The sequence below is a fragment of the Pezoporus flaviventris genome, unplaced genomic scaffold, assembly GCF_033815535.1.
Source record: "Pezoporus flaviventris isolate CSIRO_AGI_PZ_B2104156 unplaced genomic scaffold, CSIRO_AGI_Pfla_v1 ptg000036l, whole genome shotgun sequence".
In the NCBI taxonomy this organism is placed as follows: Eukaryota; Metazoa; Chordata; class Aves; order Psittaciformes; family Psittacidae; genus Pezoporus; species Pezoporus flaviventris.
Genome location: NW_026892584.1, coordinates 4,931,096 through 5,003,184, shown reverse-complemented (window position 1 = coordinate 5,003,184; position 72,089 = coordinate 4,931,096). Strand labels below are relative to the sequence as shown.

At 38.3% G+C, this 72,089-nt stretch overlaps 1 long non-coding RNA gene across 1 annotated transcript; it reads left to right on the top strand.

The window, feature by feature from the left end:
* The first annotated feature begins 16,630 nt into the window (after positions 1-16,630).
* LOC133274739 (uncharacterized) lies at positions 16,631-71,885 on the top strand. Its single transcript, XR_009745224.1, has 3 exons — positions 16,631-16,884; positions 17,330-17,495; positions 71,490-71,885. It is a non-coding gene; the product is annotated as an uncharacterized LOC133274739 (long non-coding RNA).
* The last annotated feature ends 204 nt before the right edge of the window (positions 71,886-72,089 follow it).

The following is a 72,089-nucleotide window of genomic DNA, read 5'->3' as shown; positions in this document are numbered from 1 at the left end:
AAGATTTCTTCCCGGCGGGAGTATTCGGATGAGCCTTGAGCTGGCCAAATTTTAACATGCTTATCCAATGCTGCTTTCTTTTTCAATGACTAATTGAAGACTTGTGGAAGAGTTTTGGTCAGCTAGCCAGTAAGTAGAAGCAGTGCAGTTTGTCATGAGGAGCAGGCAGCTTGGATATTGCTTTATATTCACTGAATGCACTGAAATACGTATTTTAGATTAAAATAGATTGTATTGAGATATATGTCAAACCTACAACTGGCTTAGCAGGGGTGTCCTAGGATCTAATCCATTATTCTTCATGAATACTTTTCAAAAAATAACGATTTTCTGAAAATGTTTGGTCTTTATTACAGTGTAAATCTTAATGAGAAAATGCAAAATTAAAAAATCTTCTTATGAATGACATGGGGCTGGTACAAGGGCTTCTTATCAGCTACAGAGATCTTTATTTCCACTCCAGGCCTGGGATTTGGAATAGCTTGGTCATGAATTGTGAGTAACATCTGTGAAATGAGTTTATTTCCTCAGTCTAAGTTCTAGTGAGCCAATAATGGTGCTATTTGCACTATGACTGACAGTGATAAGAAATGGAAATCTGCTTAGCTATCAGTTATGATGGAAACACCTTTAGAAATACAGCTGATAATATTCTAGGGATGAGCTTTTCTCTCTTTTTAATTTTTTTTTAAAATATCCCTCATTTCTTTGTTAACTTATCAAGTATCAGACATGGATTCTATAATCCATCTAAATCAGTGCTTTCAGAACCTGATCTAAGTAAAATTACTCTTTTTTTTTTTTTACATAACTGTGGCTGAGTATAGAATATGAACTGTGAAATTTGATGGGAACAGTAGTGACATGTAAAGGTTAAAGGTAATACCCATCATTACTGGAGGTTTTTTAATAGGAAAAGTATCACATAAATGCTGAACACTTAAAATGGAGATGCTTGCCAACTGATTTTCTAATCTTTATCTTTTTATTATATATTACCTGAATAAAGATAAATAATAATTAAAAATACAATCTTATCCTTACCTTAAGGATAATAGTTGTCAGAATAAAATATATAATAGTCTCAGGGCTGTTAAAAATATAGTCAGGGGCTATATGGACAGAATCAAGCCTGGGGAAGAATCATAGAAACTAGACAAAGACTGTAGCTCTTGTATTTATTTTTTTAATTAACATGGCTTGGCTTTACATTAAATATTTTGTGAGGAAGAAGTAAGACAAAATATCTTGCTTGTGAAGGTATTCTTGTTATCAGGAAATAAAAATGCTTAGTCCAAGTTGGTTTTATATAAAAAAGGGACAATTCAGGGTAACACCCCATACAAGTTCAGGAGCGTTGCATGCCAACTAGAAGGAAGTGCAGCAGGAGGGCCAGGAGACCTCCTTGGATGCATAAGGAGCTCCTGAGGAAAATTCAGATGAAAAGAGAGGCTTACAAAAAGTGGAAGGAGGGGCAGCCGGGGAAGAATACAGGGATGTTGTCCGGGGAGCTAGGGACCAGGTTAGGAAAGCTAAGGCTCAGTTAGAATTAAACTTAGCTAGAGGTATTAAAGATAACAGGAAGGGATTCTACAGGTACATAGCAAATAAAAAACAGACTAGGGAGAATGTAGGCCCCCTCAGGAAGCTCTCGGGAGAACTGGCTACACAGGATTTGGAGAAAGCTGAGGTTCTGAATGACTTCTTTGCCTCAGTCTTCACTGGCAAAGGCTCTGACCACACCACCCAAGTCTTGGAAAGCAGATGTAGGGACTGTGAGAATGAAGACCTTGGGCCCACTGTAGGAGAGGATCTGGTTTGAGGCCATCTTAAGAACCTGAACATGCACAAGTCCATGGGTCCTGATGAAATCCATCCGCGGGTCCTGAAGAAGCTGGCAAATGAAGTTGCGAAGCCGCTGGCCATCATATTTGAGAAATCATGGCAGTCAGGTGAAGTTCCCGACGACTGGAAAAAGGGAAATATAACCCCCATTTTCAAGAAGGGGAAAATGGATGAGCCAGGGAACTACAGACCAGTCAGTCTCACCTCTGTGCCTGGCAAAATCTTGGAGCAGATTCTCCTGGAAGGCATGCTAAGGCACATGAAAATCAACAAGGTGCTTGGTGATAGCCAGCATGGCTTCACTAAGGGGAAATCCTGCCTGACCAATTTGGTGGCCTTCTGTGATGGGGCTACAGAACTGATGGATGGGGTAGAGCAGTTGATGTCATCTACCTGGACTTGTGCAAAGCATCCGACACTGTTCCACACGACATCCTTGTCTCTAAATTGGAGAGACATCAATTTGACGGATGGACCACTCGGTGGATAAAGAACTGGCTGGATGGCTGCACACAAAGAGTTGTGGTCAGTGGCTCAATGTCCAGCTGGAGACCAGTAACGAGTGGTGTCCCTCAGGGATCGGTGTTGGGACCGGTCTTGTTTAACATCTCTGTCGCTGACATGGACGGTGGGATTGAGTGCGCCCTCAGCAAGTTTGCTGATGACACCGAGCTGTGTGGTTCGGTTGATACGCTGGAGGGAAGGAATGCCATCCAGAGGGACCTTGACACGCTTGTGAGGTGGGCTGATGCCAACCTTATGAAGTTTAACCATGCCAAGTGCAAGGTCCTACACCTGGGTTGGAGCAATCACAGGCACAGCTACAGGTTGTGCAAAGAAGAGATTCAGAGCAGCCCTGCGGAGAAGGACTTGGGGGTGTTGGTCAATGAGAAATTTAACATGAGCCTGCTTCAGTGTGCGCTTGCAGGCTAGAAAGCCAACTGTATCCTGGGCTGCATCAAAAGGAGCGTGACCAGCAGGTTGAAGGAGGTGATCCTGCCCCTCTACTTTGATCTCATGAGACCTTCCTCACTTTGAGTATTGTGTGCAGTTCTGGTGTCCTCAACAAAAAAGGGACACGGAACTGTTGGAACAAGTCCAGAGAAGGGCCACGAGGATGATCAGGGGACTGGAGCACCTCCTGTATGGAGACAGGCTGAGAAAGTTGGGGCTGTTCAGCCTGGAGAAGAGAAGGCTGCGTGGAGACCTCATAGCCCCTCATAGGGGGGCTATAGGGATGCTGGGGAGGGACTCTTCATTAGGGACTGTAGTGATAGGACAAGGGGTAATGGGTTAAAACTTAAAAGGGGAAGTTGAGATTGGATATATGGAGGAAATTCTTTCCTGTGAGGGTGGTGAGGTACTGGAATAGGTTGCCCAGGGTGGTTGTGAATGCTCCATCCCTGGCAGTGTTCAAGGCCAGGTCGGACGAGGCCTTGGGTGATATGGTTTAGTAATAAGGTGTCCCTGCCCACGGCAGGGGGGTTGGAACTAGATGATCTTAAGGTCCTTTCCAACCCTAACTATTCTATGACTCTATGATTCTATTCATTGAAACCATCAAACAGAATTTGTCACAATGTCATGCTGAAAGAAGTACAAGGGCAAGTCTGGTTAAACTTGAGCAACAGAATCACTGAAATAAAGGAAAGCAGCTTGAGGAAGAAACAAACTAATGAAATACTATTTTTGCTATGAGACGGGTAGTAAAGATGCTATGAGAGTTCAGGTTGAGGCTCAAAACAGTGTGGGTGGTTTTGTGGTTTGTTTTTTTTCTTCATTTTATTTTTTAAAGAAGACTAAATGGGGAGAGAAGAACTATGGAGGCAAATGTAACATGAAAAGACCTCTCTCCTCATATAAAAAATGTTAATTTTTAATAGAGGAATAACTAGGAAACCTAGAAACAAGCCTCCACCCCAGCTAGGGAGAACTTTAAACAAAAAGTACTTGAAAAGAATTTAGTTAGCTTTTATTCAAAAAGCTTTTGTCTGTTAAAAAAGGAAGTTTCAAATGTGATGAAAAAAAATGTTGTTAAGACAAATTTCTCCAACAAATAATGCTGGTTTCTAATGGCTGAACTTGTCTTGGATGGAAATAAAATTCAGCAGTCTATAACAAGGTCATACTGATTTATTCAAACCTTTGTTACCTTTCAACATAGAAAATCTCTAGGCTTCTATATGCTGATTATTTAAAAGTCTGTTTTTAATTCCAGAAATCTAAATTACCATTTGAAATAACATGTCTGCTGAAGGGGAACTGCCGTGGTGATTCCATTGCGCTGCGCTAGTGAGTTTAGTGATGCTAATATAATCATAATAATAATCATAATAATATAATAATTGGCTAATAAGCAATACTAATACTAATGCTTCTACTGCTAATATTAATTTGCTAATAAGCAAAGTATTCAAAGAAAATACTGGGCTGTTATGTTTTAAAAGCTAAGCTCCAAGACTGGCCTTCCTTAATTGTTAACGTGAATCATGTTTCTCAACCCCTGTGCTTTACTAAATTTCCTCCCACCTCCATATTGACAATGTCATTAAAGTGATCTCTACGCTGAAGCCTTTTGCACATGCACTGCTCTGTGTCTGACCAGATGACTTAATGATGTATGATCTATGTTCGTAAACAAGAAAGGCTTTTCATCATTCCTGAAAAGTCATTCTTTTCTTTGATTAATTCTCCTAAGGAGGTTCAGCCTTTGGCTTACTTTAATGTGTCATATATTCCAAAAATAGTTTGGACATTGAAACAACTCTTATAATAAAGTATTTGCAAGTCCCTGAACAAAGGTGGAGAATTGTCCTGGGTTCAGCAGTAGCAGTCATTTTTTCTCCTTCTTGGTAGCTAGTGTAGTGCAGTGTTTTGAGTTTCAGCTTGGGAACAGAGCTGATAACAAGGATGTTTTGGTTTGGCCAAGGACTTTGTGAGCCTCATGCTCTGCCAGGGGGGAGGGGAAGCCAGGAGGAAGCAGAGACAGGACACCTGACCCAAACTGACCAAAGAGGTATTCCATACCACAGCACGTCATGCCCAGGATGTAACTGGGAGTTACCCAGAAGGGCTGGGAAACTGCAGGGTTGGAGGAGGTATCGGTCGGAGCTTGGTCGGGCTTGGGGGGCGAGTGATCGGTCGGTTGGTGCTGAGGTGTTGTATTCTCTTCCCTTGTTATTTCCTTTATCATTATTATCATCGGTGGTAGCAGTAGTGATCTGTGTTATACCTTAGTTACTAAACTGTTCTTATCTCAACCCGTGGGAGTTGCATTCTTTTCGATTCTCCTCTCCGTCCCTCCGGGAGTAGGGGGAGGGCAAGAAGGGGGGGGGGGGGGGTGAGTGAACAAATTACCTGTCTGGGTTTAAACCACGACAGTTCTTTTTGGCGCCCAACGTGGGGCACGAAGGGTTGAGATAACGACAGATTTGACTGGATTAACAGTCATTCGTCACAATGCTGATTTATTTGGTATCAGAGTTGCTCTTCTTGATCTCACAGCTTCAGACCGTTGTAACTTACGTAGAGCCGGTATTTGCTGTGATAGTGTTTATCAAGTGTGGGGCCTGGGCTAAGGTTCTTGTCTCACTGTGCTTTATAGCAATGGCTTGTAATACGGGCGAGCTCCAGCAGCAGGGCGGGACGGACGTGGCCGTGGACTTGTACCTGGCCGTCCGGCTGCTCTTCACCGTCCTGGCCCTCACCCTACTCTCCATCTTCGTGAGGCTGCGGGGAGCCGAGGGGGAGCGGCCCCGGGAGCAGGCGGCAGCCGAACCGGCCCGGGAGAGCGGCCCCGGGGACCGAGCGGCGGCGGGAGCGGGGCCGGAGGCCGCGAGGGGACGGCTGCCGGTGGAGGAGGTCGGGGAGGTCGAGGAGCAGAAGGAAGCGGCTGCCGAGCAGCGGGATAAGGCGGCGGAGGAGCCGAGCCCCGCGGCCGAGCCGAGCCCCGCGGCCGAGCCGAGCCCAGCCCCGCGGAGGAGCCCAGCTCCGCGACGGCCGAGATCATGCCCCGGAAGCCGCCTGCCGAGCCCCAGGAGGATGCAGGAGACCAGGCAGCATTTCCCAGCAAGGCAGAGGAGGAAGAGCTGGACTCAGAGAAGCTGGTGGTGGGAGAGCCGGCAAGCACAGCAGCTACACCAGCCCCAGTGACAAGTACAGCAGCATCGTTTGAGAGTTCTGAAGGTTTCGAATGGCCTTTGGGTATCCTTGGGACCTGCCTGCTGATTGTGATGGGGATCAGCATGTTGGCACACACACAGACTGTGTTCTACCCACAACCATTTTGTCTGATCTCAAAAGTTAAGCAGAGTCAGGTTTGGGTCTTGTCTGGGGTTAGACGACAATATAGGGGGACCAAGAGGTTTTCCCCAAGGCTGGAGAGTCATGAGTGGCAGGGTGTGTGGGACAGTATGGGCAAGTATCTAGTCCACTGGGCCCCTCCAGTGCTTTGGAAGCGTCGGAGATGGAAGGCAGCTGTATGGAGTCCCCAGCAACAAGCTGCAGAAACTGCTGAAGGGGACAGTGAATTATTTTAAGCCTGGTGGGCCCATGGCACTTCAGGCCATCAGAGCAGAGATGCAACACAGAGATGGACTCATGATCGAGGGGTGGACTTAGCAATGGACACTATTGCCCAGGTTATTCACAAGTGTGAACACTGCACACAGTCTCTCCTGCTCTGACTGGTACAAGAGATGGAGACTGACATCATGGACCAGATGGACTCAGCAGCTTTATAGGGACTGGTCCATGCACTAAGATAAGAGTGATGGTATATTGAAAATGTGGGATCTGAGCATGACGTGAATGGTATGGAATAAGGGGTGGATAATGTCCTGGGTTCAGCAGTAGCAGTCATTTTTTCTCCTTCTTGGTAGCTAGTGTAGTGCAGTGTTTTGAGTTTCAGCTTGGGAACAGAGCTGATAACAAGGATGTTTTGGTTTGGCCAAGGACTTTGTAAGCCTCATGCTCTGCCAGGGGGGAGGGGAAGCCAGGAGGAAGCAGAGACAGGACACCTGACCCAAACTGACCAAAGAGGTATTCCATACCACAGCACGTCATGCCCAGGATGTAACTGGGAGTTAGCCGGAAGGGCTGGGAGACGGCAGGGTTGGAGGAGGTATCGGTCGGAGCTTGGTCGGGCTTGGGGGGCGAGTGATCGGTCGGTTGGTGCTGAGGTGTTGTATTCTCTTCCCTTGTTATTTCCTTTATCATTATTATCATTGGTGGTAGCAGTAGTGATTTGTGTTATACCTTAGTTACTAAACTGTTCTTATCTCAACCCGTGGGAGTTGCATTCTTTTCGATTCTCCTCTCCGTCCCTCCGGGAGTAGGGGGAGGGCAAGAAGGGGGGGGGGGGGTGAGTGAACAAATTACCTGTCTGGGTTTAAACCATAACAAGAATATAAATCCACTGCATTAAACCACTGAGTACACCATTAGTGGCTGAAAAAACCAATAGCATAAGGGCAGCAGTTGATGTTACAGGTCAAGTTCATGAATATTAAATCAGGTGTATGAAGATAAAAGAATCAGTGGAATATGAGAGGCAAAGGAACTAATTGAAAGAAATAAATTAGAAGTAGTTTTATTTCTTTTTTAAAGCCCTCCCATGGTCATTATATAAGATTGATATAGATGGTTCCCTCTGATTAATAAAATTTGCTAAACTGGAAATGGAGCATAGGGGTAACAAAGGGGACTGATACTGGCCTAGAGATGCCAATATGATTATCAATTTATTAGAAATCTTCAGGGTTTTTGAAGTGGTATGAGGAGTAATACAAATTTTGAATGGGTTTACAAGTGATGTAGTGAGCAATAGCCTAATGGCAGACTGAGCAAAACTCAAACTAAAACAGATCCTTTAAATTCTTCTTATTTTTCTTTCCTATTTTCTCTGGAAACTAAAGCCCAATGATCAGAAAGGTGAAAAACTGGCAAGGCAATAGAAAGAAATATATTGCAATAGGCTGTGATGTCTTGCAGACATAGGAATTGCCTCAGGAATGCAAAAGGAGCAAACCACCCAAACCACAAATATACACATACTGGATTCCCGAAATACTTCACCATTTGTTATCTGGTGCTCTTCACATAGCAATTTTGGGGATATATGTAGCCTTAAGACTTGGTAAGATGATAGAGGCTTGAGCAACTGTATCTGTATTGATCACTGACATACAAAATTACTAGCGTCCATGGTAGGACTATAAGAATGTGGCATTTTGAATCTTTTCAGAAAATGGTCCCAATAGCTCCTAGATGTAAGCAAATATTTTGATCTGCAGCAATATTTAGTTATTCATTGGGAGGTTTGCTTGGCATGTAATGAAAGTATTATTATTTAAATGATAAAGTATCATTACTTATATTTATGAAGTATGAGAACCTAGATTCATCCTATTTAGAACCTTCCTAAAGTCAAATTGTTGCATTTACTAATGGTGGTTTAAAACTGTATTCACCGTATTTAATAAATATGTATTGAGCATTGAAAAGACTGTAATCAAAATGATGGTGTTTTGTCTGTTTTGCAGACAAGTAAATAAAGTGGCCCTGATTTAATTCTGATAGAACAGTATTGCAAAATGAAAACTACATTGTACTAATGAGATAGCAGCAATAGTTTTGGAAGACTAGTCTGGACTTTTAACTGGATATCTTATCCCATGGATAATTCTTTATTATATATTAGAAATGGATACAAGTGGGTGAATGAAAGAACATGTGAATTATAATTTCCATGAATAGGTTCATGTTCTGAAGACAAATTTAGCAGTTATGAAAGAAGCTACTGGGGCAAACATCCAACATTAAAATATATTTATATGTATCCTAAATTTTTTGTTTTACATGTGTATTTCTTGTCACTGAGGCATATAATTAACTTACGCTGTTGAGAGAGCAGAAGTTGATCTTTGGTACTTGAAATCTTGATGAGTAAGCCTGCTCAATGGGCTGTCTCAGATAGATGCTTGTAAAATATTTTTTGAAAAAGCAAAGAGTAACAAATTGGAGAGAATCTTTCTTGACAGCAGCCAGCGATTAATAGATGATCTTTGGGGAAGAAAATGTTGGGAAAAGGTTTCTGCTTTGGGAGATACACACTTCATTGGGGTATTTACAGTGCAAGACTCATCATAATTTATAGAATCACTGTACTTCTCTGTAGTGTATGAGGCTGGTCTGCTTGCTCCTTCATAAAAAGTATATTCCTGAGAATACTTTCTGCAATGAGATTGAAACTAGATGAATAAGCATCGGCTTTCATCCCCAGTGACTGAAAAAGAAGGCAGGAAGACTCTTTTCACTTTCATCTTCATTCGCGTGCTTGATCTTGCTATTTTTTCCCAAGTTCTTCATACCCATGTGAAGGGCTTTGTTTCATGCAAATAAGCAATCTACGAGGAACTTTCTGACATACAGGGGCAGAAATAATTTTCGCTGAAGATAAGGGAATCTTGATGGCACCAAATGATCCATCCCTGGCAGTGCTCAGGGCCAGCTTGAACAGGGCTTGAGCAACCTGGTCTAGTGGGAGATGTTCCTGCCCATGGCAGGGGGCTGGAACTAGGAAATCTTAAGGTTCTTTTCAACCTAAACTAGTATATGATTCTATGACACTGGCCAATGCTATTGGGATTTAATGTAAAAATTCCATAAAGCTTCTATGTTGTTCTGAAGTTCCTTATGTCCTCTGATTCCAACCCAGGAGACTATTCCATTTGCATTATGGAAAGCACAGGTGACAAATGGAGACTTAGGTTATCACCTGAAATGGTCTGAATAGTCTGATTTGTCAAAAAATGAGAAAGTAAATTATTTGACTCTTCCATTAATTTCTAAGAAAAGGCCTTTAGATTTTGTTTTAATGAAATCAAAACAAATTTAACTTAATCTCAGGTTGACTAGTAGCCATTTTTCAATATTTTAGGCTTCCCACTTAAGGAAAGAGGAAAGATACTTCATAATAGATAACATTTAAAATTAGGATAGAACTATAGTGAACTGATTTGCCTTGAATCTCATTTATATTGTGCATGAGGACTGGCAGTTTGCTTGTGTGCTCTCTGTTATCACTTAAGTCCAAATATTTTAACGTTCAGACTACTTCTTGTATGTTCTGCACCTCTAAGATCTAGCAGTGATATCTTTGTGGATTGTGGGACATAACCATGTCTTCTGCAGTTGGGCTGTGTACTGAGGATCTCACAATAAGGAGGATAACTTGAATTTGTTCAGTCCTTTCTGCTGTTTCGCAGTTTGGGTCTTATACACCTGATCTTTATTTCATATAGATAGTGCTGAGCCTCTATGAACATTAATGCTTCATCAGTTTGGATCCACCTAAGGCATATAATGTTTTACCTCATAGGTTTGTCATCTTAATTTGATGAATATACTTGTAAATTTTAATGCAATCTCCACAGACTTCTGTTTGAGGACTTGAGTGTTTAGAATTTACCATAAAGTTCCAGCACAATGCTTGGAAAGGGCTAGGCTAACTCCCCAAATCAGTTAGTTGAGTTGGCTGCTAAATAAATTAAAATAGCACCTAATTAAAATACTTGTTAAAAGAAAAATTTGCTCTGAGGATTGATAAATAATTTCAAGTTACTGCACTTAAATTTTTCAGTTAAAAAAAATAAAAAATACCTGTTTGCTGTAATGAGTCAAATCTTGGAATGTTTGTCCAGGACTAAATATTACGTGGTGATGGCATGATTTGAGACAATGACAGACTTCTGAGATCATTGTAAGCATTTATTTGAACAGTCTGAGCCCATCATATGTTTTTACTATGGTAGGACTTCAAAATTTACTGATGAAAATAAATCTATTTTCTGTACCTCACAGTAATTGTTGTGCTTGTGTTCTAGCAGAAAGTTTGGACACTTGCATCCTTTCTCAAAGAGAAAGTGTGCTGTTTTACAAACCTTGAAGCTGATAAATACTACCAGTGTTGTACCCGAGTTCCTTTAGGACTGGTGGCAATATGCTTATTAGGATCTCAGTATTGCTTGTACTATTGTTTTCAGTCAGATAGGTTACTTTTCTCATGACAGTCTGTTACAAGTCAGACTCTTAAATGTATTAACCAGCAGAGGCAATGTTATGTCATTAGTTTTCTGGGGAAATTTAGCTTAGTTCCCCAACCAGACCCTTTTTTCAGCATCAAAAATGCACAGCAAATTTTATTAGAAAGATTTATGTCCTTTGAGTTGTTACTCTGTTTACAGACATTCATAACATAATTAAATCAGATGCTTGTCAGAAATGACAAAAGTAATTAGTTCTGAAATTTGGACTATGAGGCTTTATACGGAATATTTACCTTCAGGGGATTATATCTCAAAAACATTTTGGGTCATCATTTATTGTGTCTTGAGTCTAATAACGTGCCAGGTTTTGTAAGGTTTCAATTATGATGTTTGAGTTATGTGGGAAGCAAATAAAAAAAATAATAGTTCCATGTTTATTGTATTAATTTCAGTCAACAGAGAATGAACACTTGCAGAACTTGCATACTGAAATGTTTCTAAGACGATTTGTGTATGCACTATGCTCATTTTCCAGGTACTAAGTTTACAGTAATGCTTGAAATATGTGGCTGAAAAGATGAGGTCTTTCATAAGCAAAAATGTGAAGCTGTAATTTAAACAACTTGCTTTGGACACTGCTGTTTTCTATAAGCACATCTCAGAACAAGACAGAAGCCCCATGCTGGTGTTCGGTAATTGTTCCTCTCACAGTTGAGCTTCCCAGTTACAGAAGTGGAACTGGTATTTTCTCCCTGTTTGGGCTTTCATCTGGTGTTCAAATTGCCTTGTTGAGGGATGGCATATCCACTTTGAGGGCAGTTATATCACATTAAGTGGTTTAGGACACTTCATGCTCTTCATTGGGAACACCAGGTGTTTTTCATGTGTGTTGCAAAATGGTTGCAGCATGCATCTGCCCTGAAAATTCCTGCAGATGCTCCATCTCCTCTCTCAAGTCTGGTTTAAGAAGCAGCTTGGTACTTTTCTATCTCTTCTAAGAAAATTTTCTAAGAGGTAACTGATGTACTTTTTCAAGCACCAAAGTGGTAACCTGTGTTTTTCTATTCCTGAAGACTTGGAATATGTCTGTCTATATTATGATGTATAATATTGAAGATCTAGATCCACAAAGCATTAGTAGTCTTGGAAGATTCTTGTAACTCTGATTAAGAAACATGCTACTAAAATGACAGCAAACTTCTCAAAAGCATGAGAAAATCTCCTGTTCTAAAAGCTATATGAAAAGATTTTTATCAGCTTTATCCTAACTTCCTAAGTTAGGAAAGCTTAGTCTAATATGTCAATCAACTGACATATTCTGACCGTTAAGTTTGAATAATTCACTGTTATTTGCTTGTCTTAGCCTTTTTCTTTCCTTTTTATTCTAGACCTTCTGCATATTACCAATTTCTGTGCTTTTATATTAATAACAGTTGATGTTAAATTCTGATAGATTGTGAAAGCTGATTTATTGCATTTATGGAACAATAATTTAACATACAGACATCTCAAAGTTAAACTGAGTCTCTACATCTCATGTTTGCTTATGGGTAGAAACTTTGAGCTGTGTTCTGCTGCCTGAATAGGTGACTTGAATCTGCTAAAACCACCATTTTTTATCATTTCTTGTACAGTTGTTAGTAATGGTTGTCATCGTTACACTGGATTAACTGCTGACTGGGGGTGAATATGAAACTGTAGTTTTCAGTTTATGAACTAGTGATCACTTGTGAAGTAAACTGCCAGTGTGCAGCCTCTAAATCTTTCAGAACAGCCAAAGTTGAAAATGTCTGGCCTTAGGTTCTTAAATCTTGCATGTCTGCAACATTTGTTATTTAGGGAAACATTTTATAATGAGGATGACAGGAAAATGTAAAACTAAATAAGTAACTCTGAGGTGAATTTGATCGGTAATACAGTTGAATGTCTGTGATTGCTTGTCCTTCTAAAAAGAATGTTCTAAAGTACCATTTATTGTATTAAACTGCAGCACAGTTCATGAACTCCAGATCACAAATATTCTCATGTGAGAAACATGGTGTGGCTCCATTCTGAAGTCAGAATATACTTTACAATCAGAAAAGAAAGGAACTTCATTTAAATTATTCCAAAGATAACATAATAAATGAAGGGAAAGCTTGCAGACACTAAGAAATGTTTTCTAGCTTTATAGTAAATTAAGTGGACAAAGAGGAATTTATCACGGGTGATTTGGCTAGATGCTGTCTCTCTGGAGTATTACATTTTTTTTTTTAAATCAATGAAAACACATTAGAGGCCATGCATCAGCCATCCTGTTGTCTAGGGATATACGACCCAGAAGGCTTTCTAAACCTGAAGTATATGATTCTGTCTTTCAGTGACTAAGTCCATTTTCCCTTTGTTTCTCTAACTTTGCCCTGACAGTTTCTTTTCTGACACTGGAGTTTCACAACTGAAACAGTTGTGAAAAGCAAGCAGAGTTAGTGAGAGAGAATTCAATCCTAAATTTATTGTTATTGATTTTAAATGGACAGATATTTTTGTGTGAATACCATAGTAAATGTTCAGCCTTCAAAAATATTTGAACAGCAAGCCCTCATTTAGTGTTAAACCAAGACGGCTTCACATGGGGGAACCCACAGAATAATCTTATGTTGGTAATCACAGAGAGAATTCACATTGATTAAGGCCTTCAATAAAAACTGGATTCAGGCAAACCTACCTGAAGTTTCTTTTTTTGTGAAGAACAGTTATGTCCAGGGTACATACTCTAAGATCTTTGGTTGGGCAGTTCCAAGGTGAGAAAGTTAGGGGCTAAGACGAGAAAAGTCTGACAATGCCAGCATATTAAACTGCTGAAAGAGCTAAGACCATAACTGTGGCATCTGGAAGGAATTCCCCATGTGCTGCTTCTAAGTCTTTCTGTACAGGGTAAATAAAAACATGATGCTAGAAAATGTTCACTGTGTATCCCTGTTTTCAGTTAAGAAGAGCTAATGTAAGGATGTGAACCATGGTGAAGGTGTAACTGTATCGGCTACCACCATACTCAGCAGTTTCTGAAGTTGATAGGCCTTCTACAAAAGACTGAAGAGAATCATGATCTTATGCCTAAAGGCAAGTTGCAATTCACTTATACTTTGGAATATGTAGGCATATACCTGAGTATAAATTAGGTATTTTATCGTTCTTGGGGGGTATAAATTGATTGTGGCCCTGTAAACTAGGTTTTTTCTCTTGCTTTGGGCCAGCTGATGTGTCTGTAGTAACTGCATCAATTCTTGTAGGAACTCTAATGGCTGTTTGAATGGAAGAATGCTTTCTATGGAGTGAAGGGAAAAGCAAAAGTTGCAATGCTATTCCCTTGCCTACTGTAGATATGTAGTGCTGAACTAAGCATAGTCCATCCCATGAGATCATGTGAAAAATGACCAGAAGAAATCATTACTTTGACAACTCCACAGTGAGTGGGGAACATCTGACTTTCTGTAGCTTTTTGAGTTCAGTGAGTCAAATCCATGAGCAGTTGGCCTTTCTGTTGAGCTCTTACAAATTAAATGGAGCAACAGTCTATTTATGCTCTGAAGGCTTCCCGGTGTGTTTATAGGAAAAAAATATCTAACATGTGTGCCTCTGACTTTTAAGTATATACAAAGAAAAGTGACAGAAGCAAGATAATGGAATTTGTATATCTCCCTTCCTTTCCCAGTGGTCCTTTTCTGTATTTTAGGGCACCTAGAACTCTTTCTCTCTGTTAATGTGCCTATAGTTTTTGGTTGTTCTATTTTACCTAAGTGATGGAGGCTATTAACATTTTACAGTGAGAAGCAGATAATGCATAAGCAGGCAGCTGCAGTTTACAACAGAAAGCTCTCCTAAGCAGCTATCATTTCTTCATTATCTAAATGGTTGAATTTTTAAGTGGTGTGTGATACAGACGAAATACTGTGAAATGTGTTGCATACTGCCTGCCTTTTCCTGTCTGAAGAAATTGCCACTTGATATGTGCTTGAATCCTTTGTCATTCCTTCCTACCTGCAACACTCTTGCATGGAGAGGAAATTAAGGGGATGAGAACCCTTAATCTTCATTTAATAAAGTATTCTTCAGCCTTCTTCCAGGTGCCATTGTCCTAAGCCAAAAGACAGTTTCTATTCTGTTTGTTTTTAAACAATAAATAGACATGTTAAAAGTACTGTTGATTACTGTTGTGACTTTCACCTGATTTAGCCATTGGTTGTAATGGTCATTGTGGTCAATTTGTAAGCTGCGTTCCACAGTAGAATCATAGAATATCTCAAGTCAGAAGGGACCCATATGGATCAGTAGAATGGTGTAGTTCTGAATAGGAAGCCCAGAATATGTTTTAGGTTTTGTTAGTTTTCTGCTGCAGACCTGTGTTAAACTCATTAATGGGATACCTTCTCAGACACTGTCCCATGAATTAAGCTTGTATATTATTTTTGTCTCAGCATGCAGACTATAACTTTTATATCCAGGAATCCTGCAGCTAGGAAACTATTTCAGTTGTTTAATGATTCTTTGTCATGTGAGCACAGGTATTTTCAAAACAGATTAAAATAGTGATTGGATTTTGGACAAAATTTGAGTTTTTGCAGATATTTTTAAATGTTGTCAAGTAAAAATTAAACTTTAGTGACTGCAACCAAAGGAAGTAAGAATATGACTGAGCTAATTCCTCTCACTTCCTGCGCAGCTAAAATGTATCTTGGATTCTGCATGCATACCAATGCTACAGCAACAGGTATGATGTTGTATCACCAATAGGATGCCATAAAAAGTTTAGGGTTCAGAGTTTATAAGGCTGGTTCAGACTGTTTGAAAACAAGATCAGACTCCTGAGTACCCTGAGAATTACAAGTGACAGGACCTGTCCATTTGTAAACAAGACTTTTTTTAGGAACAGAATAAGGTCTGCTGGGCGTGGCTGAGGGAATCACCTTGAATTGTAGACATGGAGAAATCTCCATTGTGACTAAGAGAATGCTGCAGCCTTAATCCTGAAGAAAACCAGAAAGGCTTTCTGTGGTTTACTCCTAGGGATTGTACTGATGGCACTTAATGTGTTGCAGCCTCTCATGTTGACAGTTACATCCACCTTTCGCACAGCAGTTTAAAAGTTAAAGCACATCACAGGATGCCTGTTTTTGTGTAAAATCCTGCAGAGATGTGAACTGAAGAATTCATCAGCAGAAATAGTGTATTCTGACTGGTCAGGCTTCTGTACTTGCCAGATCTGCTGCCAGAGACGTGGTAGAGATCATTCTTGGACCTGGTCCAGCTTGGTGATTGCTGTAAAAGGACACCCGGATGTATTAGCAAGTCCTCTGATGTTTTCCCTGGTGTACGCAGCAAAACTCTATTTCAAGACAAATCATGCATCATATGGGATGCTCTTCTTTTTTACTTTTTGGTAGCTGTTTGCAAGCGAATAAATGACTTAATAGAATGAGATTCAGGGACAAAAGCATCAGAGACCTTGTCACTCTAGTCGTTTCCTCTCATTGGAGTTACAGAAAGTGGTATTCATACAGGATCTAATTATACTTGTTTATAGTTTAATATGTTTAGCTGTCTAATTTTTGACAATATTGTCTATGCAAGTATATTTATTTAATAAAAAAAACAACATTGGAGATGAAGAAGGCTCTTAATAGTGTTGTTCACACCTTCAGGGTAAGGGGCTGAGATATTTACACCAGTTAATCTTTCACTAACTGTTCAACAGTGTGAAAATAGGCATACAGCTGTCTAAAAAGAAATTATTTTCTCCATTTACTATTCTCAAAGTAAATGAGTTGCTTTGTCAGTGAATGTGGGTTCATCTGAAATTTACATGCAGGGACCTTTTTTGCATAAAGCAGGCAAAATCCTGAATTACTAATGGTTTTCTCATTTCTTTCAGTGGTTGGCTATCCTGGAAGGAAGGAAACTAAAGTTTATTCCACAGGCACTCTCTCTTTATTGCTGTAATGGGAACATTGCACTGGTAATTACAGCTTTACTAATTGCACTTACTCATTTGTTTAATCCTCATAAAAAGAATATTATTTAAGCTTGGTTTGCTGTTTGACACTGTAGTGAAATTATGAATTTTAAGTAGGAAAGAGGTCAAGTCTGTTTGTGTGATCTTTTCCCTGATTCTTTATTAGGTTCTCAGAAGGCTCCTTCTGAAAAAGGCACAGTCAATTTTGTATAATTCAAACACGCTACAGGCTTTTGTACAATACAGATACTCACATCGCAGGAAAAAATGTAGAAGGATTTCTAGCCCAACTACTGGTCGCAACTTGCTATCACAGTTGTTTTGTTGCTTTGTTAATAAATTCCTTAATGTCTTTCTGTCAATTCTGATAACTGTAGATGACTGCTCGATTTTGTTCTGCTTAGTGTTTTATTTTTTAAAGTAAGAAATGGGCTTGTTCTCTTCACAGAGAATATAGAGACAGATAGAAAATTCATCTGGAGGAACAAGATACTCTCTTCATTGGTTTAAGCAGGGCTTGGATCAGACTTGTTACAAACAAACCTCAGAATCTGAACATATCACCAAACTAATCCCAATTCTAGATTGTCAGCTGACTCCTGTAGTTTTCTGAGGTGAGTTAACTTGTTTTACTCATGAAGTATTGAAGGTTGAACAAAGTCCTATTAATAGCTTTAGGTCTGTGAATACACTTGTGATTTATTTAAATGTTTTACTGTGTGCAAAATCAGAATGGTTGACGGAGGACAACACAAAGGGCAAATAATTCTACAATGTCATGACTAATTGCATAGAGTTCAGTGAATTTTAGTATTTATTAAACATGCAAACTAAATTTACCCAGCAAAGTTTTTATGTTCTGTAAAAGTCACCATTTAGCACATATGCAAAGGCAGGAAGGGTTCCATTCATGTAACACTGTCCATAGAAATCAGGTAACTGTTTCTACATATTGCCAACGTTATTAATGTGAGGTCTTTGATTAACTGTGACAGAAATTGATGCTGAGTCTGCAGTTAACTCCTGAATATCCACTGAGCATAAGAATTTTCAAAGATGGTAACTGCACATCCACTTCTGTGGTAACTTTTTAAGAAGCTTCCCTTGGTATTTTAAAGTAGATGAAACTTTTTAAAGGACAGTTCTTTTTTTCTGGAGTTAACATGACCTTGTAACATCATGGGCTGAATCCTCTATAGGAGTGAACTGGTGATACTGTTGAAATTGGTGTGAGTATGCTAAAGCATAGCATCTGAGACTGCAAGATCTGACATTTGAAATTCCTATGGCACTGTCTGTACTCTGTTTACTCCCTGTGGAAAAAAAACAAAGTGCTTTATTGATGAAGGAAATTCTGAAAATAAAAATAACCCATACCTCTTGATTGCTATGGATGGACAGTATCAGTAGATGAACATCAGTCTCCTCAGCTAATGAAAGAAGACAAGTGTATGGTTCATTATTTAATGAAGCTCAGTAGTCTTTATCAATAACTTTTGAGGCTGTTTCTCAAGCAGCTTGAACTCATCCATTGAGTTGTATCATAATAGATAGGTAGACTCCTGTTTTCTCACTGGGAAAGTTGCATCTTAAGGAATAACCACTGGATTGCTTGCTTCCTGCTAGTCGTAATTCACATCTTCCCACTGTTTTGCATACTTGGGTATGGCAGTTATCTAATTGTCTGTTTTAAAATGGAGTGTTTTTATTATGCTTCATATATTAATGGAAATATTTCTTTTACTGGCATTTGAGAATGTTCTCCCTTTTCTTTTTTTGTAAATGATTTATCAACTCTGTTAGTACTTGCATGGTCTTTATTATGTCTCCCAAAAGATTTTTCCAGAACTCTCTTCTGTTTAAGGACAACAAGAAAAAGATGAATAAAGCTTGATATTTGACCAGGAATTTACTTTCAAGTCTCTAAAGCAATGGTAGCCACTGGCACATCCTTAATAGTCTCTGAGGAAAAACAAAGCTGATTTAAGTTGGGTATGCATTTAGTATCTTGTAGTAGGCACTGAAATGTGTAGCCTCAGGAAACCAGCCAAGTACTTTTCCTATGAAATCTTCAGAATATGTGACAGCAGGGCTTAGACTTGACAGTACTCCACCCAGCTTTGAGGCTTGCTTGACCCTCAGAACTTTCTAACTCTTACTGGCTTATGTGTCTTTGGGTCTTAATTTGTTACAACTTTCAGTTTAACTCTATAATTGACCTCATTTTAACTCCTTCATGGTTGCTGTACATAGGTTTTGCCATCACAAGGAAATACTATAAGCAGTCATGCTCAAGGGTCCTTCTGCTTATGGAGAGACCTGAATCTGTGAAGTATTATAAAACCGAGCAGAAATGCATTGCTGTTTTCTGAAGATTTATCAAGTAACATAATTGCTCTGGCATGTACTTTCTACTGGCCCATATTTCTTCTTGTGGGATAATTTCTCACTTTTTACTAGGAGAAAGCTAAAGCAGTTACTTGTTAAACCTCATAGAAGGTATTGGTGTCAGAGCAATACTAAAATTTTGGATGACTTGTCACTCAGATTGACAAGTGCCACTTCTCACAGAAATTAGACTGAAAGTTGGGCTGAGTATGCTGCCAAAATGGAACAGCCTCTGTCTCTGATGGCACTGTCTATGATGATGGGTGCTGGATTAAGAACTGCAGGTCACTAGGGGTGAGTGATGTGAGCTAGAGGGGCTCTTTTGTGTGCGAATTTGCATTGTGCCTATACAAGGGCATTTTGTTGTTGTGGGGCTCTCAACATAGTTTTGGTAACAATAAGAAAGAGAGAAAGGGAAGGGGATTCAGAGAACAGAGATCTGATAGAGTATAGCGAAGCTAACAGAATATAATGGGATCATTTCCATATATAGGATACATGACTTCTGAAGGACAAGTGAGGAATGCCCTTAACTCAGTCTGGCTTATCAGTCATTCAAAAAACCATTGCTACTAGTTATAACCAGTCAGCAATGTGAGGAAATGTTGTTTTTTTTTTGCATTGTAGAGTTGTCTTGTGTCTCCATATATGACTGTCTTCCTATTACTGTTGTTTTGTTTTTTACATTTTTTTTGTCTTCAGTATTTTCCACAATCCTGCTGCATTATGTTCCATTTTCTTATTCTCATCCCCTCTTCTCAGCTCATCTCCATTCAGCTCATAATTTAATCTGGCGTACTCCCTCTTCCCTGATAGTCTTCGTCCGGTTTCCTCCATGGCTATTCTTTTTCAGTCTTGGACTTCTGTGCTTTTTCTACATGCTTTAGAAAGAAAGAAACTCGTGCTTCCTGGATGTGTCTCAGTATGAATTTTAAGTTGATAGCATCCTTTTGAACACCATTTCAGATCTAGATGTACCAACTTTTTGTCTTGTGGTAGGGATTGTGAGTGCTGCAGAAGCTTTAGAACTAATTTCACACCTAAGCATTATTAAAAGTAACTCACCTAATGGGTCACCTCTCAGGAGGGATGAAACTAAAAGTAATGCAAGAAAGTAATCTGTGCAAGAAATGGGAAAGATCCAAGAGAATGAAAGTAATAGCTTCATTAAAAAAAACAAACCAACAAAAAAAAAAACCCAAACAAACAACAAAACAATTTCTACTTCAGTGTGTTTAATTTGTAAAAAAAAGCAGGTTAATGGTATTGTAGACAAAGGGATATTATTGGTTTATCTTTTAATTAAAGTCCTTGCTTTGAGTACAAAGCCACTAGATCAGAAAACACCAGAATCTTCATTCTTTATTCACACAACAGAAACATCATCACAGCAGTTTTCTGTTTCTCATGTCCCTAGTATTCCTTAACACAAGGCTTAAGAAACTTGTTTCTCATGAGAGAGAACTGGAATCCACTCAAAACAACAGTCTGATAAGCTCTGGACTTAAGCTCTTAAAAGGAAAAAAAAACAAACCAAAACAAAACACCACCAACAAACAAAACCAATCAAACAAACCCCCCACAAAACCCAAACAAAAACTAAACCAAAACCTCAGTACTGTTTGTGCACCAGAAGACAAAACTAGTGGTTTAGCTTTGCTTATCTGCTGAGCTACAGCCAGGAAAGAGAAAAAAAAGGAGTACTTTCTAGACAGTCAATGATTACGTGAACAAATATCAGAAGGAGAAGGGAAGATTAAGTCTGCTTCTCATCTTTTACATTGATGATGCTTTCTGTCAAAGCTGTTGTAAGAAGTTCCTGATGGTATAGGTTTAGTTATCAGGTATATAGCTGTGGTTATATATGGCTGAGGCACCTGTAGCTACAGCAAGCTGAGTAGACAACTGGGCTTTTATAAAACATAAATGTTTGTGCCGGTGTGCATACACATGGATGAATGCATAGGGGAACAAATATTCTTTAAAGTAAATGCATTTCAAGTCCACTCTGGTAATGCTGTCCTACCAAATTAATTTTTTACCCATATGACTGAAATGAAAACATTTTAATAATTCTCATAAAAATCTCACCTTTTAGGAATGGACACTGAGAATATAGAGAAGGTTGAAATTACATAGTGATACTCTATTAAGATTGCAGCATCTGCTGTACCCAAACCAAGCCATTCTAAAACTGAATAACAACAAAAAACCTTGTCAAAATGTTTTCACTACATGAAAAAAAAATGATGCAGAAGGGTTCATACTACTGGTTTCAGTATTTCAAAGGAGCTTTTAGGCATTTTGATGTATATCTTTGGCATTTATTTATATTTAGGTGTTGATGGCAAGAAATGTGTATTTGTATAATTTGCTGTGGTACCAATGAATTGGGATTTCACATCTGACTCCTTCGCTGAATCAAATCTTTGGAAGTAGTTTATCTTTTCTAAAATGTTAGCAAATGCTGACTTTGTGCTAATGAAAGCTAGATGTTTGATTAACAGGTTTTCAAATAGAAAAGTTAACACACTTTTGGCTTTACTGAGGCATAAAGTTGGATCTAACTTATTATAACTGCAGTATAAGGTCAGAGAAATTTTTTTAGCTGCCCTTGTGTTTTAGTTACTCTGAGGATGATCTATTTCCATTCAATAAAGCAGGCTAGTATTGTGGAGGAAAAATAAATATCCATATATGAGTGAGATTAATTATAGGTTGTAAACGTAGAGCAGCTGGTCTGAGTGTTCTCTTCGCTTATACTGAAAATGTCTTTTCCCATACTGATAGAGCATCAGCATCTCTAATATCCAATTAGCGTTCTCCATCTTTTCTGCTTTGTTTTTCTGGGTATCTGTGTACCTTTATGTGTGAGCAGCTTGACTGCATTTTTTTATAAGACTACTAGGAGGCAGACCGGAGAAGTGGAACTTTTTAACAAACATTTATTTAATAAACTCTTGGGAACTGAGTCTATTATAAAAGCTTTTGTTATTGACATGGTTTAATGTTGCTTTTAATATTTTAAGAAGTATCTCTGCATTAGAGATGCACCAGAGTAACACTGAAAAGATTTTTATATAGTCAATCATTTATGGAATATGTTCAACTTTTTATTAAAAACTCAGATTTTATTGTAGAATAAAAATGTCTTTATTGTGTTTGTCTATACCTACTGTGACAAACTCTAAGAATCCTTAAAAGATTTAGATCAGCATATTCTTCTGAGATATAAATGAACTTCCTATTCTGAAAGATAAGCAGGTTCATATTGTTTGAAATGTTGGAGTTTTTTCTACTTTGCAGAAACTTAAAGGTGTTTATACAGATGGAGCAGTTATGCTAGGATAAGCCTGTCTTCTGAAATTCTTGGTATTTTATCCTGTTCTACAGAAATGGAAGTTTTCTCCTTTCACATTGAATACACCAGCCTGCAGGCATGTGGTCTCTGCATGGCTTGTTCCTCAAGTAGTGTAGTCAGTGTTGCCTGTCCCAAAGGGTGTGTGAGGAGACGGCAGTGAGGGCTGTCTAAAACTGATGAGAGACAGGAAAAAGAGGGTAAAAATTCTTATAGATCTGTTCCCTTCCATTCTCCTTTCCCCCTGTCTCCAACAATGCACATTAGGACACTTTATCATTAAGAAATGTTGACTGTTTAAAGTTGCGTTTCCCAGTACACTGGGGCTATTTTCTTTTTCCCAGAACACACAGTGATTTTAAGAACTTTCTGTGTTTTTAGATAAGCAGTGAGGAACTGAAGTCTCAGTGGATAGTGGCATCCAGGCTTTTTAGTTCACTGTCCTGTAAAGTACCATAGTTCAAAACTGTCTTTTATGCTGGTAGCAGTCATGGTGTCAGCATTTGAGATAATTCTAAAGAGAAACTTCCTTTGGGTGTCACGGTTGTTGGCTCTTCTGCTTCCAAAACTTGGACTAGTATTTTGGAGACATACCAGGCAATTTGGAGACTTTGACAGATGGACTTGGGTGATTTTAGTGGGAGCAGTCAGGAGTTCTGCTGTCACCCTTCTGCATTCCAGCCCTTGCCAGAAGTTCCTGCCCTGGAAGTGTGAGCTGTGCCAGCACTTCTGCCACTCTCATTCACAGCTTAGCTTTTCAGTTGATACTAAGCTGGTACTAGCATGCTATGTGGAGAACTTGGGAAGCAGGGCTGCATGGGGGCAGTAATTTCCTGCAAAGTGGTGAGGGACGGACACCTGGGAACCTAATGTCTTTTTACTTTAGTTGCTTAGCTGGAAAGGTCTTTGCAAAATATTTAGCCAAGTAACAATGTATCATAGTGTTTCTGAAGTTTTCACTATCGTTGTTTTATGTGTTAATAAGGGGGAAGGGGAGAGGAGAAGAAAAAAGGATTGGAATAGGGCAGAAAACTACTGATGAGGACAAATGATGCTGACAAAGTGATGTAATTGCACTTTGCTAAGTGACATTTATGAATATCTGCAGGAAACCTCAGAAGTGTTTGAACCAGATGTGTTTCAGTTCTGGTGATCTGTTAGAAAAAGATCAAATACCCTGTGGTCTATATCTAATAATAAGCTGACTTCCAAATTATGCAACATGTATTTTTGATATATATAGATATATATATAGATATATAGATATATAGAGACTGAGAGATTTTTATTCTGAATTTCGGATTTCTAGTATCTTTGGATTTCTTCCTATCCTTGTCTAATTCATGTTGTACCTTTCCACCATAGAGACTTGTTCCCTATTAAAGAAGATACGAGACCCAGAAGGATGCAGATACGCTTAGCTCCTCGGGGAGGATGAAATAAGAGCAAGATAAGAGGAAAGACTTCTTTATCGAAGTAAGTAACAGCCAGACTCACATTAAGAATTGGAAATTATTTTCTAGAAACTTGCTTCTGTGAGCTTTTGACAGTCCGGACTCATCAGTTCCCTGCTTATGGCTAGTAATGGCAGCAGAAGTTTTAGAATAATTAGTATGAATGAAATGAAGAAAGTTCCCAACAAATTAGAAGAGAAAAACGAAAAGGCACATGTTCCTTCTCAGCCTGCATTTATTATTATTTTTCTTGGGATAACATTTCCATTTTATTTCATGGTAACATGAATTCTCCTTTCTTCTCATTACAATTTATTGTTAAACCTAAAGTTATAGCTACACTTTTTTTAAATGCCTCTGGACAACTCTTACAGATTTCAATGTGAATCAAATATAATTATTGTTGAATTCAGTCTGTGGGAGCAGATACGTTTTTATAATATGTGCTTTACTGATGATACAAACTTGATTTTTTTTCAGTGCTAATTGTAGTTGACCATGGCTAGTTGGTCAAAAGGAGTAGTCTTTCTCACCATTTTCAAGAATTGGAATCTATTCCTTATTTGCTAAGTGATGTCGATTACAAGTGTTAAGTCTGCAATATGATCTTATGTGCAGTAAATGTTGTACAAGCGAAACAGAAAGCTATTGAAAAGATTTTATGAAAGCCCTGAATTTAGTTTCTATGTTCTGAGGCATTCCTAGTTTCTGGGATACATTTAAAACCAGTATTTATCTTCCCCCTTCTGTGGCAAAGTCTGTATATGACATGGGAAGTGTGCATTTCTTTCACAGTCATAACAGCAGGAAGCAATTTACATATTGTTCCTGCTAGGGTGTTCACTATTATTTTGGCAATGTAAAGGAATCATCTGGTTATGTGTGGCTTTATTGATAAAGATGGAACTTGTGCTTACCTGCGCACTGAGAATAATACACGGAAGAAAATGTAGGTGTATGAAGTGCACATCTGGAGGAGTAAGCACTGATATTTGCCACTGCTTGCTTAACAGTGTAGCATTCAAAGAAGCATTATTTATGTTTAAACTTTGCTAATGCTACAAATGGATTTGCTGCTTTACCCAAGAAAGCAGTCCAGCCATAACGGCTGACTCATTTCTTCACAAACTGAAACTCCTAATAATTCTATTTTTTATGCTTTTCCCTAAGCTCTTTAAAGTTGATCCATTTCCACTATGTGATCAGGTACGTAGAATGGTGCATAACTGAAACTGTAGCTGAAAGTTTAGAACTGAACCAGTTTATACATTTTCAAAAGCTGTATATATTTACTATTTTCTGTTGACTTGTGAATCATTGGTCCTCATGCACTTCTGAGAAGCTGAATACCGGCTTCTAATTTCATAGAATCACTGTAGATCAGCCTACGTACAGGGGGATGCTCACTGCCCTAGTTCTGCTGACCACACGATGTCTGTTACGAGTCAGGATACTGTTGGTCTTTTTGTCCACCTGGCCACACTGCTGGCTCTGCACTCAGCCGCCTATCGACCAGCTAGCTCCCCAGGTCCCTTTTGTGTATCCTATAGCTTCCTCCCTGCATACATAGCTGCTTTGGGGAAAGGGAGCCAGACAAATGCAATATTTTTGTTTCCTTTTGGGACTCTACAATCCCAAAAGATAATTTTTTTTATTTTTTTTTTTTTATTTATTTTTAAGATATTTAATTAGAAATTTAAGACATTTAGTTAGAAAAAGAAAAAAATAAGTATCTTGGTTCATACTTTACAACTGTGCCAGAAGTCTGACAGTAAAACGATTTAATGTACTTACAGCAGGCCTGTGTATTTTAATTGAGTGTTCAGCAGTTGAAAATAAAGAGTGGAAAGCAGCAATAAGGCGAGGTTTAAATGCTGTAAGTTTAAATGGTAAAATTACTTAGAATCTTTTCCACACTGACTGAGAGTGTCAACCTTTTTAAAAATTGAACTGAAACTGGAATTCTGGGAGATTTAGGAGTACAACACTGAAGATTTTTGAACCAGAGCTTCAGTGATGACTCCTGGGGTGCTAAGAAGTAGCAACGTTTTCATTCTTTCTCCGTGTAACTTAAGAATACAGGAATGACGCTGTTGTGCCAGACTGGAAGTTCACGTGCATGAACATCTGGTGGTGCCAGGAGGGACTGAACGGTTATCGACGGCCATCAGCAGTCGTTTGCCGAGATGAGGAGCTCCGGCGAGGCCACCGAGAACACCAGGGCGTGGGGCTAACAGCGCCCGGGAGCCTGTTCCTGCCGTACCAACGTCACGGGGCAGCCGCAGGCACCGCCTGGGCCCTGAGCGGAGTCGCAGCGCCGCTGTGCGAGCCGTGACCGGCAGGGGGCGGCGGCAGCGGGGACAGCACTGCCCCCTGGCGGATAAAGCACTCCTCTGGGAGCAGCTCGCGAGCAGCGCGCGGCGCCTCAGGCGGCCATTGGCGCTCAGGGGCCAGGGTCCCGCCCGTGTCAGCGAGAGGGAGGCCCAGGGGGGCACCCCCTCAAGACGGAACAGAGCCAACTAAGTCTTTCCCCTCTGCTGACCAGGGAGGACCTGGCTGCCCAGCCAGGGTCCCTCGTACCTATACAGCTGTCCGGGCGTCGGGCTGTGGTGGAAAACGCATGCTCGTTCTGAACTGAGAAAGAGCCGCATGTTGTAAACCCTGCTTATTCATGATGAAAAAAATGTGCTTTGGTCCTGTCTTAATTCTTATGGCTAGAAGACATCGATTCATGAAATGTTTTGTGATTTATAATAACAAATACTGAAGAATTTTACAGGTGCCTCAATCATATCCTAATGAAGAGAGTCCTTGGGAAGGACTGAAATTTTCTTAGTTACCTAAAGATATACACCGGTCATTCGTTTTTGTTAATGAATTTGGGGGATAATGGTGCCAGGCAGACACTTGTGGATTTATCATTCAGAATTCATCTCTGTCTCACCCTGTGTGTATTATGATTGCAATACTCCACTGTGTTTTGCATGTTAATGTTTATGTTGTAAAACAGACTCCTGGAAAGAGAATCTAGAACAAATAAGTCTTGTTAAAAATAGCTCTTCTTTGGGCAGTCAGGCCCCCAAAAAGAGTAAAAAGAAAGGAGGGAAAAAGTGGAAAAGACACATTCTGGGCCAGTAATACAATCATAGTGTGAAATGGAAATGAAAGCTAGCATTTTAACTGAAGTTCCATTTTGTTTTCTGTTTTCCTGCCTGCTGTTTTCAGCCTTATCATAAAAAAATATCAAACATGTGCCACCTCAGCTACTTTGCAACTGTGATAGTCTAGGGAGGGAGTCTTTTTGCAAGAGATAGCGAACAGATTGGTTTTGATGTATCACTGAATCGGGAATAATTCATTGAAGAGTGAACCTGTTGACTTTAAACGGTAAGTAGTATGTGTGATTTGGTGACCATTCTATTCTGTATCTCATGAAGGTCAGTAATACTGAATTGTTAATATCTGAAAACATATAAAGGACATAGACTTAAGTATATAGAATAGTACAAGCAGCATAGCATAAAACCAAAAAGCATCAAAGGGTTGTAACAGACTGTAACCTAGCTGCTGAAATATCCACAGTTACTTGCAAGAAACATCCCTCTGCCTAGGTTTACCCAATATGCAGTCTTAGGAGAGTATGGAACTTATGTCTCAGATGTACCAGCTCTAAATTCTTGTCACCTTTAGATTTTTGAAATAGATTTTGCCCTAAATGTCCTAACAATAATTATGCTCCACTACAGTTGGGTAAATTCGTGGATTCTCCCACCCAATAATTCAAAGTGGCATAGTCCCATCACCATCATTCATGAGTAACTTTTGCACACTGATTATTCAGATAGAGTAGATGACAACCTATCTAGACTGTTGAAATACACTGTCAAGTAGGAATGGGTCTTATCAATTTATGAACCTACTGTGCAGGGCTATAATCCATATTTTGGATTTTCAGGATCTCTCAGCTCTCTGCACTACTTTATCCTGGGAGTTCCTTTTAATCAAGAATTCCTTTTCTATGTTCAGTGCAATAATAAATGTTTCAGTAGGACTAGATAAGCAGGGCAGATATGTCTGGAGCCATATTTGATGGCGCTGTAGATAATACAGTTTTCACCAAAGTTTTCTTTGCTAAGATATTTTTATGTAAATACTTTAAAACAGGTTTTCTTTGTAAGAAAAGGCTAATAAGATTAGAAAGCTGGAATTCTGAGCATGCTTTATGTTTTGTTCTATCCCTCTTTCAAGATATTCACAGTAAGCTGTCTTGAGTCAACTGTCTACAACAAAATTTTGTCTTAGTTTTAAGATCTGTGGTAGTGTATGCAAACACATTATGAGCCCTCTGACTTCCAGTTGTCATGTTAAATCATTGTAGTAATTTAGTTCAAATCTCATTTTTGGAAGTGACACTGGCAATGACCGTGTATCCCATTGTCTTTTGCTGAGACTTGGAAGTCATCTGTAGCTATGTAAAAGCTGTGCAGTGGCATAGTGGCTGGCTTACCATTGTGGTTTAACCCCAGCTGGTAATTTGGCACCACACAGCTGCTCGCTCCTCACCCCACCACCCCTCTTTCTCTCCTCTCAAGTCAGGATGGGGATGAAAATTGAAAGAATGTGAAACCCATGGGTCAGATAAGAACAGTTTAATAACTAAAGTACAATAGACTACTACTATCAGTAATAATGATTGTCCTGGGTTCAGCAGTAGCAGTCATTTTTTTCTCCTTCTTGGTAGCTAGTGTAGTGCAGTGTTTTGACTTTCAGCTCGGGAACAGAGCTGATAACAAGGATGTTTTGGTTTGGCCAAGGACTTTGTGAGCCTCATGCTCTGCCAGGGGGGAGGGGAAGCCAGGAGGAAGCAGAGACAGGACACCTGACCCAAACTGACAGCACGTCATGCCCAGGATGTAACTGGGAGTTAGCCGGAAGGGCTGTGAGACTGCAGGGTTGGAGGAGGTATCGGTCGGAGCTTGGTCGGGCTTGGGGGGCGAGTTATCGGTCAGCTGGTGCTGAGGTGTTGTATTCTCTTCCCTTGTTATTTCCTTTGTCATTATTGTTATTGGTGGTAGCAGTAGTGATTTGTGTTATACCTTAGTTACTAAACTGTTCTTATCTCAACCCGTGGGAGTTGCATTCTTTTCAATTCTCCTCTCCATCCCTCTGAGAGCAGGGGAGGGCAAGAAAGGGGGGGGAAGTGAGCGAACTAATTACCTGACTGGGTTTAAACCACGACAATGATAAGGGAAATTACAAGGGGAGAGAATATAAAACTAAAAGAGGAAATTAAAAAAAAACCAAAAAACTAGTAAACACAAGTGCTGCACAGTACAGTTGCTCACCTCCCACTGATCGATACCCAGCCCAACCTGAGCAGCGATCTGGGCCTTCCGGGAAACTCCTCCCAGTTTATATACTGGGCATGATGTGCTGTGGTATGGAATACTCCTTTGGCTAGTTTGGGTCAGGTGTCCTGTCTCTGCTGCCTCCAGGCTTCTTGTGACCCTCCTCACTGGCAGAGCATGAGAGACTGAAAAGTCCTTGACCAGGTAAAGTGCTACTGAACAACAACTAAACTGTTGGTGTGTTATCAGCATTATTCTCAGACTAAACCCTAGACACAGCAATTCACTAGCTACTAGGAAGAAAATTAACTCTATCTCAGCCACAACCAGGACACTTACAAAGCCATATGTGGTAAAGTGTCTAAGTTTCATAAAATCTACAACAGTCAGCACCATGGTGTAGAGCTCTGTTAAATCCCCTTGCTGGTGTCTCTTGGTGAAGTCAGGGGGGTCAGGGGATGATGGAATAATTCTGCATAGTTGCAGGATATAAAGGTCTTGGGGTGCAATTTTTTCTGGTATTCATCTCACAGTGAACTACAGGCAAAATCATAATATGTATGGTTCAGCAGTAGGTGTAGGGAGAGCAGGATGCTTGCCCATGATGCTGGGATTTAGACGAAGTTCTGCCATGTGAAGATGAAGATTCACAGGAAACACCTAATGCTCTTGAAATATATTTAAAACAATGTTTGTGTCAATGGAAGTCATCTACCATTCTGAGTCCACATGGAGCAGAACTGTTTATCCTTACGTTAACCATTTGATCGATTAATTTCACAACTTTTTTTATTGTTTCTTTCTTTGCATTTAGTTTTGTTTCTTTGCTTTTCCTGGACAATCATAGGCTTTCTTGCCTATGAAATTCCAATATTAAGGTTTTTTTTTTAATGGGCAGAATTCTAAGGTTTTTCAGAGTAAAACATAGCATCACATTAAGTAGATGCATCTTAAAAGAAAATTGCATACTTATTTTTGACTGTAGTTAATAACATGTGCTTTTCCTGCCCATGACAGAGGGATTGGACCTAGATGATCTTAAGGTCTTTTCCAACCCCAACCATTATATGATTCTATAAAGCCTGGTCAGGTTTTTGCATGCTAAATATGGGAGAGGAACAAGAATGAAAGGCAAAGGGACTTTATTTTAATTCTACCAAAAATAGGTAAGATTTAGGCTTCTCTGTCTGAACTGTTTTCCATTCCTGTAACTGGAAGGCATATGGCTGGATGTATATCACAGCCTTCACCTAGGAATGATGTGAAGTATCTGTTAGCAAATAAGCTACATTTTATAGGGTAAGAGAAACTTAGTGATCTAACTTAAGCACTCATCTAAATGCTTGTAAAAATATGTGGCTTTTCCCTTTCTTTGTTTCCCAACTATTGTAATGGTTATTACCTGTTCTTACCTTTTTTTTTCTCCTTGCTTTTAGCTTGCTTAGACCCTTGTTGAGAGCGACTTCAGAACAGCCAACTGAACTTGAAGTGTTCCATTCTGTTGAGCAGCGGTTCCAAGTATGGTGTGACTATTTTCTTGAGATGACTGGCCTTGACGTTTCTTTCTTAGGACAACCAAATGGTAAGAGCTATCTCCACATAACTATGCAACTGATACATGAAATGGCTACTTTAGGGGTTGATAAAGAAGAAAATATCTTTTATTGTTAGCCAGGAAAGCTTTTTGTGTGTCTTAAGATGTATATGGAAGTACATAGTCAGACTCAGGGTTGCAGAATGATGTTTAAGAAGTAATTTGACTCAAAGGATAATTGGGATGAGAGAATTACTAGAGGACAAAGGATGGATTCACTAATGTTTTGACTTAAATCAGAAAATTAAATCCTAATTTATTTTCCAGTACTTAATTTTAAATCCAGTTATGATTTTGCTGGCAGAACTGCAGTGCCTTGAAAAATGTTGATTTAACAGACACTTTATGTCAATTTATCAATATTTGAAGGGAAACTGGACAGGTGAGCTAGAAGGTATGAAACTGAGCTAGTTGGCATGAAACAAGGATGTCAGGCTAGTTGGCTGGGAGGCTCTGTGATTATCTAGAACTCAGAGCTTCCTAACTAGCAGCTGTGCAGGCTGTCCAGTGCTGCAAGTTGTCTTGTGTGCTGGCTGCCTAGCTGCTAGGGGCGGTGTGGCTGCCCAGTTGCTTAGCAGAGAGGCTTATGAAAGAGATAATCTTTTTGTACCTAAAATTTTCCTGTCTGAGGGACTCTTTTCAATGTGGAACTAATAGGTGCATACTTAAATTGAAGTAAATCTATTTTAAAAGCTGATAGATTAAAGGCAAGTAAAAACCATAGGAATAGCATGAGAAAGAACTAGTTTCTTCAGTTAGAAATTCCTTCAGAAGGTATGATAAATTTTGCTTATTCTGGCAGTATGCTTTCCTGGTGTCATTAAACTTCCTGTGGCTAAGACCACAGTATTTTTAAAAGAACTGGAGTTGCTAAGAAAGATATTACACAAATGTATGACCAGTACCATTGAAATCAATATAATGAATCATAATCTCACAACATCTGCACATATATTAGTGCTTCCTTGTGTTAGAGTCAGGGAATTAAAATTAAGTAATGGGTGGAAGTGATGCAGAAAAAGAAGAAGTGATATGAATCTTTGCAAGATGAAAGCATATTGAATGCATAGGAAAGTCTTTGAAAAAGAAACACAGTATTTATGTTGGTCTTTGTATTATTTTGACCCACAAAAAAAGAAAAAAATAATTACATGGCTTGTAGTAAACATTTGGAAAAGGTAAAAGTAAAATTCTTTAAATGCTGGCTAAAATTCCCTAATATTACATTAAAAATATGTAGTTAAAATTGAATGTGTTTTTCTCTTCTTTGTTAAATGTGAAATTGATGATATACGTCTGTTTTTTAATATGCATGTGTGTATGTATATGCTCTTTCTGCTGGAATAGCTTTCAAAGAAAATTGAGCATGTTCTTGCTTAAATACCCAAATTAGATTCTATTTCCTTTCAGTTTGAAGAAATTAGTGCTGCTCTTGTAGTCATAGAAACTGCAAATAAGAACAGATTGTTGAATATAACCATGGGCAGAAATTCTGAATATTGATTAGTTTTATCAAGTTCCCACCTACATAGGAATCTTAAAAGAATATTTTCTAAAAAATCTTTGTTAGCAATGTATCAAATAAAGCAACAGCAATTTGGTTGTTACTTAATTCATAATGGTAGCAAATGTTAGGTCTTCAGTAGAAGGCTACTCTGCATTTGCTATCCGCCTTCCCTCCAGTGAATATTGAAATACATTATCTGATGTTAAGAAAAATCCCTCTGCTCTGTAACACTACTATTTTTGCATTACAAACCGAAGAAAGAAGTTGCAAGTACTCTTCTACAGTTAAATGAAAGCATGTTATGAGTATATAGCCTCATCTTAATAGCTGAAGTATAAAAGTTGGGTATTAAAACTATACATCCACATAGACTCTAAAAATGCATTGTCTGTCTGAATAATATGTAAGCAAGAATATATTAAATTTGTACTTCTAAATACTGCAGCTACAGACACAGACACTGATGAATTAATTGCATGTGGAATTAGTAATCATATGATTGTGTGGAATTACCTGATCTGATTTACATGCTTGACTGTGAAGAATTATGCACATATGAATCAAGCTTAGTAAATAATTCATAGTTTATCCTATAGCTCTAACTAATTCAACATTGCTTTTCTTTTTTGCAATTTGTGTAGGAGTGCAGTATTCTCTTGAAATTAGCAGTCTTTCAATAATAATTATCAATATCTAAGAATAGGTTATGATTTGCAAACTTTTTGGTGCATAGTAACTATTATTCACACAATATTTAAATAGTGTTGGTTAGTTCTAATTGGTCACACAAACCTCCTTTTTCTGTTTTTCTCACCTGATTAAAATAATGCTTGGGTGTAGAGTACTAGTGTAAATACATGTTTTTAAAACAGGTTTTCTGCATATATTTAATATGCTCCCCTTGCCTCTAAATCACAGCCTTTGATGTCCTAGAGAGTCAAAATAATTGATAGTGGGAGGGAATCTGAAGATTAGCAGCTTGGTTATTTGCCATAGCAAATACCTACAGTGAAAATTAGTACTTGAAAAATGTCATCATGGGTTTAACAGCAGAATTTGGTTTCAGGTAAATAATTAGATACCAGTGAGGTTCATAATATTTTAGGGCAACTACTGCTATAAATTGGTCAGTTAATGATATTGCAGAAACTGAAGTGAATTTATTGATAGGGTATGGTGTTGACTACTGGGGCTTGTAATAAAAGAAAAATCTAAATGAGGCAGTTCACTAACAAAGTGAAGGGAAGTGTGTTAAAGGCTCTTCCATATCTATTTTTGCTATGCTCTTCAGAACCTTTGGGTGAAACTAAAAGAACACTAAGTATTGTAAAGGATCCCATTTCTGTTTCAGAAGGCAGGAAGTGTAAAACTCTTCCTGTTGAGGAGCTCATTGCAGTATGGTACAGAGTCTTTGAACTTCTGAAAGCACTTGGAGGAATTCAGATTACTATATGGATCTGGCAGTGAAAGGCCCTTGAGACGTCTGATGCTTCCACACAGATGAAACAGTACAGGTGGTAGTTGCAACAAATGCCCAGACCCTTCTGGAGAAAAGGTAAAGTACCTGCACAAGGTGTGCCCAGGTTGAGAATCCGTTATGTTAGGTGGCCTAGTTGCAGGAAACAGTTAAAAGGCTGTGCAGTGTTAGAGGAGTTGAGATGTAGACAGATGATTTCAGAATCATGCTCCTGTAATGGATACCACAGATAAAGAGGCACCTTGGACTCTGGTGACACACAAAAGCAGGACTCTGCTTCAGTCTCCACCCTCCAGTAGCACAAGCAAAAACAGATATGAAGCTTTAGCAGCTGTAGACATCCATGAGCAAGGCCTGCAAAGAGAAACCATACTAGCAGCACACAGTGGATACTGTAAAAAGAAACAAGTGCTCGTAGTGGGTGACTGTTAAAGGGCACTGAGGTGCCCATCTGGCCTGACAGGGAGTCACGTGAGGTGTGCTCCCTCCCTGGGGTGAGATTCAGGGTGTTGCTGAGAGGGTGCCACAACTTTTCAAGAGCACAGACTACTATCCACTTCTGCTCTTTCATATGGGCATGAATGATACTGCAAGCCAGAACCTGGGCAGAAGCAGGGAAGACTATAAAGCCCTGAGGGTGCAAGTGAAGAATAGTGGTGCCCAAGTTTCTTCCATTTTACCAGTTAGAGGAAAAGAGCCTCCAGAAATACATATACAGTGCAAATTCTGGCTTCGCAGCTGCTGCCATCATGAGTTTTGGCTTTGATGACAACGAGACATTCTTTGACTCTAGCCTGTTAGGGAGGGATGGGATCCATCTGCCTAGAAGAGGCAAGGGAATCTTCAGCAGCAAGCTGGCCAACTTGGTGAGGGAGGCTTTAAAATGAAAGACTTGGGGACAGTACAAATAGTGAAGAGAGTAAAGACCTTTTTATTTTGTATCAAAGGATTGACAGCTTCAGTGTTCAGACAGAGCTCTAAATTCTAATAGAAGATTAATAAACATGCAAATGCTCAGTCTTAAATAGAAAGTTTGTAAGAACCTAATCCTTAGCTTATGTAATTGAATGCTTGTTTGAAATGACTAGTGATTTCCCACTTAATAAGTTGTCATGTTATAAGAGTTGTCAAATTCAGACCACTTATAGGCTGCTGCAATAGGAAGATATTTCAGCAAACTACAGGTTACATGCACATGCTTTTTTTGAGACAACCATTCTGAATATCAGGTGAAATAAAGTACGTCATAGAGATGCAAAATGCCATTTACTTATGGCATACAATATTTTTGAAACAGTGGGTGCCCACAGCTGTGACCTCACGTATTTCTCTTCTCAAGTACTGCAGGTCACTACATATTCTGCACAAGAAAAAACTGTGACTTTAGCAGTTGGTAGTGCTTTAGAACTACAGATGGCTTTCCACATGCTGCATTAAGTCGCACCAGTTCTCTGTGATGGTACATATTTATTATAATCTCATTTTTGCAGGTACAAAGGTTCAGTCACTCAGACAGAAAAAGGGAGAATGACCTAAACAAAATGAGAGTGAGACCTAGGTCACTGGACAGCAGCACTGAGTGTCAGTTTTCAATGCATTCTTTCTAGGATGATCCTCAGACCTATGTAAAATTGGGATGTCTCTTACACTATGAAAATCTTATGCATAGTAACACAGGAATATGATTTGCATTTTGCATTTTCTTTAAAATGAATTATCAGATACAAAGTCATCCAGTAATAAATGGGGGTGTTTTTTTTCTGTTTTGTTTTGTTGTTTTTTTTTTTTTTTTTGGTTGGTTTTTGTTTGGTTTGGTTTTTTTTTTTTGTTTTCTTTTTTTTTGCTTTTGAGTACAAATAGATCGATTTCTGAAGAAAAATGTCATGTATGTTGAAAATATCTCCAAGCATTTTGTTGTCATAGCTGTTTAGCTCGAAAACAGGCATTTCCTTAACAGATTTTATAACAGTCTAGGCTGCAGTTAGGAAGTTCAGTGGAATGCAACTGACAGTTACAAGAACTTTTTCTTGAGGGAATATCTTCTATGCATGGGCTTCAGTTCAAGGTGTCATTTAAGAAATTTCTTTAAGTGCGTGAAATGCTTTGATTTGTTTGAGTCCTGATTTACTCTGAGAGTGCACTCTTTCCTATCTCATAGTGTCAGGATGAGATATTTTTAAGTATGGAGCATACATAGCACAAGCAGATTTGTAAAACTATTACAATGTTAAGAATGTCATAGCAAAATGTTTTGCTTGTTTGGGACTCCAATAGATCAAGAGATCTAACTCCTTCCTTTAGTTTATGATGGAGAAAATACTTTAAATCTTCTCAGGTTTCCCAGTGTAGTAAAGTGTGTTTGTTTTTAAATTTTTGAGGGTTTTTATTTGAAATTTTATAAAACCACCCAATGCTTCTGTGAGAAATTCATGTAGGTTTTAGTTTTAATTTAAGTCCCATACTTTATGTTGCCATGTTATAAAGCCACTTGAGGAATAAGATGTACATACATTCAGTGAAAGTCTGGCTTGTTTATTTTCAATTTGTATCTTGAAGGGGGGGGGGGGGCAAAGGGTGAAAAATCAATTTGTGGATGTTTCATGAAGAAAATACTGCAGAGAAAATATTTCCCTGCAATCTACTGTTCATGAAGGGAAGCATCTTAGAGAAGTCTTTACAACCGAGGGAATCTTAAACCCAATGAAACAAGAGGCTAAGAAATCATCCCTAGGTTAGAAAGAGAGGCTTATAGGATTGGAATTTTAGCTAAACAAGTTTGCTCTGTGTTAGCAGCTGAATAATTTTTCTGAGTTTAGGCATTTTGGGTGAAGAATGTAAAAATTATCCCTTCCCAGTGACATTACTGATACTGTAGATTCAAGTTTTTTTCTGTGTTTCCACTGTGCATTTTTGGAATTCCATTGAGACCTGCTGCTCTTGCTGATGAGCGCCAAAACCACCTATGTAATATCAGTTCTGCTTTGAGATCTGCAGAACTGATTGTTGGCCTAAAATAAAGATATCTCTAGCATGTTTTATGATTATAATGTGCAACACTCCTGTCACACCCCTTATAGTCAGCGGTATGAAAATAATAATGCTATCAGAAAGAATACTGAAAATGGGATTGAGTAGATTGGCAGTTGTCTAAGGACATCTGTTGTAGCTGTGTCAAACCAGATTAGGCTGTTCAGAATGGAAAAGTGACAACCATTTGAATTAGTTATCATAGAATCATAGAATCACAGACTCGTAGAAACATAGAATAGGTAGGGTTGGAAAGGACCTTAAGATCATATAGTTCCAACCCCCTGCCGTGGGCAGGGACACCTCACACTAAACCATCTCACCCAAGGCTTCGTCCAACCTGGTCTTGAACGCCACCAGGGATGGAGCATTCACAACCTCCCTGGGCAACCCATTCAAGTACCTCACCACCCTAACAGGAAAGAATTTCCTCCTTATATCCAATCTAAACTTCCCCTGTTTAAGTTTTAACCTGTTACCCCTTGTCCTGTCACTATAGTCCCTAAAGAAGAGTCCCTCCCCAGCATCCCTATAGGCCCCCTTCAGATACTGGAAGGCTTCTATGAGGTCTCCATGCAGCCTTCTCTTCTCCAGGCTGAACAGCCCCAACTTTCTCAGCCTATCTTCATATGGGAGGTGCTCCAGTCCCCTGATCATCCTCGTGGCCCTCCTCTGGACTTCTTCCAACAGTTCCATGTCCTTTTTATGTTAAGGACACCAGAACTGCACACAATACTCCAAGTGAGGTCTCACGAGAGCAGAGTAGAGGGGCAGGATCACCTCCTGTGACCTGCTGGTCACACTCCTTTTGATGCAGCCCAGGATACGTTTGGCTTTCTGGGCTGCAAGTGCACACCGCTGGCTCATGTTAAGTTTCTCATTGACCAACACCCCCAAGTTGTTCTCCACAGGGCTGCTCTGAATCTCTTCTCTGCCCAACCTGTAGCTGTGCCTGTGATTGCTCTGACTCAGGTGTAGGACCTTGCACTTGGCATGGTTAAACTTCATAAGGTTGGCATCAGCCCACCTCACAAGCATGTCAAGGTCCCTCTGGATGGCATTCCTTCCCTCCAGCGTATCAACCAAACCACACAGCTTGGTGTCATCATCAAACTTGCTGAGGGCACACTCAATCCCACTGTCCATGTCAGCGACAAAGATGTTGAACAAGGCTGGTCCCAACACTGATCCCTGAGGTGCACCACCCGTTACTGGTCTCTAGCTGGACATTGAGCCATGGACCACAACTCTTTGTGTGCGGCCATCTAGCCAGTTCTTTATCCACTGAGTGGTTTATCCTTCCTCCCTTGTTTTATAGAAAGGTGTAGGGCTGGAGGGGAACTGCAATATAGCTGTGAGTGGCTGAAATAAGCTGGCTCTGAATTCTCCAGTTAAAATTTAGGTAACATTTCCACCCAAAGCTGGCCTTTTCTCTCCTACTTTGTCTTCCCCTTCTGCTACCATTAAAACTATAAAGACCTTTCAGACCTTTTCAAACACAAACCAGGTTATATTTAGTCTGGATCATTTCAATCATTTGATTTGCAACATGACTTCAGAAACAGCTGTGTCACTGCAGCCAAGAGAAGAGAACTGAAATGCAACAGGAGAAATGAGTGCTCAGGCACAGGAATATCAGGGGCTTCTTAACCCAAACTCTAGACACTGGTGTCAATATCTCAAGACACCACAGCTGTCATGTTTTGTAAGTAATTTGATTTGGCAGAACATTTGTTTTCCTTGATACATTTAAGTGGGGCAGGATGAGGATCCTGACCCATGCCCTGCCCACTCTCCTACAGAGAGTAATCTCCTTAGAGAAGGGCTTTCTTTCACTGTGTGCTTAGAACAAATTGGGAACTTGGTCTTCTCTGGAGCCCCTGAATTTTAGCACTTCAAGGAGAATACTTATCTAGAACGACAGATATTTCGGACATGTTAAACATAATTTTAATAAATCTGTTTATATAAATTTGTTTTGGTAGCTTTATGAAGTTGGTCTGTCTTCTTTGTTTTCATCTTGTTCAGTTGGTTTTTGTTTGTTTTTATTTTTTTTTGCTAAAATGTGCACCAATATTTTAGATAATGTTGGGTTCCTTGTTATAAAATCTTTTGTCCGCTTCAGTCCAGAAATGTTTATGAGGGAACCAACACAGCTACCTATATGCTCCATAGAGAGATCATTTGAGTTCTGCTAGTTTGGGCATAATTTGTTAGAAACAAGGCTGGGTTTCTGCCTGTCTTTCCTTGATCTCTGAAGAGAAAATGATGTACGCACAGATGCATTTAAATTATAGATAATTCCAGGTTTTCAACTGACTTGTTTGAGACTTGATATTCTGTTACAATTCAAAGATGAGAGGATTAAGATGAAGAGGATTAAAGACAAAGAGGATTAAGGGTTAACCATGCCAAGTGCAAGGTCCAAAACCTGGGTCAGAGCAATCCCAGGCACAGCTACAGGTTGGGCAGAGAAGAGATTCAGAGCAGCCCTGTGGAGAACAACTTGGGGGTGTTGGTCAATGAGAAACTTAACATGAGCCAGCGGTGTGCACTTGCAGCCCAGAAAGCCAAACGTATCCTGGGCTGCATCAAAAGGAGTGTGACCAGCAGGTCACAGGAGGTGATCCTGCCCCTTTGCTCTTGTGAGACCTCACCTGAAGTATTGTGCGCAGTTCTGGTGTCCTTAACATAAAAAGGACATGGAACTGTTGGAAGAAGTCCAGAGGAGGGCCACGAGAATAATCAGGGGACTGAAGCACCTCCCGTATGAAGATAGGCTGAGAAAGTTGGGGCTGTTCAGCCTGGAGAAGAGAAGGCTGCTTGGAGACCTCATCTGAAGATGAGACCTGTATCTGAAGGGGGCCTATAGGGATGCTGGGGAGGGACTCTTCATTAGGGACTCTAGTGATAGGACAAGGGGTAATGGGTTAAAACAGGGGTTAAACAGGGGAAGTTTAGATTAGATACAAGGAGGAAGTTCTTTCCTGTTAGGGTGGTGAGGCACTGGAATGGGTTGCCCAAGGAAGCTGTGAATGCTCCATCCCTGGTGGTGTTCAAGGTCAGGTTGTACAGAGCCTTGGGTGAGATGGTTTAGTGTGAGGTGTCCCTGCCCATGACAGGGGGGTAGGAACTGGATGATCTTAAGTTCTTTTCCAACCCTAACTATTCTGTGATTCTATGATTCTAAGTTAAACAAACCTTTATTTTAATAGCAGATAAGCAGTAAAGTAAGATTGTTGCTGCAACTTAAGGGGGATTTTGCCTGTGGTGAAATAATTTTTTGATAGTTACTCTGAATTTAAGATGCACGCCACAGAAATAGTGGAAAAATATTCAGCTGCTTCTATTTATTGTCAGTGGAGAATCAATTCCTTATCACATTTAGAAAAAAATTTCCTCCATAGACATATGCATTTGAAATGGAGCATACATTTTGAATAAACAAACATGCAAATACGTAAGCTTAAATAAATAGAAGCATGAGAATACAATCTTTACCTTATGTAATTGAATGCTTGTTTGGAATGGCTAGTGTATTCCAACCTGTGAGATGAGTTTTGCTGTGTTAAATAAAACAAGCAATTAAAGAGGTGAGACTAAATAATGCAGGACCACTGGTAAATGAAAGCAGAGAAGAGTATTTTTCATATGCTTTGAATATTTTTCAAGGTTTTAAAATATTTTTTATATTTCATCAGGAAGAGATTTTCAACATGAGATTGAAAGGAAATAGCCAGAATGTGGTGCAGTGGTGATTTGAACGCCATGGCTCATGGGGGATTGCTCTAAGGTACCCCAAGACTTTTGAAATACTTTTTTTCCTGGCTATCCTCTCTGTATGACCATACATGGCTTACTCACTCAATTTTGCCTTTAGCCAATAGGGGAAAAAGAAAAACAAAACCTTAAAAATCTGCATAATCATTTTTTTCCGACAAATGAAAGCAACTGTGTCATTAAATGGCTCCTGAGTGGCAGACACATGATGTTATGTGAGAAGTGGGACCACATTGAAGCCAGAGCTAAGGGGAGAAGAAGGACTTCCAGTGAATTGTGTTTGGCCCTGAGTTTGTATGACTATTTTTAAAAAGGTAGGGCAGATAAGAAATGTTAAAGCCTTAAATATATGCTTAGCTGTCTTCATGATATCAGTGTAGCTTTTTTTGTTTGCTGATGAATTACATGAGTAATCAACACAGCACCTATTTCTAATACCATGCTGAAGGTTTATTTCACAAGTTTGTGAGCAGAAGAGAGTTCCGTGTTTTAGCAACATCTTGAACCTTAAGTTTAAATTCACGTTTATGGTGTGGAGTCAGCGGATTAGTTTTGTGAAGTCTGCATTAAACTGTTGTAACAGAGTGGTAGTCAGATATACTGACATTAGCCATTAGTATTTTCTTTCATTGAAATTTTTGTATGGAGAGATGTAGGTTTTCACGCTGCTCTTTTCTCTAGATTTTGAGACAAACGGCAGTAAGAAATGTATTCATTCACTACAATCAAGAGGATTTCATATTGTTCCAGGTTCATGGGATTCCCATGTACAAAGACTGGACACCAAACATAGTGTAAACAATCAAATGCTCTAGTCTGTTTATTGAGTTATTAGTGCAAATCAAATATGTGTTAATGTGAATCAGGTTACATACATACCAACCCCTGGTTGCATGGCATACTGCCAAGCAGGTGAAGGAGGTGGAACATGTTGCCCGATCAGAGGGCTGGTAGGCAGTGTGTCATCAGGGCATCCCCTGAATCAAGATGCACATCTGGCCTTCTCACCCGTCCATCCCTGCGAAGGTGCTTATATCCCCTCTTGGGTTGGAGTGGAAAATTACCTGTTGCAACATCAGTGCACACGGGGCCAGTGTGTGAATAGATGTTTACTGGTATAAGACTCCCTTTGGCTAACAGTGGTGTTATCTCCCCTATTTTCAAGGTTATGTTCCCACAACCCATGCCAAATAGTACTTTTCTACTTTTTGTGTGTTTCACCATGGACCATTATCTATTGTCACTGACATACCACCCATGGTCCATGGTTGGAACACATCGATATCTCTAATTCGAGGTATGCTCGTTCCCAAAAGCAAAATTTCATTTATGTAAATCTGTTTTTGCTTTTTTCTTTAAGTATTTTTTTTTCCAGTACATCCTTAAAATTAGAAAAAGAAGAATCGTGCAGTGGTCAGCTTTCCAGAAAACCTAATGAAGCTAGCTGCTGAATAATTAATGAAAATAGGTGGTATCAATGCTTCTAAAAGTTACAGTCTCCATTATAGGCTTATTATAATATGTTTAAATATTTGAAAATAATATCAAGACTTTCCAACTACAGTTTAATTATGCTTTTAATATTACCATAGCTTTACTGCTTTATCAGTATAGACTTGTCGGTCTTAGAAGTAAAATTAATTTGTTTGTACTTCTAATTCTGTTTGTTTCAATAATTTGCAAAATGTGAACCTAATCAGGCATTCAGCTCAAAGGATTTAATTTTTTCAGTAGAGCAAGCACCCTATGGTATCTGATGGGCCAAAATAGACATTTCATTAGTTTATATTCTGAATGCACACAGGGTAAACGATTATAGACTCAGTGCAGTGTGAAATATCCAACAAAAAGTATAGTTTCCTAGAGAATACTGGAAAAGGCAGTATAATACTTTTGCAAATTTATTCAAAGAGCTGGATTTTGTTGTGTCCTGTAAAAGGATGAAGAGTTGAAAGAGAAAGTTGTAAGAGTTGTTCTATACTTACCTCCCCTTTCCTTCTATATGGCTAATACAGCAACAGAATATATACAGATACAAAGAATATGCCTTGAAAATTAGGTAAATGCAACCAAGATAAGGCAAAACTTATCTTTGTGAAACAAGCTTCTGTTTATTTTCCTCAAACTGGCACAATTTGATGTTAGAGATCACTTGCTCTAGAAAATTTCTGTGATAGTTTCTGTAGTTAAATCTATGCAAACCGCTTATTATTTTAAGACAGATATATCAGATAATTAAGTCTGATGGTCTTTATAGCTTTTAATAATTTTATAGGCATCTGCCTACTCTTTTTACTGTAGACTGTTGCAGCTTCTAGATATCTGATGATCACAATACAAACCAGTGCTGCTTTTAATGAACTATTCTTTCAGTATTACAATTCTTTTACTTTATGCCATTTTAGGATTTTATTGACTCCTTGTTTCCTTTAGAAAAGCACTGAATAACCTTTACACTATTCAGAGTAGACCTACTAAGCAGCCAATAAATTTGTCAGCACTAAGTAAGTACTTACAAAAGCATTACCTTTCAAATAAGGGTTTGGACTCTGCTGTAACTCTTTGTTCTTGTGCATAGCAACACTAAGAAGTTTTAAACAGCTGATACCCTCAGGATTTAAGATTTATGTGCATGTGAATGCACCTTAGCTTTCCATACAATAGGTAAATATATATTGTATCAGTTAGTCCACAATGATTATGTATGTACGTACTCTGACCTCTGGGTGTATGCAGCATCGCTATCACTGTGGCTGATCTGCTTCACATTTTCTATGGAACTAGAATGTGAAAACAGACAATCTGTTGAAGTATTGTCATTTGAAATCCTAGCTTTTCTCATAGGCAAAGGGCAATATATGTTTGGAATCTGTGCCTCTGCTGATACCAGCTTAAAAGCAATTGAGAGATGCTTTAACTTTGGCTGGGTTATACCCCATCAGCAACCTGCTGTTGAAGATTTTTCTGGTCTCAGCTGGTGTTGAGTAGCACTTGGCTACAGGAGAAAATCTTCTAAATTTCTAAATTGGAAGAATGTAGGGCTATTTTGGCATTACTGTTTTAAAATTTTCTTTTAGAAAGACTAGACTGAGACAATCCAGTTTAGTTTCTACAGATAACTGTATACTGAAATGAAAAATAACTCCAGGAGGTTTGTTAGCTGGGTCCTATCTCTGACTTTGAGGACACATTCATTTTATTTGTTTACAGTTGTAGTTTGTTAATGGATCAAATTTTGTCCCTGTACAAATTAGTGAGAGTTTTGCCATTATCTTAAAAGTATCAGGATACGGTGCTGTGCAAATTATAACTCTGGAGCTTGGGGACGGGTGGGGGTGGGGGGATTGGGTGATGTAGGAAGAGGGAGAATGAGGTCTCTTGCAAAACAAAAATGTGGTAGCTTTAAAAATATTAGAGAAAAAAAGTACCTTGTGTACTTGCTTGACACTTTCAGTTCTCTAAAGAGAGATTGAATTACTCAGCAGTTACCTTGGTTGCAGAAACATACACCAAATAAAATTTTGACTGTCATCTCAAGCTGCATCTTAAACAACTGTGAAGAAATGTACAGTTCTTGGTAGAACTCCAGTAGATTTCAGCAAAGTGGTTTCTTTCTTCTTTTTTTTTTTCTTTTAAATTATTTAAATATCAGTCTCTGCATCATTCTTTGTCATGGGTCTGGAAGGTTCAAACTGGATGTAGCAGCAACGAATAACATGTACTGCATTTCTTTTAACCTGATAGTTTTAGTATGGGACAGAACTTGTCATGATAAAAACTTCGTGCAAACAGTTGAAGTAGCAAATTTGTATGTGTGTGTGTATATGCATATATTCATAGTTCCAATCAGTGCTTTATGCAAAGAAAATTGTTTCTCTCTCCCCATGCAGTTATTTGACAGATTATTTCTGTATGTTTAGACTGGAAAAGTAGGCAGAATGTATGCCTTCTCTTCCCTTTAAAGTATCTACAACATGGAAGATACTGTAACCAATGACGTTTGAGCTTTGCAAGATGCAATATAAAGTAAATGCATTACTATCTTTGTAGATCCAAATATTTTTTAATGATTTTACAAAACTGCAGCAGCATGTTGTGTACACATCCAGGGAATTAAGAGAAAAATAACCTCCTGCAGGGGAATAAGGTGTCTCTGTATCTTCTGTTGTCTGCATAAAACCTGGTAGAAATGTCCTGCAATATTAGCTACTCCAGCATTGCATCTATGCTGTAATTTATTTTCAGCTGAGAGAAGGCAGAGGGTATAAACCAGGATTTTATTTTTAATTTCAGTCTTACTAGTCAGTTTGACAGTGGGAGAAAAACTTCCCTTAATCTGTTATCTTTTCAAGGTTTTATGGTCAAATAATGCTTTTAATACAGCCATGTGCGTTATATTCATGTTACAGTTGTTTAACTCCTTGATGTAAAGTGTGCTTAGGACCTGATTTTCATGTAAATGAAAACCTTATTATATTGCTAGAGAGATGTAAAATACCATTCCTCCAGGATGAATGTCCTCTGTGTTATCTGTGTAGACTTCTACACTCAAGACACCCTTGTAGTTAAACAGAGAGAAGTTATAGTTAATGGCTGGAGTCATATTCTGTAACTGAGGAGGACAAAACTCTGGAAGACTGCTCTCTCATCATTACTGTCTTGCAGGTGCAGGAAGGCCATTGTGGGCTGTGCACAGCTGCATCTTGCATTTACTTTGTTGAGCTTTGCACTGGTATTCTGTGGTTCTTTGGGGTCATTCTGGTTTGAAGCAGATTGGATAGAGAAAGTTAAATTTAATCGTAAACATACCTCTCAGGCTGCAGGTGAGGGAAAAAATTGTATGCTGTTCTGAGGTGTTCACAAGGCATACAGCAAACTGATGTAGGAATGGTGTGTGTGGATATGAAAGCATATTTTTACTTTGCTGCTTCTGCTTTAGAAAGGTGAAAGTCTTTTAACTTAAACCCTGGTTTTGTGAGAAAATGTTGTTGTAAGGAGGAGTAAACTAAAACTTCCCATAGGATTTCTTGATGTAAATAGTTTGAATCAAAACCTTGAAATATAAAGTAGCACAGAAGTAATGATAAAACTCCTTGGCTAAGATTAGGGCTTTATTTAACTCTGTTTTGAACATACTTGCTTAAATTTTTTTTTATATTTTTCTAACTTACTGTTTCACTTAGCTTCATGTGCTATTTGGCATTCTTAGCTGAGTACTATAAGAATTTAGTGGGAAAACAGCTTTCAGTCTTAGTAAGTCAAACCCATTTTTTTCTGAATGTTTGAAAGAACTTTCATTCTCAAAAAGTAGTTCTTCAGGCCAGATTTCTGCTTTCCAGTTCTCTGTCATTTTAGCTTCAGAGTAATCTGAAGTCGCAGCCATTATGGATTTCTTCTAAAAAATATTTATAGTCATAAATGCTAAAATTTTCTGAATCATTTAATTGATGTAAACTCGCATTACTTTATTTGTTATTTCTGGGAAATCTACTGAAAAAAAAATTTAAGCAATATGTGACAAAGGCTTAAGATGAAAAATACTCATACATACCTAAATTTTCAATCTTTCCATAATAGCTGCTACATCCTGTAGAGGCATATGCAGTCATTATGCACATACACAACTTTATGCATTTAAGTAATTGTATTTGCTGCAGTAGGGCCATTACATGAGTCAGGCTGTTTGGCTTCTGTAAAAGTCTTTGCAGGACTTTGATCAGCCCTCTTTATAGCCTCAGTCTTTATAGTGTGGTTCTCATTGAACTTAGTGAACATTTTATTTTCAGCATAAAAAAAAAAAATTGGGATGAAATTTCTTGGGATCCCAATGGATTATAATGGTCTGCATTTTTTAATGCTGCCCTGCAATCTGCACTACAGACAAAATGATACATGACTCCTGAACAGAAGTATACATGCACAGAATTACAGCTAAGAGGCTGCAAAAACCTAAATTGCATCTAGAATACTGTGGGAGGTAGAGGGGAGGCGCACCCAAGGTCTCAATTCCATAGTACAGATTCCAAACCCATTAAGCCAACCTTCAGTCTGTTAAATATCCTCAGCTCTTTAACTGCCATGTTAATAGCCTACGTTGCCTAGTTCTGCAGTACAGTGACTCATATTTTCCTTTCAGTGTGGATACATTCCACTTGACCTGAATTAAATGATCCTGAATTTGACTACACCAAAATTTTCAGTGCTCATGCCATAATAAAATCTGGATGTAATTAAACTAGCTTATACTTCTATATTCCTAATGAAGCAACACTGTTACTCTCCACGTGTGATTTTGTTATGCACACATGTTCATGCATTTCTAGGTATACTAAATAAATTCCAAACTCATTATAAAGATTAGGCTAATAACAAACTTGAATCCCACTACTGTATATTGTAGTACTGAAGAAAGGTTTGCATAGGAGGAGAATGGAAAAACAGAATCAGCAGGATTAGAAAATATTTCTTCTAACTGGATTGATAAGTAGGATGTTTTTCTGATGGGAAAACTAATATTCTAATGATAGCCTCTTAGTGGGATGCTTACCAAATGTGAAGAGTAAATTGGTCATTGTTTAGACACTTTTTTCTTTTTCTTTAAGTAAGGGTAACATTGATGGAGACAGGAGATGGAACATTGCACAAGGCTAGTATGTTTGGTGCCTTCTGAAGTGGCTAAAACATAGGACTACATTGAACTCCTAAGTTCCCTCTGTAAAGAAACCTCTTTTAAAAATTAACAATGAATGGTAACTAGAAGTGTTTATAATTTCTTAAGGATGTACAGAGAGACTAGATTTTGGTCTGTCTGGTATTCTTGGTTTACAATTGTCTGAATCAATAATAAATAGTAAATATATGCTACACAGGGGTATTGTCTGGACAGCCCATGCTGTATTTCCTGTGTTCAAAGAATGATAGAGTCTAATTTATGCCTCAGAGGTTAAAGGGAGGATTTCAGTGATCATGTCCTTTACAGAGGGGGACTAGAACTCTAGAATTCAGTAATTTATTCAATATTTCAGATAGTTTAATATAACTTTAATGCCAATCCTATTTCAGCCCCTATGTTAGCAGAATCTGTGACAGCCTGGCTTATGAAAGTACTGCAGAAGGACAGTAAAAAAGATTGCCCATGTTGTATGGTCTTAGGTGAAATATATGTTTAGAAAAGACATCGAGAAATCATAGAGTATATTCCTCTTCTCTAGGGCAAGATGATCAATTTGTACAGAATTTGCAACAGAAACCTGTCTGGTCTGCTCTCTAAAAACCTGTGGCAATGGACAGCGTTGTCTTGTACTTCCCTATTCTTTCCCTTTTCATGTTTTTATCTAGCCTGATTTTAAACACACCCCATCCCCTTTGCATTTGAAACACATTATTTCCTGTCTGTCTAAGCAGGACAAGGAGATTTGTTAATTTCTCTTCATAAATTTGACATCTAGTCTCCTCTCATCCTTTCCTGTTTAGATTATAGAATGCCTTGTGCACTTACTTAGTCTTTCTGTGTGTCATGCATTGTGTCCTCTTAGGATTCCAGTACTCACATCCATTTGCATTTTTTTGAAATCTGGCTCTCCAAGTGAGACACATTACTGTGAACAGCTGGGTGGATTAAGCTGGCTGTATTTAATGTTCCAATAAAGATCAGCTTAAAATTACATTTAGTGGGATATGTTCCATAGCTGCTGCAATGATTAGTGAAGAAAATGTGTCTGAAGTGGCTGTATCCTTTATTGGATACTTTTCCACATTTTACACTATTTTGTTGCCTTTATTGTTCTGAAATTTCCATTAACAATACTATCTTGAAAGTTATTTTAGAAATTTTATTTAAAAACTCTTTGATGTTTTAATTAAACATTTTGCTTTATTTCTATGTAAAAGGGCCTGTTGATGTGGTACTATGAGCTCCTTGTTCTTTCTGTTAAAAAGCAAATCCCTTTTTGGTCCCTTTTAAACTCTCATAGTCTCATATCTTTCTTCCTGAATAGTGGAAACATTTTTAGTGTGTAATGTCTGCCTAGCCAGTGTATGTGATATTAAAGATTGATTTTATGGGTCTTCCCAATGCTTCAGAACTAACGTGCCTCCATTTAGCTTGCATACTTGTTTCATGACATCTTATTTTTGCAATATATTTGTCTTTTCCCAGGTTTGAGCTTAACAAGCAAGTATGTGAGGTCACCTGGGGAAACAAAATGCAAATGTGCTCAAGTGTTTGACAAATAATCAGACATCAAAGGAGGTAAATGGCTGTCTTCCCCCTAACATTTGAGAAAGCTTGCAGGTTGACATCACTGCAAGAATTAGCACATCTGTGAAGCTGGCACTTCTGTATAATTTTGACAACATGCAGAAGCAATGAAACTGAATATTCAGATGCTGGTAGCTGCAGTAGATTTTCACAGAATTGGAAACTATTTTCTGCAATGTCATTATTTGTTCATCTGTACATTCTACCTGATGGCAGTACTAAAACAAATTAGCAACTATTTTATTAATCTTGGGCAAAATTCATGATAGAATCTAGAAACCATATTCAGCCAGAGCAAGAGCAAACTGCACTGTGTCAGGACCTAATTCTGCCTGTTGTGTCTGTGGGTTTGTTGGCGCTGCACTCCAGAGAGTGCTCAAAGGAGAGGTTTTCCCAAGAGCTAACTACAGTCTAACTCTTTACTATTTTCTTACAACAAAACAGTGAAAAAGAAAATGCCCTTCACATTCAGAGCCCAACAGCCCAGTAGGTTTTGGGCTTGTCTTCAACTGTTTCAAAATAAGCCAAGCAGTCTGTGCTAACGCTTTCCCCTCTGAATACTTTGCTATTTCCAAAACAAACTTTTTTGCCAAGTTAGACTTCATGAAAAACTGTCTTCAGGTGCAGAGGACAGTTGTTTGTGATGAACAGCATTTCAGAAACTGCACATTTTTGCCTGGCAGAAATTACATTTTCTTCCCCCTTTGATTTTTAGTCTTTATTTCAGTTGCTCTGGAATTAAAGGAAAATTTGAAATGTTAACAGGCTGGAACAGGACGGATGAGAGCAGTATGCGTTTCACTCTGTGTTATTTTACTCTTCAGTTTCCTTTGACTCTTCAGCAGATTCTGATGGAGATGTCAAATGTTTCTGGTATGTGAACCACAGAACTAACATAACGCATGCCCAATAAATAATGCTCAAGAAACTCCTCCTCTTCACATTGAAACAGTCTTATCTTGTTTGGTAGCACATTGTGTTTTAGTATCAAAGTCAGGCTCTGTTCTGAAGAGATATTAAATATTACTAAACATGTATTATGTGATCAAGGTGACTTTGTGATTTAAAAGAAAAAAAACAATTCAGGACAGTTATTACCCACTTTATCATCAGACACTATAAATTATGTTACGCCTGATGGATCTATTTTAGTTTTGTTTTTTACAATAGCTAAACCCATAAAATGGAGGTACTTCTGGACATATGCGCTTATACAGTTATTTACCCCATTTGTTATTTTCTAGGAGTCAAGAATCTATTGATTAACAGAAAAAATAGACTTCAAATAATAGCAAATTTATTCCACTAGAGGCTTAATAAAATGCCTTTTTTTGCTGTTCTTTTTTGGGGGATTTGGTTGGTTGGTTGGCTTTGGGGGGGTTGGTTTGTTTGTTTGTTGTTGTTGGTTTTGTTGTTGTTAACCCACAGCTCTAGGTAGCTTCCCTTTAGAAGCATGTATGTGTTCAGGGAGTAAAGCATCAGCCCACTTTTTACAAAGGCAATATTTAGGCTCTGGCCTGCTTTAGGAATGGGTAGTATGAGTCAAATTCTACTGAGATCTTTCAGATAGGAAGGGACACTGGAAATGTAATATTAGAAGGAACACTGTAGAAAGGGAATCTGCTGGATCTAATGGAGTGAAATTCGTCTATTGGATTTAGTAGCACTGATAAAAGCAGTGATTGCTCAATCTATAATCTTAATGAGTGATTAAAAAACCCCAGTGCTTAAAAATCCACATCTATGGTGATATGGGTTTATAACCTTTTAAATTTCCATGGCCATTGTGGTAAGTATTATATTGAATGTTCCTGACAAATGCTCTTGGCTTTCTAGTTGCACAGCTTTTTACATCTCCTGTATCTGCTGAACATATTTACTGGTTTGATCCTAAATTCAAGAACTTCTTTATTCAAGATATTTGAGATTCAAGTTATTTTAATTTCTAGAAAGATTAAAGCTTTAATAGGAATACCTTTAGAACTGAGGGAAGACAGTTATTTTGAAAGCATCTCATGCCCTAGAGGAGAGGTGTAAAGGGCTGCACATGCCAGATGCCTCTGAAGACTAAAGAGAGGCTGCAGAATGGGAAGCCACTTTAACTCTTTAACTAGTATTTTAATTTTTTGAGCTGGATGTATCAGAGCTGCATCCAGGTCAGAGGCCTGTGTAGTTACGCACTAGGCATATATAAGAGTTTTCAGTCTTCAACAGATACAGTCTAAACAACTAGGTAGAGCAGACAAATGAAGCCAAGAGATGGAAGGATGTGTAGGAAGAGAACAGGTAACAGAAATAGCTGTTTATTTTGACATAAACTAATTGAATTCACTGTTTTTGACATCACTATCTATGACTACAACAGCACTGCATGTTCAGTGTAGGTAGTCAGCATCCCTTCAGCCACTAAACCAAAGTTCACGTGGCATTTTTTGCTAAACAGGCATCCTTTGTTTTTGCCTTTTAAAATGTTGCTTTGTCCTCACTGTCAAAACAAGTTGCTGACTTTTGCATGTAAAAAGTAATGATTGTGGAAATTTTTAGCACTAGATTTTGATTTACTTGAAAGATGTCAACTTGTGTTTAAGGGAGAAAGGGAGTTCCTATTTGTCTATTTCCAGCTGAATTTGCAGTTCTGCTTTCAGTGTAGTAAGATATTGACACAGGATACTGCTGAAGTTAAAAGATTCTAAAAGAAAAAAAAAATTAAAAAGGAGCAGAACTAGTGACAATCATTTATTGAATGTATTATTATTTAAGATGACCAAAAAGCTGTTAATCATTGTCTGATAAATAGCAACACATTAGAATGACAGACATTTTAGTGTTGAGCCTATGTATTGTAATGGTATGCAGTAACCCATCTTAGAAAGTGATTACATCCATGGCGTTCTTCTTGAAATACAGAGTACTGTTCTAATGGAAGAAAGACCTGATAGGCACACTGTTTTATAAGCAAGCCATGCTTATAGATAGAAGCTAGTTTTTACTTGTAGGTAACCTTACATTACTGAATATTTAATGAGCCAGAATAATGTCAGAGAAAGCTGGCGCTAGTCTTGCTCTGGAAGTGTCTGGTGTTTCTTTCTCTGTTGACTAGAGAGTGAGATCTTCCTCCCTAAGCAGAAGCATCCAGCTTAGGCTAAATTCCAAGTATCACAAGACTGGTCAAAGGAATTTGTCACTTCTGTAGTTAAAATGTAAGAATATTGGGAATTCTCTTTAGCTGAAATCATAAATTGAGCCTAAGTTTAACAAAGCAAAAAGTTAAAATCCTTAGATATTCTGTGATTGCTTTATCTGATACTCAATCTGAAGCAAAATCTGAGTAAGTAGTCTGATAAATTCTGGTGTTTTAGGCTTGCCTTTGAAACCATGAAGAATATAAACCTTTCTAGGAAGCATATGTTCCTGTTTGCAAACTCTTACTTTCAAGAGAAATTTGAGTTTGGTTGGTTGGTTTTGCACTTTTTGCAAGAGGCACATAGAATTCCAAGGACATCAGTTTTCTGTTATCCTTATTGTAAGCCTTGCTTATGAAGTCAGTAGGATTGTATGCATTTTCTAAGCTTAGCTCTTCATATATATTTTTATGCTATATCCTTTTGGAACTTCTCTTCAACCTAACACCCTTTCACCCTGTTTATGGAAGTCTTTACATTTCTTCCCATTTTAGTAAGTGTCCTTGTCTTACATTCTGTATATAAAGGAAAAATTATTGGTCATCTTGGTCTGAACCTTTGCCTTAGTTTCCTTTCCAAGCTGTTATTAGTAATTGTTCCTTCTTGGTGTTTAAACTAACATGCTAAGATTTTTGGTTGTTTACTGATTGTAACTTGTTTAATAGCTCTTAATTATGTCAGCAGCAACAATCTTGATGTTGAGTACTTTTTCCCTTCACCCTTACCTGGAGCCTGCATAGTATTTTCAGTCTCCTAAAACAGGCAGTTCATTAGCACTTGTCAGCTCAATCTGCTTGAATTCACCCATTCTGAAAATGACATAGTTGAAGGCATTACATTTTCCATGGTCATGTTAAGGAGTATCAAGGATAGGGAATCTTTCCTCATTATTTTTATACTGGTATTAAATAGGACAAGATTTTACTTTCCCACACACCAATTTTCATAAACAAGCAGTTGTGCTTTCTTAATGTATAGTAACGTTTCTTTAATACCCTGCTGTGATATAAGGACTATTTCACGATATGTTTGGCTTGTGGTTTGGTTTGTTTGTTTTTTTTTTTTCCCTCCTGACAAACTGTGTATTCTGACATTTTCCTTTCCTTCCTTGAATCATTATGAGTTTAAAACATTTTCACAGCACTGGGCTAAGACATCTAGTCCAGACTGACATTCCCTCTGCCTTTACTGCATACCCTATTTATTCAGTTAGGATTTTAAAAGCTGCTGTAAAGAGAGGATGCCTCTGTAGTGGTACTGTAATTTGGCCTGGTTTCTGAAGTGTAGGCTATCAGAATTAATTAGTAAAATTTTTTTACCTATTAATACTCATTATTACTATGTATTATTTCTCCTTATTACTGCTTTTATTATTTCAATCAAAACACTATCAACAATAGATGCTTTGTTATTTCTGATAGGTGTTTTAATCACTTTGAAGCTCTATTTCCTCAAGATAATTAATTGAAAAACAGCTATTTGTTATTGCACTGTAGCAACCTCAGTATTGAATAACTTGTCGAAGTACTAGATTGAGCTTTCTAGGGATGTATTTTTTGAAACTGAAAATTTCCACCCATTCTCTACCAGTCTTCCTTTCAGTCAGTGTAATTTTATTCATGTATTAGTACTTGTATAATGTTTTGCAGTATTTTTCCTTCTGTTGCACTTCATTTTTTTCCAAGAAGTCATGATAATTCTGGACTTTGTGTGTTACTTTGTACTGTTGTTTTGTGTAGCTTGATTCCTGCAACAGATCATGGCTATTATGAGGAGGGCATGTCAGCCTGTCTGCTCACACTCAGTTCTCTTGTGAGTCTTAAACTGTACACACTTCTTTCTATTCTTGAAATTCTTGCAGAAGTCTGTTCGGTGATTTTTTTTGACTCAATCACTGATTATATTCCAACTGTGTCATTATATTTTTCATGTTACTATGGTTCTCATCTTCAGAGCAGCTCTTGACTACCACCTGGAATTCATATCTGTACATCGGCTTCCTCAGAAATACACATCACCTGCTGCTACCATTGTTCTTGCAAAAGATGGCATGAGTCAAAGCTTCCCCTCTATTCTATTTCAAGATTCTGGACAGCGCATTTATATCCTGAGTCAACAATTATTGAGGGATTTTCTGGATACCTGTGAATGCTTGTGAAAGTTTTAATCAGAAGTAATGATATTTTTTTCACAAGTGTAATATCAGATACAACAAACCTAATACTAATGTGATTTCCTTAAATGCATCACGAAAGACATTATTCCCTGAAGTTCATTTCCACAAACAAGCCTTCCTTTATTCTTTTTCAATGTAGCCACTTGGAGTAATTCAACTTGCTTTTTACAATAGCATGTAGGGATAGGATGATGGTAATGGCTTTAAACCGGAGAGGGGTGATTTTGGTATTAGGTATTTAAATATTAGGAAGAAATTCTTCCCTGTAAGGGTGGTGAGGCACTGGACAAGGTTGCCCAGAGGTGGGTGCCCCATGCCTGGAAGTGTTCAAGGCCAGGCTGGATTGTGCTTTGAGCAACCTGGTCTAGTGGAATGTGTCCCAGCCTGTGGAAGGGGAGTTGGAACTAGAGGACCTTTAATCATTCAGTGATGACTGTATGTATCCTGCGCACATTCACTACATATATCAAGGTTTCTACAAAGCATTATAATGTACAGAGAATATATAATCTCATTTCTTATCTGTAAACAAATTGATGTCATTCCATCTTAACAGGTAGCGTAATATCCTTCACTATAGAGCTTATTCACCCTAGTCTTCCCTCCCTAATGAAAGAGTCTAAAATTGCTAGGTTTGAGAGGGTCAATTCTCAAAAATATTGTGGTGGAGTTTTTGATTTTGTTTTGTTTAGGGTTTTGTTTGGTTGTTTTCAGTTTTTCTTTTTTTTTTTTTTTTTTTTTTTGGGAAGGCTATGATATGACATGCTGCCTCAGAAACTTTGGAGAGATCAAAACATTTGTGAGACGATCCCAGTGGTCATCCCTTAAGACTTGCTTGAGCCTTTCTTAACTTATGCTTTTTGTAAAATAAACAGTTCAATTCCTAAAGCTGGGGGAGAGAGGAGATTTCTCCATAATCTCTCCTGTTGTGTTTTATCTATGAAAGAAGAATATATCCATAGGCAGAACTCTTCAAGTAAGGAAGAAAAACAAACCAGCATGTCCCATCCATCAAGTTCATGCAGTTTCTTAGATCGTTTGTAAAACACAAAGTGTATGCCGTTTTTCATGCTCATGGTATTAGGATTACACTCAATGACAGAGAAAATGTGTAATCGCAGGACTTCCAAAAGTTCGTATACTGTAATTAGGACCATACACAAGTGTGGCAATTCAGTTAGAAATATAGCCAGATAAGTAAAGGCCAGGACGAAGTAAAGGCCTGTTCTGCGGTTGTTGCTTATCACAGAGCTCCTTATGCTTGTGCTGAGTTTCACAGAGGTCATTGCGATTCTTTGCCTATTGAACAGCAACGGTCTCAAGCTCAACAGATTTCTTTGATTTAGAGGTTTAGGGAAAAATTACGTATGTGTGCATTTCCTGTTCATTTGAGTTAGAAAACTAAACATAAAACAAATTCTTTCTAAATCTGAATCAAGTCAAGCAATGCAAAGTCATTTAAATTGATTTTCCATATAATTAGCTTTATGAGACTATAGTGTAACACTGTTTTTATTGTTATACTTAACACTAAAATACATCTACTTAATACAAAGAAGTAGTTATATGGTTTCAGAATGAATGAAGACAACCTATTTTTACAGATATTGTGCTGTATTAGTTCTGGTCTATGCCAGATAGCAAATGGTCATGTTAATTGAAATGCATCAATGTCAAATAATATTTCTGTTAAATTTTATGGAAATAAGTTCCTCAAATGTATTTATAACTTAAATGCATGCAAGCTAACAAGTATGCTTTCCAAACTCTTTGCTCTTCTGAAATTGTCAGGTTCTAAGCTTTAAAAAAGTAATTGGTACTAAACAATGAATAACACTCAGCTCAACCATCTTTGAGAGATCCAGGTTTGTCACATTATTTGTATACAGAAAATATGAGTGACTGGAAGTGCCATTTTCTGTTTGGTTATAGTACATATGTGCATTGCTGAGTGAAGATTCTTGACTTCCATGGGACAGTCTGCATGCTTTAGGTAGGACACAAACTTGGCATACCACTAGAAACTCAAAGGTAAATGAGCATTTGAAAGTTAAAGACCAAGGTTATCATCTAAACAGGCACATCTCTCTGTTGCTCTTTTTTTAGTTAAGAGAAATATATATATATAAAATACATTGTTCCTGTTAAACCTCACCAGTGACTTACCACCAGTAAATTACTTCAGAGGCTCAAATTTTTCCCATTTGCTTTAGGCCCAGGTATGCTATATAAAAAACCCTGTCTTGTCTATCCTGTATACTTTCTCACTGCATGAGTATTGAAACTAATGGGCCCACTGCCGGTATGTATTTTGATTTGCTAGATGCTTCCTCTATTTTTCCAGGCACAATTTTTTTTCCCAGATGTTGTCCTATTTTTTTTTTTCTATAGTAGTTGTTACTTTGGAATTTATTTTCTATGCCAGCTTCCTGTATGAATTTCTTTAGTAGGACGCCTGGTTTAAGTCAGATTATGTAGAAGCATGCAGTAGGCTTGTGATTTCCTGGAATAGCTCAGAGATGATTATGGTAAACAATAAAATCATTAGGTTGGGAATAATTTGAATTTTCTGCACTGGTTAGAGACAGTGATTATTTTAATCAGGGAGTTGGAAGAAGCATTTGACTGATTTAATCTAAAAATAGATTTAAATATCTTCTGCAAGGATATAGGGACATATCTCAATATTCCTTTTTATCAGGGTTTGGGGATTTTTTTTTAGATTCAAGTTATAAGTAGTCATATTTTCCAACAACATTTCAGTTATTTTTCTAGAAATGAAAATAAAGTATGTTGATTAATAAAATACAATACAGAATAGTGAGAAAATGATAAAATATGGACAATTACTCAAGTATATACACTAGATAAAGGGAGTGGATAGCTTAAAGTGGATGAACTATTTACAGTAACAACACTGAGCACTTGCTTCTGTGTAGTAGTAAATGCAGTTACAATATTGCTTGAGTAGTAATGAAAGAATTTAACCTTATGAATCATAAATATATTCTAAACAAAAACTGTCACCTGTGTTACCAAGACCTCAAATCCTGTGGCAAAAAGCAAGAGGAAAAACATGCAAAAATTCAGTTTCAATCCTGAAGCACTTCACTACTGGATCTTAAGCTTTGCCTGCTAATGTGTGGCGGAAGAAAAGTATGGAGATTAAAGCACAAGCTTATGATTCAAGATGTTTGAGGGTAAATTTCCAACCAAGTAAAAATTTCTTAACATGACCTTGGGCAAGTCTTTTCATCTGTGGTGCCTCAGTGTCCTGCCTCAACAGGGTGACAAGGATTCTCTTACAGTTTGTCATGTTCCATGCATTATAAGCTTTTCAGTGTAGGGTCTGCCTCTTTCCTATGTGCAGCATTTGGCACAACATGGTGATAGCCTTTTTGTGATAAAAATGCCCTTGGGTGCACTTAAAGCCCAAAGACAGTTCCCTAATAATGTTTCAGATGGAAAATCTTAATTGAACTTAACAATAAGACTTCAGCAAGTCTTACTAAAGGTTGGTCTTCCTGCAACTTACCCACATAAACTTGTATATGGAAGGGTTAGTGTTCTTTACGTTCTTCGCATTGCTCACAGCCTGGTTTGGTCAACAGGCTCTGGGCGAATACGACACATATCAAGCTGTTGGTTTTGATGATAGCCAGAAGTCAAAAATGCTTTTCTAAGTGGCATGATGAAATGTGAGGAAGCAAATCTGAGAGGGTGTGTATCTGAAAATCTGATTGCTTTTTTCCAGCAGTTGTCAATCAGCATAAGAAAAGATACTGCCTCTTCTAACGACTCTTGACTAACTATATAGGTATTTTAATCAACAAAAAATAGAGAAACTCCTTTTGTAGCAAAGTTATCATAAAGCAGACATATTGCTTGCCCGAAGATAGTTTACAACACCAGCAACATGTTAAGAAAAGAACTATAGCTCAGAGGATTTCATACTGACTCAATATTGTAATCATGGACTCGCCCATTATTGAAGCACATTATGGCTTACAAGATGGATCAGAAATAAAAAAATCTCTGACCTTTTTCCCTGCTGTGATGGGAAAGAAAAGGTTCTTTAATTATACTGTTCCATTGTGGGTCAAATTCTCACAGAGTAGATGTTCAGCAACCTGAAAAATGACAATAAAGTTAATCTCGGGTACATTTCTTGCACCAAATCTGAAGAATCACTTTGACCATATAGGAGCCTTTTTGAGACATAGATCACACTTTCTTTTTGTGATGTAAGTCCCATTCAGGTCATCATTCACAGCATTACAAGTTTGAAGCCAGATTTTTATTCTATATTTTGTTGGTTTACCCAGGATATTTCATCTAGAAGGATATTGACTTTTAACAGGAGCCAGCTGTTCCTCAACAGTTAAACCTGCCCAAAGGTAAACCTTTCAGAGCAGCATAAAATATGCTGTATGTTTTGAAATGCAGCTGCCTATGCTGGCACTTTGTGCTGTTATTGTCAGTTCTTAGGTCCTGGATGCCCCGAATCACTTCTGAATCATCATTGCCACTGAGAATTAATATCCCAACAGGGAACATGCAGTTCCCGTGATACATGCAGCATGAATTTTATCTAAATTTGGTCAAGTACTTGCCATTCCTTAATTTTGCTTATGTGTTATTCCATTTTCTGCATATGCAATCTGCATCTCTGCTTAACTCAGTTATCACAACACAGAGAATGTCTATGGTAAGACTTGCTATATCTTCTTTTATGAGCTTTATTGTTCATTTCTAGCTGTGAATGAATAGCTTCTTCACATAATCTGTAACTAATTGTGCAAGAAAGACAAGCACCATATTCTGTTATTCTTAGTTTAGCAATTAGTGTATATAAATTGCATTGTGCAAAGGAATAAAATACTTCCCTAGAGAGGCAAACATATATTACTCTTACGCTAAAAAAGTCTCAATAAACATAAATATGCATATATGGAAGTTATAAAAGTACAGCAGAACGGTGTAACATGTAAACTAGATTTGTACTTGTTTCTATTTTTAATACAGAAAGGTTGTTTTTCATGCTGAGATTGTGTGTGTATGTCCATATGGCAGTGTTCTGAAACAGCTTTGAAAGGCCACTAGTTTGTAAGTTAGTATAACAGGTATGTTTCTGGCACACAAACCTATTCCATGGAATTGTTTTTGTAATCAGGATAGATGAGTGATTGTACAAGCGCATTTTCCATGTTTTTTTTTGTGGGGCAGGTTGGTGTGCAGAATGAGAACATGTTGGGAAAATCTTACTCGATGCTACACACACACGTGCATATATCATTGCATTTTGCGATGGATGTATAACCTAAGCTGCAGGAATATGTTCTGTTCTTCAGTAACCAGCATGTATCCAGAATAATTCTATCAGATTTAATTTTGACTAAAATCAGAATTTGGCCCACAAATCTGTCACAACGTTATTAGTGGAGATAGTTGGTTTCATTTTCGGTCATTATTTATTTTGAATCAGAGACAGCTTTGTAAATATTTATGGTAAAAACTAAGGCCTATATTTTTGATAGCTGTCAATGGTGGTTGTCAGCTGAAGTGTTTAAACCAGTAGCATTTAAAACTGGTTTTCTAGTATGTCAGAAATGGCTTCTGCATAGTTGACCTTGACTTCAGGCAGAGAGATGGTCTAGATGACTTCTTGAAATTGATTCCAGACCCTTTTTTTTCACGATCCATTGCCTTCTTGCCTTCTCTGCAGTAGCAGAAATGCATTTTTGGTGCTACTTCTTACTTGGAGAAGAGATGTTTTTCAGGGGGTTCTGATCTAGTATGCTGTGACTTACAGCAAAAAAAGAGCTAGAGATATCTGTAACAGAAATAATAATGACCATGATTATTGTATCTTTATATATACAATAGATAGTTATATAAGCTTCAAGTCATTGGAATCCAAAACTGGCATTTTCAGTTTTGAGTAATGCAATTGATCTCAGTATTAAACCTGTGCTCTGAAAACTAGGGCCTTTTCAGGTACCAGAGACTGGACATCCAGAAAACTTTTGAATAATTTTGCATAGTAGGTAGATGTATGCATTTTGAAACACACACCATTTTTGAAAACTCATTTACAGCTACCTGAGGAAAAATGACTTTGTGTTTTGATGAACTTTGAAGTATTTGTTGCCTCTGTGTGTACTGTGGCTGAGGCTAATGATATGTGGATTGACTGATGTGTCTGAAATTTTTAGTTTGTGTTAGGTAGAAGACTAGTGTATTTAATAGTTCCGTTATTACAAGTTGTTTTAGTTGTTTACTAGCAAACCTTTAAGGACATATTTCATTTGGGTTTCTGCACTTTGTGTACTCTTACTTAAGCTCCTCAATTTTGTGACTACAGCGAATGATGAGCAGGAAGGAGAAAAGGTACATGAGCCTTTACCCACTCTCTTTTGAGATCCCAGATTTCAGCTTTGCCTGTTTCTGGGCAGTCTTAGGAGAAAACATTAGGCAGTTGAGGCAGGCTTTGGATAATCGGGCTGTGTATAACTTTTGGTGTGGTCCACATATAGTTAGTGGCATATACAGAACACTTTAGAAAGCCCTGTCCTACAGTAAACAATGTTATGGGTCTGATTTTCAAATACTAAATATTAGCCAGTTCATCTGTCAGCATCTGATGCTGTTACAAGGTACTCAGACTCTCTACAGTGAATTTATGCGGTGATCAGCCCACCTTTGTTACTTGAAGCAGAGCTCAGCTCTACTGAAATTTGAGATCCTGGCTATAAATGTATTTCTAGATCCTAGTTCAAGCCTTTTGACACATAGATGATACCTCTTACTGTTCTGGGTTAAAAGAAAAAAAAGAAAATAAACTTTCAGAGGAAATAATGGGAGAGAACATTAATTTATATATCCAAATGGAAACAGAAATGGCACTTAAAGAAATTACTAGTAGTATAACTTTTTGTAATGCAAAATCTGTTGTGGGCTTTTTTGTTGCTGCTGTTGCTGGTAGAAGGGAAAGGGAGATCTGATAGATGCTTGTGTGCACATAGCTATATATGCAAAATCCTTTCTATTTTCTGTAAGTGATTCAGAATGTCAGCTGAGTCAGCACAGACTGAAAGAATATGATTACTATACATCAGTCATATGTACCCTACAGACTAGATGTTCCTAATGTAATAGACTCTTCAAAATCCCTTAATGAATCCTAACTTCATATGTGTTGGACCAAAAGCTAGTCAGAAGGAAGGAAAAAGTGTCCCACCTCCTCTCTCCAACAAACTGTGATAATTCAATCTATGTTTTGATCACATAACTAAAACATATTTGTGTTCTGTTTTGAGGAAACCAGACACTTCTGCAAAATTTTTGAGAGAGAATTTGTGAGTAATCCTACTTGGTACTCCTGTGGAGCTAACAAATAATGTAAAGATTCTATGTATTTCATAGCTTTTAGAAGAAGGGTTTATGCAGACTAAGTGTACCTATACTCCGAGAGTACCTGTAATTTACACTTAGGGTGAGGTAGGGATTTTTTTTTGTTACAACTTTGTGTAGCATCAGTACTGGGATATGTACTTAGCTGTGTCAGTGGTGTGCTTGATGAATTTTCATTCCTGGTAGAACAGAGATTGAAATTGTGTATTTGGTTGCCATCTGAGGTATCCAGTTGAAACATGGATGTGGAGTTCTCCAGCAGTTAGTGCTCAAGCATAGTATGCACTCAGGCATGCAGCATCCAGTCTACATTCACTGTTAGTAAAGGTGTAATGTGGACACTTTGTCCTGTAATTGTAGATTACAGCAAAATGAACTCTCATCCCAGCCTATTTAGATGCCTCACTCGGATATGTGGGTGCACCTTATGTGACATGTAAGTCCCTTGATGGACATTACTGGTGGCTCTAAAACACTCCATAGCTGATAAGAGAAGTGTTAATGTAACAGAGTCCAACACGAGGGGAGGATAAACAGCATGAATAAGTAGCCATTTTCTAAACATTATCGTCTTAATAAGCTTTTCAATTTAGTCCAATAAGCCTGTTAATAAAGACAGTAGTTTACAGCAGTTTAGTATTAAATAATATGAAAAATCAAATTGAATAAATTAAAAACCTTCAGTAATCACAATACGCTACTATAGAGTTAATATATTTTTGAGGGAAAACACTAAATTCAACATGCCTAAAATGAAATTAAAATGGTCAGCAAAGTTCAAGTTCTAATGTTCTTTCAAAGTTTCAAGTATGTTCAGAGCTAGTTGTTCAGATATTTAATAGGGCATAGTAGAGTCCTATGTTATCCTAGAGGATAGCGTGTCCTCTGTTATTTTGAGTGATATTTTGTGTAATGCATTTGTCAAAGTAAAGATGAAATTGTAGTTACAGGAGGAAAGGAACAGAGAGAAGGAGCAAGACAAACTATTGCCAGTAGTGCAAAGAAACACATAAAAGCCCAATAAATGCAGATGGGTGTATGCTCTGCTGCTTCAAGACTAAAAATATCACAGAATTATAGAATGGTTTGGATTGGAAGGGGCGTTAAAGCTCATCTAGTTCCAACCCCCTGCCATGGGCAGGGACACCTTCCACTAGACCAGGCTGCTCCAATCCCAAACCAACCTGGCCTTGAACACTGCCAAGGATGGGGCAGCCACAGCTTCTCTGAACAGCCTGTGCCAGGGCCTCACCGGCCTCACCACCCTCACAGGGAATTCTTTTAATTTCTTTTTTTTAAGAATTAGAGGAGCTAGGTAAACAGTAGTTTAGCACTCCAAACCTATTGATAATGACTGGCTGTGAATGGCTACCAAAGCCCTCCTTCTTGTAACATACTCCATCTGCAGACCAGCCCTTAAAATTCTGTTGGCCTCTGCCTCTTTTTCCATTCCAAACCGTCTTCTTTCTTTTTCCTGTATTTGGCTTTTTATCTTCCTCCTGTTATTTCAAGATTTATTCCAGCTGCCATTTTCTCTACATTTTTTTTTTCTTACAAATCTTCCTCTAATCTTCCTCTCCCCTGTTTTCTGTTTTTCCGTTTTGTATATATATTTTCTTATAAGGATTTTTCACTAGCTTTATCACCATAAAAACCTGCTATGCTTGCAGCTGGTGCATTGTGGTATCTCTTTCCCTATGTTATCTTAGATATTCCTATGTCATAACTGAGGGTAGATGCTGAGATTCAAAGATTATTGTACCTCATGACAAGCTACTAAATTAGTGTTTTAGAAAGGACTGACAGATGATTCTTTTTCTACACATGGCTGTTAAAGCTGGAAAACACTGGCAGGTATTCGGATGAGAATGACTGCAGGAATCAAGTCTTTCCCATTAAGTATATTGGGGTGGTTTCAGAGGGATCTTCCCAATTTTATGGAAGGAAAACAAATCTATTTCAAAGGCTTTCTTAAAATCTTTATTCTTAAGATAACTTTAGCAGAGGTTCTGTGAAGTATGTTCTTCGGGTTCCAGTAGCATTCAAAGTAATTATAAGGTAAAACTTTTAGCATCTCTGTGTTGTGGCATCCTGGGACAGGTCTGCAGACTTCACTGTGTATTTATCTATTACATTGCAATCTCTCACTCTTTTCAAAAGGAACAGGATGAGGACATGTTGTTAACCAAACAAAAGCACAGTAACAAACAAAACAGTTCCCTGAGAAGAAATGCATTTGGCAATCCAAAAGACAGCATGGAATTCATAGTAAACAGCGCACACATTTCTCAGCAATAAATTAGCCAAAATGTACATGGGCAATTCACTTTTCACTTTGTAAGTGTTATTGTAGCTGTGCAAACTATTATGCAGAAAAAGACAACACAGTCTTGCTGCAGACTGAACTACATAAAGCATTTACTTTGGCTTCTTGTACATAAACGTTGCTAGATTTCCCCAATGCATTTTCAGAGTTTATTTCTAGAAGGTGGTTGGGGTTTATTTATTTGTTTTGCTTGTTCTTACCCATTAACGTTAGTACTGGGATTGGAGATGGTAGTTTGTTATCACAGAAAATTACCTTGAAGACCTTGTATCTGGTAGCCACACTGATCTATTAGAGCTGATGAGCCTTAGGATCTTTTCAGTCATTTGTCTGCTGTTTAATTTCAGTAAGTCTTCTGTTTTCTACCTTGTGGCTGGTTTTGCTAATTAAGGAGAGAGGACTGTTTTGCGAGATATTAATGTACTACCTATCTTCTACAGGGCAATGCTCGCTTGTGGCCTTAGTGCAGTAAAATAAACAGTAACCAATTAATCAGTCCATTTACCAATTTACTAAACTAGAGGATCATCAGCTAATGCTATTTTTTCCTGGTCATTATCGTGCTATGATACTTGTGAGACCATCCTTGTTCTGACTAGTTAGATGCTCAAGGTATAGTAAGGCTGATTAAGCACTGAAGTCTAAGTTATAACATTTGATTGTTGGACCATCCTATTTTCTTTTAAAAGTTTATCATTCAAATGGCTTATGACATACATAATGCAGATACTTGAGTGTATCTTCACCTTAAACAGTCAGGGAAGGAAAGTGGGGAGACCAAACAGGAAGATGTTATTTTTTGATTTGTGACTTCAGACAGAAAGCCCACAGACCTTAGTTAGTGTAGTAATTGAGTGAAAATATTGAGAAAATAGTCTGTGTGTCTTTTCATGCTGCGGCTCTGTAAAAATATCGTCGTTATTACAGGAATCTTAAAAACAAAAGCAGTGTTGCCACTGTTTGGTAGACTCCACTATCTGCAAGAACCGGGCAGTACCACAAGTTTCATCTGAGGTAGAATTCTTTGCACAGTGAATACAAGCATTCCCATTAAGGCTGAAGATGAGTTACTGTGAACTCCATTTTAAAATAAATATTCAAGTTTATGCTAAATTCTTCTGGTTTTACACTTTATTGTTTTCCATTTCTCAGAATCTGACAGGGCATCAGGGCAGAATTCTCTCTGAAAATTCCTGCCTCAAGAATTCTTGATGGAGTTGTTCCAGTTCTGCCTACACAGTTTCAAATACATTTCTTTTCTAGCTGATTTTAAGACCAGACCATAAAGACCTAAGCAAAGTGCAGTAGAAAGCAGATTTAGGATTATGTTCTACCTGGCTAGTGACTGGGGATCTAGCTGCACAACAGAAATTGACAAATGCCTTCTTAGTGACTTAAGTTGTAGTTCTAATATGTTTATCAGTGTGTGATTTCTGTGTTGGTAGACTCTGCAAGAAAACATTGGGATGTAAGAATGTCTTTGGAGCATGCATAGCAGCTGGCCAGGAGAGCTGACTGGTGTAAGTGGCCTTGGTTTGAATCCTCTAGGAGTAGCTCCATGAAGAGGTGTAAATGACTGACATGGAGTTCAAGGTACACATATCATGAATGTAGAAGGCAGAGAAGACAAGAAACCTGTGATACGCAACCACCCCAGTGTGTCTGTCTTCCATTCTCACTTTGAAAGAAAGATTGAATATTCATTCTGGAAAACAATACTGAAAATAAGGGCATGACTAAGCAATTTTAAGTGACAGATCTATTTCATGCCAGAGTTGTAACTAAGCAATGCTGTGTATCCCGTGGGGTCAGTGCTGGTTGCTATGTGATGTGAAGCTCTTCAGGAACATACTGCCTTTCCCTGTTAGGTAGAATACCGTTCTTCTCAATTTAAGAAACTTTCCAGATCTTTTCCAACTGAGATGTATGTTAAAGTAAGTGTTAGAGCTTCCAGCTGTTCCTCTGATTCCATTATAGTAAAATACATTTCTTTTTTTCAGTGATCTGTGAAACTGCATATGACACCTGGATCTGCTATGCATTCTGGAATCATTCGAATGTTAAAATACAGCAAGTAAAATTGTGGTGACACAGCAAGCAAGAAAAATGTAAGTACTGTGACTTGGCATGAAAATAGTAAGACCTGATACATCTTTAAATACAGCGATTTATATATCTAATAGCATTATTTGATGAAAAAGTACCCTAACATGAAAGTTTCAAACTTCGTAGGTGTACATACTTCTGACCATTTCTCAGTGATGGTCTGTGTCGTAATTAGTTATATCTTATTGGCATAAGTGCGTTTCCTTTGGTGGTATGTCTTGTAGACATGGAAAATAGTCCATGCTTCCTCAAATATCTTCAGACCGCAGGTTTTCAAGCTGTTGTTGGTATTTTAAAAAAGCTTTTGGAAGATAAATTTGTAATTAGATTAAGATGTAATTAGATTAAGGTTTTCTGGGTGTTTCCCTTCAATAATTGTTACTGTTAACTCTGATCAAGGTAGGTGGAAGCAGGCCTGGAACTAACTTTCATCATCATGAAAGAGCTCACCTTCATGAGTAAGAAAATAGTTGTTCTGTCTTTAGTCAAGAGAAGTAGAAAACCTATTTCTTGTTAAAAAGAAGTGAAAGCCATGAAAGAATGATGATGCTTCTGTCTGTTTGGGGCAATATGATAAGTCAGGATCAGTTTGATGCGCTCTCCAACACTTTTGAGTGTCTTTTTTACAACTCCTATGGGAGGAGTGAGTGCCTGTGATGGAAGTTCTGACTGAACATCTGTAGGCAGAGAGAGGTGAATCTCAGCTCTTATTCTTTTTCTTTCTGCTGTGAGGCAGAAGTTGTAGTTTAGGCAGGCAAATTTGGCTTTCACTTCCATTTTTTTTTCCCATCTGTCCGAAGACTGTGATTCAGGATACAACAGTTAAAAATTATTCTCTTCCCCCTGTTCCCCTCCTTCCGTTACAGCTGGCAGGCAAGATTTGACTTGTGTGTGTTAATGAATGCCTTTTTCTGAACAGCAGGTTAGCATGACAGACCATAGATTCTCAGAACTGTGAGCTGCACGCAGTTATCTTAATTTTTTATCTTTCAAAATACTGCAGCCAGGAAATATTTAAGGATTCTCATGTATTTTCTCAGTACTGATGCACTTGAAGTAGGATAAGGGCCTTTATTGCAGGAAGCAGTACATTAAGACATGTTTATGGATATAATTTTCAGAGATGATCATGCCCCATTTCTTCTATTTTTTTTTTGTTCTTGAGCTACAATGAATTCACTGTTTTTCCAGAGAAGGCACAGCTGAGTTTCTTTTTGATGTTTGGCCAGGCAACCTTTATCAGTGAGTTTTAAAAGACAGCAAAACAGAGATGATGCTCCAAATGCTCAGAGCCTTTTGTTTTTTTCTCCCTAAGTATTTATTACCATCAACCGCATTAGGAAGGGAAGAAGAGTAAGAACCCCGTCTTTATAAAAATTGCACTGGCTCTTAGCAAAGCACAGGAAAAAAGCAGAACTTCAAATGAAGAAAAATGTTCTCTAGCTCAAGAATACGTGGGCAGTCTTGCTGACTCAGAACGTCTGAACTGTGCTCTTACAGCTTGTACATGCCTCTATTTCTGTACTTGTTTTAATTGGCAGATACTAATAGTTTCCTGCCCACAGGAGGAATATGAAGATTATTCAGTGCTTCTAAAAAAGATAAGCAAAATTGCCCCTGCAGAGTTGCCTGTGATTTTATGAAGAAGGTGCAACAGGGCTGAAAAACTTGCTGGTTTATTTTGCTGGCAGTTAGAATAATTTTTGCTGCTCACTGGAGAAAATGTTGGTTTTCCTCACTATTTGATGGACTGGACTGTCCTGTGACGATTGAACTGAAGCAGGAGGGAGGTGATGCAAGAGCTGTGCTATACAGCAGGTCTGCCAAAGTATGTGCTCTCTGAAGAACCAGACCTGGATCCCTACAGGACCCATTAATTTGCTGCCTGTAAAATCTGCAAATTAGGGAGTTTCTGTACTAGTCTGTGCAACGGGAAGATGACGTTAAGGCTCTAGTCTTTTGCCTTTAACACATAAAGGTGTAAGCAGCTGTTGGTTTATGGATATGAAGAGGCAGAATAGTTATCAAAAATACTTTAAGGATGGCACTGAATGCAGTTCTGATTCATATAATCATAGAATCATTTAAGTTGAAAAACACCTTTAAAATCATTGAGTCCAACTGTAAACCTAACACTGCCAAGTCCACCACTACACCATGTCCCGAAGTGCCACATCTACACGTCTTAAATACCTCCAGGAATGCTGACTCAGCCATTTCCATGGGCAGCCTGTTTCAATACCTGACAACCCTTTCAAGTTGTCAAAATCAACATTTTTCTGAATATCCAATCTAAACCTCCCCAGGCACAACTTGGGGCTGTTTCATTTCATCCTATGACTTGTTATGTGGGTGAAGAGACCAACACCCACCTCACTCCGTCCTCATTTCAGGTAGTTGCAAAGAGTGATACGATCTCCCCTGAGCTTTCTCTTCTCCAGACTAAACAACTCCAGTTCCGTCAGCTGTTCCTCATCCAACTTGTTCTCGAGACCATTCACCAGCTTCTTTACCCTTCTTTGGACAAGCTCCAGTACCTCAATGTCTTTCTTGTAGTGAAGGCCCCAGAACTGAACACAGTATTCAAGGTCTGTGGCTTCACCAGTGTGAGTACAGGGGGACAATCCCTTCCCTAGTCCTGCTGGCCACACTATTTCTGATACAGGCCAGGATGCTGCTGGCCACCTTGGCTGCCTTGGGCACAAACTGGCTTATGTCCAGCAGCTGTCAGTCAGCACCCCCAGGTCCTTTTCTGCCAAACAGCTTTTCAGCCACTCTTCTCCAAGTCTGGAATGTTGCATGGGGTTGTGACCCAGGTGCAGGACCCGGCACTGAGCCTTGTTGAACCTCATACCAATGGCCTTGGCCCACCAATCCATCTGTTCTGATCCCTCTGCAGAACCTTCTTACCTCAAGCAGATCAACACTCCCACCCAGCTTGGTATCCTCTGCCAACTTATAAGGGTGCACTTGATCCCCTTGTCCAGATCATTGATAGATGTTAAACACAACTGACACCAATCCTGAGCCCTGGGGGGCACCACTTGTGACCAGCTGCCAACTGAATTCAACTTCATTCACCACCACACTTAGGGCTTGGCCACCTAGCCAGCTTTTTACCTAGGAAAGAGGTGGAGGGCAAAATTCTAGTTAACATTTTGTGCCCATAACTACCAATAGGCAGCAGTGAAGTACTAGTGTGAGGGACAGCATAATAAGCCTTTTTCAATGGCAATGGCTTGGTTTGATCAAGAAACAGGCTTTCTCAAAGAATGAAGCTGCAGACCTGATGAACATGTGACTATCACTGTGCATCTGGCAAAAGTTTTATATCACCCATACCTATATGGACAATTTTGTACTCCTTGTTTAGGCTCATCTGCCTTTGCTACAGGATGCTATGTGCTGGTGAAGGACTTACAGTGACAATGATGATTATTTCATTTCTCTTGAGCCTTTTTGTGTGGAAAATAGAACAAATAAATTTTTCTTGCATGCTTTTCTTATGTTTCTGCATTCAGTTACAGTGTACACACCTTAATTTAGAAACTCAATACTCATGAGACACCAGCTTTTAAAACAGGTTACTACAGAACTGCAGTCTTGCAATAAAAGAATGGGTAGTGTTTATTCTACACTACAGTGTTTTTACTCAGCAAAGTATCAGAAACTCCTTGCTAAAAGTGATGTCATGTTTTGGAGTTTGAGTAATGTTACTACAGTAAAACATGCATTAACAATCAGTTAGATTACAAGTGAGTAATAACATAGAGATCCATTAGTATATTAACTTGTTGGCAGTAATAAATAATTATTCATCATCGCAATCTCTTCTTGACATTTCTGCTGCTGAAATTTTTAGTGAGACTACAAAATGTTCTCAGATATATTAGAAATCTGTTGATGGATGTTCAGTTGGTATAAAGCTCTCAGAGCAAGCTATGCTTCTGGATTGCTGCCTAGTTAATTGGTGATTAATGAAAGCAACCAGTTTGTATATGACTTTGGAAGCCTGTGTTCTTGGCATTGTTGAGGTATGTAAATGTCTTCCTCAGATAAAACATGACAGGCAACACCTAAAATACAGCTGCTTTATTCTGGTACCTGTCAGATCAAGGGAAAGGTCTGGATTCCTAAAGCTATGAATTTCACTGGGAGATGAGCTGGCAAATACTCTGTACGTAGTACTTTCTGTGGCATCCTCTCAAGGCATTTTGCATAATGAAGGGCAAAATCAGCAGATGAGACATATTGATGTCATTGTTCAAAAATTCGCTGCATTTTTAAATGAAGACCTGCAGGCTGTTCAAAGTAAACCTTTTTTAAAAGGAAATGCCCCTTAAAAAAAAAAAAAGAAAAAAGAGAGAGAAAAGCAAATGACCTTTTCAAGCGCTCTACTACAGGAATGGCTGGATATCTGAAACTTCAGAAGAAAGTATTGGTCTAAAAAATCCAATTACTAGGTGAAATCCTGGGTAGTGATAAATGCTTGCAAAGTCCTCTGAAATTAGTAGGAATTGTGAGTGCTTGACACTTTATCAAATTTTACTCAGAGTCTGTAGGAGCAGCCTCTTTCAACTGTTGGTAATTAAATGGTTATTCTTGCAATGGAACTGCAAGCAGCACTAGCCACATTGCTGCAATCATTACCTTGCAATTAATTCTTTAGGGCTTTCAGAAATAGCTCTTGAAGCTGACAGCTGCAGCCTGCAACATATCAAATGCTTTATGTAGCTACTTTAATGAAAACTCAGATGAGTGTAAGGTCAGTCTATCCACAGTTTGTTCTAATTACGTTTCCACTTTTCTTTAAAAAGCAAATCACATCTGGCCCAAAGACAGAAGCTCATTGTGCCAGACGTGTAATAGAATAGGTGTGGCTTTTTACTTCTTATTTCTGAAAGATAATGACATGGAAAACTCATTCTCTTCTACTCTTTAGTAATCCTCCATCTGTTATTGTATTTGTGTGTGCAACTGGATACAAAAGCTAGTCACAAACCTTTGCATTAAAAGTTTTTTGTTAGCTCTGATGTCAACTTCAGATTATGCAGACAAGGTTGTTGAAGCAGAAATGTTGCAAAGCAGTGTGCAACATCACTCAACTGTATATGCAAGGCAAGATTATTAATACCACAGCATCCATGTAAAGTAGCTGCTACAAATTTCCAGGACATTTTAATAGCTTATTGTTCACTTTATTATGTTCTAGGTGGGTCTTCTAGTTCCTTGGAAAGCTGTCTTTACACTTAGAGCAGAATGTCAATATTTCTATCTCATGGAATTTAATCTGAACTCATGGAAGAATTTGCCTCAGTGTACTTCTGATATTCCTGTCTGAGATGAGCAATTTGGAGACAGTATTTCTATCACTTGTGAAATAGCATGCGTTCTAACCAACAAAAGGACAAAATCTACTTTTCTAATTTTGGAGGAGGGGTGGAAGCATGGAGATGATATCCGGAGGTGATACCACAGTTCTGATGATGGATCCTGGCATACCAAAGGAACTGCCAGGTGTGTGCCAGACTTTTCACTTAGTAACATACGCATGGCCAGACTTCAGTAAATGGGGGCAGAGTGAAAAAATCTTGTGTTGATTCGTGACTCCTTTAGTGCCCATCATTTCAGAAGAGCAGAATTTCATTACAGTATTTTCAGCTCTCATGAATTGTTGGTGAGAAACAGCTCTGAATCATGAGAAGGCTAATTCTTAGTGGAGATCTATCCTCTGAGTATAGGTGGCCAAAGTGAGAGGTAGGGAATATGCAAGGAATCCAGTCATAATAGATGAAAAAAATTCGGAAGAAAA